At 49.8% G+C, this 69,534-nt stretch overlaps 3 protein-coding genes and 1 long non-coding RNA gene across 9 annotated transcripts in view; all 4 read right to left on the bottom strand.

Annotated features, from left to right (window-relative positions):
* LOC136298304 (BPI fold-containing family B member 4-like) overlaps nt 1-7,296 on the bottom strand; it is a 10,241-nt gene extending 2,945 nt beyond the window's left edge. The window contains exons 1-11 of the mRNA XM_066198945.1: nt 7,182-7,296; nt 6,389-6,503; nt 5,854-5,958; nt 5,456-5,611; nt 3,813-3,876; nt 3,382-3,445; nt 2,870-2,961; nt 1,664-1,837; nt 971-1,024; nt 235-402; nt 56-123 (exon numbers count right to left, since the gene is read on the bottom strand). Coding sequence (XP_066055042.1) covers nt 56-123; nt 235-402; nt 971-1,024; nt 1,664-1,837; nt 2,870-2,961; nt 3,382-3,445; nt 3,813-3,876; nt 5,456-5,611; nt 5,854-5,958; nt 6,389-6,503; nt 7,182-7,293 — 1,172 coding nt within the window. The 5' untranslated portion in view covers nt 7,294-7,296. The remainder of the gene's footprint in view (nt 1-55; nt 124-234; nt 403-970; nt 1,025-1,663; nt 1,838-2,869; nt 2,962-3,381; nt 3,446-3,812; nt 3,877-5,455; nt 5,612-5,853; nt 5,959-6,388; nt 6,504-7,181) is intronic.
* Nucleotides 7,297-7,922: 626 nt separating this feature from the next.
* On the bottom strand, nt 7,923-14,948 carry LOC136298305 (uncharacterized). 2 transcript variants are annotated; one of them, XR_010723292.1, is made up of 3 exons: nt 14,880-14,948; nt 13,327-13,411; nt 7,923-7,980 (listed from the first exon to the last, which is right to left on the bottom strand). It is a non-coding gene; the product is annotated as an uncharacterized lncRNA (long non-coding RNA). The 2 variants fall into 2 exon arrangements; XR_010723291.1 differs by lacking the exon at nt 7,923-7,980 and adding an exon at nt 9,751-9,884.
* Nucleotides 14,949-40,544: 25,596 nt separating this feature from the next.
* On the bottom strand, nt 40,545-48,949 carry MAPRE1 (microtubule associated protein RP/EB family member 1). 2 transcript variants are annotated; one of them, XM_066198648.1, is made up of 7 exons: nt 48,872-48,949; nt 48,121-48,244; nt 45,375-45,520; nt 43,889-44,093; nt 43,420-43,529; nt 42,584-42,736; nt 40,545-42,206 (listed from the first exon to the last, which is right to left on the bottom strand). In XM_066198648.1, the coding sequence occupies exons 2-7, from the start codon at nt 48,239-48,241 to the stop codon at nt 42,150-42,152; spliced, it is 792 nt and encodes a 263-aa protein (XP_066054745.1). In that variant the 5' UTR covers nt 48,242-48,244; nt 48,872-48,949; the 3' UTR covers nt 40,545-42,149. The 2 variants fall into 2 exon arrangements, with proteins under 2 accessions (XP_066054745.1, XP_066054746.1); XM_066198649.1 differs by lacking the exon at nt 48,872-48,949 and adding an exon at nt 48,729-48,850.
* A 2,588-nt stretch (nt 48,950-51,537) lies between these two features.
* Nucleotides 51,538-67,950, bottom strand: DNMT3B (DNA methyltransferase 3 beta). Of its 4 annotated transcripts, none has more exons than XM_066198693.1 (19): nt 67,846-67,950; nt 64,209-64,335; nt 63,433-63,539; nt 62,223-62,378; nt 61,538-61,726; nt 60,247-60,405; nt 59,437-59,544; nt 58,587-58,728; nt 58,095-58,223; nt 57,624-57,668; nt 57,204-57,283; nt 56,809-56,921; nt 56,255-56,438; nt 55,928-56,012; nt 55,220-55,458; nt 54,971-55,061; nt 54,609-54,757; nt 53,874-53,959; nt 51,538-52,716 (listed from the first exon to the last, which is right to left on the bottom strand). In XM_066198693.1, the coding sequence occupies exons 1-19, from the start codon at nt 67,948-67,950 to the stop codon at nt 52,572-52,574; spliced, it is 2,439 nt and encodes an 812-aa protein (XP_066054790.1). In that variant the 3' UTR covers nt 51,538-52,571. The 4 variants fall into 4 exon arrangements, with proteins under 4 accessions (XP_066054790.1, XP_066054791.1, XP_066054792.1 ...); XM_066198694.1 differs by having other exon boundaries at nt 54,609-54,835; nt 55,220-55,365; XM_066198695.1 differs by having other exon boundaries at nt 62,223-62,306.
* Nucleotides 67,951-69,534: the final 1,584 nt, after the last annotated feature.

Below are 69,534 nucleotides of genomic sequence, written 5' to 3'. Positions count from 1 at the left end.
AGAGCCAGCATAGCAGCACAGAGAATGTCCCCACCTGTATGAGGGGACAGCTCACCTGCCCAAGGCCAGCTGCAGCACCAGCCTGCCCCCAACAATTGATACTCGGACGTTTAGACCAAGGTCCTGCAAGCAGAGCGGAAGAGGATCAGCACATGGAACCATCCCCATCCCAGCCACCACTCACCCAGCTGGCTGCACACTGCACCCCTCAAAGGCAACTCCATCCACACTTACAGCCTTCAGCAGCAGGAAGTTGAGGATGGATCCATCCAAGCGGTTACTGAACAGCTGAATCAAGACTGAAAGCTTGACACTGGCTTTGTTTTCTTCCAAGATGATGAGCGGGTTCCCTCTCAACACCAGTTTGATGCTCAGAGGACTGCTCCCACTGCAGGCGGAGCACTGTGGGAATTGGGGACACATGGAGGTGGCTGCTGGCACCCCACACACCAACCAGGCAGGGGACTGGCAGTCCTTGGGCAGACTCTCACAGCTCTACAGGGCCTCCCCAAGGTCACACACACCCTGCACAAGCCAAATTTACAGAGCAAATAGGTCCAGCAGCATGGATCAGCTCTCCATGCTGAGGGCATAAGGGGTTGAGGAAGGAAAGGTGGACACAGAGGGGGCTGTGGGTGTCGGAGGGTGCCCAAAAATGGGATATACCAGACAAGGAAACAGGAGATATTTATTTATAGGACAGCTTCCTATGTCAGTGGCCACAAGATGAGAGAAGGCTTTCCCCTGTTCAGGGAGCAGGAGAAGGTTGGAACAGACAATGGCAGGTACTGGGCAGGGCTGTGCAAAGCCCCAATCCCTTCTCCCACTCCCATCAGCTGGTCGGACAGCAGGACAGGCTCAGACCATGCTGGTGCAAGAGCAGGGAGGCAGAAGACTGGGGACCTTTGGCACATCCAGGTGTATCCTGGAGAGGTTTACACAAACTCTTGTGCCAGAACAAGTTCCTCACCCCAGGAGGAGCGATGGTCCACACGGCTTCGCGCAGGTTGTTGGCACCGGAGAACTGTGGGAACAGAAGCAGCAGCAGCCCCCATGAGCCCTCCAGCTGATTTCAACAACACCCATCCTGCCAGGGCCACCCCATTACACAGCAACCCGAGCCTCCCACTCCCAATGGAACTCCCATTGTTCCCCAGCTGTCTGGGTGACTCCTGGTCGTTGTGAAGGTGGTAGCACCCAGCTGTGGAAGGTCATGGCCCCCAGAGGTTTTCAACACTTGCCAATGTGTGGACCCCTGACATTTCCCATTGGAAGTAGAGATCAGAGGCGTGGGAGACACAAACTCCCAAGGAATGGCACTGCAGACACGCAGTATCTTTTCTCAGTGCCACTTTGCAGACTCCTTGAAATGGATCACAGCCTGCAGGAGTCCACGGCACAACCAGTACACAACTGGTCTCAACTGGTGTCGCCAGGGGTGCCCTTATAGAGAAGAGCACAGCTGGGCAGTGCAGGTGCTGTTGCAGCTTTCTGAGAAGGGCAGGAGGGAGGCAGTGCTGGGGTCGAGCCTCTGCCAGCGAGCACACACACAGTGCACGCACCCTGGGACAGGCTCAGCCCTCCCTGAGCACGTCTGAGACCAGGCTGATGTCTGTCCCTTGTCACTCACGCCAGCACGAAATACAGGCCCTGCTGGACTCACAGCATCTGGCGTGCAGGGGAAGGTCTGTGATGGCACCTGGAGCATGAGGGACAGGATTGCATTGAGGAAGCTCTCGCGTATCACCAAGAGCAGGAGCCTGTCCAGCAGAGGAGGCAAAGCAGAGGGGGATGAGTCGTGGGGGATGGTGGTGCCTCCCACCTGCTTCACCACGCCCTGCAAAGAGAGGAGACACAGGCATCATTGCTCAAAGCCTCGAGGCATGTTTAGATCCTCACGGGAGTGCGGGGCGGTGCCAGCTGAACAGCCCTCCCTCCTCAGGGCTTCGGGAAAGCACCGGACTCGGAGCAGTGCACTCTGTTTCATGGATGACAGGAGCCGATAAAGCTGAGCCTGTAACTGAGGTGTTACTAGCTAATAACACACTTTGTCCAAATCACGAATCACTTTTTCACTTCATCCTTGAGGTCTCCCTCCAAGCACCGAGGGGTGAGGGTGCTGCACACCCAGCGACCCCAGACCTCCCCCCAGTCACCCTCCAGCTCCACAGCGACCCACATTGACACCAGCTGTTTACTAAGGAAGTTGATTCTGACCATCCGGGGGGCCTGGGGGGCAAAGGCTCCTCCCGGTGAAGTCACTGCACCAAAGCCAGTGCAGCAGCATGGGTTTCACAGGCTACAGTGTTTGCTATCAGTCCCTGCTCCTCTTTAGTGCTCATGTCCCATTTGCTTCTCTCCAGCTGCTTGCTTTTTTTTAAGCTCTCCTCTTTGAAAACAGTTTGAAATAGTTTGATTTTTGCTGCTTTTTCACACACCCCCCCCCCGCCCCCATCCTCCAGTGAGACAGAAGAAAAAATACATCGGTTAGCCTGTTTTAGCATTCACCCATCACAGAGACTGAACAGCAAAGGCAAAAAGCACCAACAAACACCAAGTCTGCAGGGCAGGAGAGAGGAGGAAAACTCCTTATCCCACGAGAGGAGGACTGCTCATCCCAGCAGCTACATCCAACAGACACAGCCTCGGGCAGACTCAGGGTAAGGTGGCATACAGAGCAGAAGGAGAAAAGCACACACAGTCGCTTAGTGGTGATTTGGATAAAGATCTAAGCACTTAGGAGCTGCATTTCCAGGACGAGTTATTAGCCCAGCTCCTCGTGGGATTCTACAGCTCGCATGGGATGAGGTGAGCACACTGAAAGGCAACAGCCACGCTCCCAGGGTCCTGCTGCCCTGCATTAACTTACATCTAAATCCAGCTCAAGGAACTTGCCAGAGGTGTAGGGGATGCTGGCCAGCTGGTAGTGGATTGTTCCTACTCTGCCGACTGTGAGCACCGCTACACACAGGAAAAGGATTGTTTCAGCATGAGGAAATCAGCAGCGACTCAACCTCCCCTGACCCCAAAAACCACCAGCCCCCACACCCACTAACAGGGCTGAGGGGTGCTTGCTGCTACTCCAAAAGGCCAGAACATCCCCAGATTCAACTTGGTGAGATCTGCCTTTAGGATATAGCACAAAAAGAGCATCAAAGACAGTAAGAAAGATCCAAGGGTGATGCACAAAAATAGAATAAGGATGGCCAAAGTGGGAGCAGTTCATTGGAACGCTGGGGTGTGAATTCCAGGCTCAACAACAGCCATGCAGAAGTGCTGGTCTTCTGTTGATGCACTGAGGGACTTGATGTGGGAAATGGGTCTTGTTCCCAGTGTGGGAAACACAGGGAAGCAGTGCCTCACCCTCCACAAGCAACGCACCATTGAGAGTGCTCAGGAGATGGATGTTCACAAGGTTCATCACGATATCCACCACAGGACAGAGCTGCAGCACAAGGCAGAAATGTGACTGCTCAACCCACCTCACCACCATCACCCACAGCCTGCCAGGACTCCCTCCTTTCCCCTTCAGGGAAAAAAGTTGCATGGCAATAGACACAGTGAAACACTTGGGGCAGTGGAGCATCCCTCGAGCTGTGGGACCACACTGAAGGGGAATGTTTGGATCTGGGGAACATCTGAGGCATCACCCTACATGCAGCAGCCCTGTGGACATCCCAGCCCCATGGCACATGCCAGTGATGTGGGAAAGCAGCACAGAGAGACAGTGGATCTTGCTGTGGCCTCATAACCAGGTTTTTTTCCCAATATTTCTGTTTCAGCTGTGAAAGGAGGACAGTCCTCAGCCATACCAAAGCGGGCAGAGTCGCTGTCAGCTGGCGAAGCACCAGCTCATTCACTGACAGGGTGAGTAAGCTGGAAAAGAAAGAAAAAAAAAAAAACTCCAAATCAGTACAAACAAAATTCCAGGACAGGAGACAACAAGATCTTCAGCCTTCATTTTACGCTGTCCTACACCCTCAGTCATCCCTTTAGGGCCAGTGCTGTGGCTGGTGCTTGCCAGAGCAGGGGCTGGAGATACAACAGAGCCACTTGCCCCACTGAGGGAGAATTTGACTCATTGCTGAGAATCACAGAATCATTAAAGTTGGAAAAGACATCTAAAATTACCAAGTCCAACCATCAGCTCTGCACAACCACCATATTCCCCATTAAACCACGTCCTCAAGTGCCATAACCACATTTTTTTAGCACTTCCAGGGGTGGTGTCTCTACCACTTCCCTGGGCAGCCTGTTTCAATGCTTGACAGCCCTTTCTGTGAAGAAACTTTTCCTTCAGCTCTCAGAGAGCTTTCACTGCAAGAAAGGAGTGAGCCTCTCACAGTCTAACCTTGTGTTTGGTATCTCCCTCTGGTATTTAAATCAGTGCTGTAGCTGAGGGAAGAGGGAGCTGTTAGGAAATATCTTCATGTTAGTTACTGGGAACAAACAATTTGCATCTGGAATAACAAGAGGAGAAATCTGCTGTGTGACATTTCCATGCTGCTGCTGAACAACTCACTCAGGACGTGCGATGCCTGCAGCAGCACAGAGGCAGTTTTGTCTGGTAATCAATATATTTCTGGACTGTTGAGTTGGCAAGACACAGACAGCAGGAATTCATAGAGCACCTGTTATTTATGCCCAAATTCTGCCTACAAATGCATCTGAGGAGCTGCCGTGAAGTCATTTGTGTATATCTACACTCCCCTTACCTCCCCAGGAGTTCACTTCCTGCAAACCATCACTTTAATCCTGCTAAAAATTAAAACATGACCCCCAGAGCAGGTGAGTCCTGTTCCTCTGTTCACTCACACAGCATTTTTCAAATCAGCTGCTGCACTGATTGAAATATAATGCATAATGCAAAAATTAATTAAGAGAATTTCGATGAACCTGAAAAGTGAGTAATTCAAAAGCAATAGAAGAAAATATTTCCCATTATCAATTTACTGCTGTGTTCATTCATATATGAAGTCAGCAAATCCTTGCTGTCAAGAATTTAATAAGACTGAGCAAGAGATGGGATATTTGCATGAAATTACACACAACCACAGCAGTCAGAGGGAAACTCCACATGCCCAGCATTCTCCTAGGACAGCAGCCAAAGGCAGAGTACAAAACCAGGGAAAGTAATGGTCCTGTTTTCCTGGAATTCTCCCAGCCCTATTACTCCTACCCTTTGGATATCAATTCTCTAGCTAAGCCTAGAGAAAGTGCATTGGGAAAGGTACCAAACCTCATGCTTCAGATCTTAAAATTTCCACAGGCAAACAGGGCAAATTAACCCTCGTTCCACTGAAGCAACTGGCATTGGCAATAGGGAAGAAATCCCATCCCTGAGGCCTGGCTCTGTATCAGCTGAGCTCCGTCTGTGTCCTGGCAGACTGTCCATATTGTTGGATAAAGAGGAGAGAATTGCACATAATGGAAGCATGGATCCACAGGCACTTACCCAGAAAGGACCTTGATCTTTACGGCCCCAAGAATGCAGAGGCAGTCTTCAGTGACAACCTGGAACGTGCCAGATTCAAAATTTGTGCATTTAATGTTTGCAGTAATGTTCACCTCCACTAAGATATCAATGAGTTCTGAGAGCAGGCCAACCAAGCTGCAAAAAAGCAAATGGGATTATTCCATCTCTCAGCCTCTACCCAGAGGAACTGACCAAAGCCAGGAGAAACAGACTTCTCCATCTCTTGCAGATCACTACCAATGCCACAGGTCATCTTTTGGTGTCTGGGTTGCTCTGGGACTTTATTATAGGTAAGGAACACCTCAAAATCCTTAAGAGATGTAAAATATGTCAGGTTAGGCCCTTCCCTCAACATCCATCCTGAATCCCCCACTCACCAGTTGCCTCTGAGCTGCAGCTTTGCCCCAATGGTCAGCTGGACCCCAATCCCTGGCAGCAGCACCACTGACAGCCTGGGCACCCGGACCTTGATGAGGTGCAGGCTGTGAACAACATCACAAATTAAAAACACCTTCCAGCACCTGACAGCTGTACCTAGGGAGGAACCTACGGCACCCCAGCCACCTCCAGCAGGAGGCACAAGGATAAAAGCTTGCTAAATGAAGGCAGCCTAGAACCAGACTGGGGTGGAAGCTGACTTTGGAGAGCCATGGGCTTTCTCCCTTTGGTCCCTTTCCCCTCTCTCAGTGCTGTCAGGCATTGACAGCACCACCAGAGCTGTCATCCTGCACCTGCACCCATAACCTGCAGTGTCCTTTGCCACCCACACTGCCACCACACAGACATTATTGGGTCAGAATTTCAGTACCACAATAAAACAAGGATATCAGCCCAGGCCAGCGATGCCAGGGGCAGCTCAGCTCATCTTGCTCAGAACTGAGGCTGAAGGTGCACTCACAGCAAAGCACTTACTCTGTGATGCTGGTGGGAGAGTTCAGCTGACCCCCTTCACCCATGATGTTGGGAACCACGAGACCCTGCAGGTGCTGGTGGATGAGCCCATTATGAATTATGGCATCTGAGAGAACTGGAAAACATCTGTGTGTGAGGACCAGCATGGGCAGCAGTGACCTCTCCCCACTCAGGCAGATCCATCCTGGCACAGCAAAGCCCCTCCACTCCCCAAAACTCCTCATGGAGACATCAGCTGTCTCCATGCAGCCAAATAAAACAGGGATGGTATTTTACAACTTTGGTGCAATAAGCCAAAGCTGCCCTTAGTGAAGCAAAAAGGAGGGGTAGCAGTGGAAAGCATCCCAGACTCCAAACATCACAGTTTGGCTCTGCACAGGCAGGAACACCAGTGACCCCCTTCAGGGTCTGGGCTTCCACTCACAACTCATTTCCCCTTTGTCAAGGGGTTTTTATTTGTTGATTTTTGCCTGTTTATTTTTGCATTTGGCTTTTGGAGTTTTTTGGTAGAAGCAACTTGAAACAAGCCTGAACATTACAAATATTATTCTGTCTGCTACTTCACAGCAGCCGCTTGTCAAATATAAGCTGCTCCAATATGGAAATGAGAAACTGAGACAAAAGAACGAAGTAACCCAGATCTAGCCCTGAAATTCTGTGTGGCTGCTTGGAGCTGAAATATGCCCCAGTTCTGGAGCAGAGATTTCCCTGACCCATGAATCTTGTGATGGCTTTCAGGGACTCTGAGCAAAGCTCATCACAGCAAACCCAACCCATGTCTGTCTGTAGTTACCGTTCTGCATCGCCCGTGGGCTGACAGCGCAGGACAGACCCGACAAGACCTGCTGCGAGGGCGAGAGGAGGCTGCAGAAAAAGATGATCCCAAAGAGCTTCAAAACCATCATCTCCAGAAGATTCCCCGGCTGCCAAGGGAGACGTCAGAGGGGACAGTGAGGAAAGAGTCTCAGAAGTGACCCCAGTGTCTTTGTGAGGAAGGAAGTCAAGAAAGGAATCCCTCCTTTACTCTTTATCCAGATCAAAGGAGACTCTGCTCAAGCCCAGAGCAACAGAACTTTCTTCATGTCCATACACATGGACAGGCTCCACGTGTGGGTCAATGAAAGCCCTTTCCTCATCCCTTGTGTCTGGCCCAAAATGTTCACACAAAAGAAGCCAAACTTGATATTTAAGTTATTCTGTATCCCTGCAAAGCGCAGTTACAGGTGTCTTGGTGAGGGGCTTTGCCAAGGGAAAGCATTTCATGATTATCTGTGTTCCTTCTACCTTTCAAAAGCAATAAACTAAAGCATAAGTGATAAAAATAAGCTAGCTAGAAGTTATAACTTAATAATGACCAACATAAATTTAATTGTGACACAGCAGACATAGGGAAGTGGTGAGGAGCTTGGTGCCCAGCACAATCTCCAACTAAAGCAGTCAAGCACTTCCAGAGTGAGGACCCTGCCACCACCCAACCAGCACAGAGAGGATGTTACCTGACTCAGCTGCAGCCAGCTGGGATGGGCTCTTGGCTCCACTCAGGCTCTTCTGGACTCCTCAGGACTCTGCAATGTCCCTTATTTTCCCCACAGCTGAGATGAAAGAAGTGGCCCTTATATAAAAGCTGCAGCCAAGCAGACACACCTTTTCCACTCAGCCTCCCTGGCCCATGAGCAGCCATCCCTTCGCTCCTGCTCCTTGCAAGCAACACCCAGCTGCCACCTCTCTTGATTTATTCGAGGCAACGTCACCACTGACTTGACCGGCTGCCATCCCCCTCTGTGGCCTGGATCACTCAGATGCTGCTTTTCCCCCCACCCCCAAACTGTCCTACAAAGGATGCCCTGCAATGGTGGATCCAGTGGGGATCCCTATACTTTGAGGAAAACAACTTTTTAGGTAATGCTGAGAGTCCTTGAAGCATCTGAACCTGGCAGAAGGCTGATGGGGCTGCCTGTGCAGGGAGGCAGCACACAGAGCACAAGAGGATGGGTTCAAGGAGACTTCGAGTAGGAAAATACTTTTGCCAGTCCCTGAGGAGGTGTGAGACTTAAAAGACTCATTCCTATTTCAAGTGGAGTCCTGGGAAAAGATTTTCTTGACAAAAAGCAATTGTGGAGAGATGCTGAGATCTGATAAAGGTTGGCATTTAGATTGATTTCAGATGGATCTGTAAACTGTCACGAATCCACTGTAAAAAATGAAGTTGTATTGAAATGCACAAAGCCAACGCTAAACATAGTTTTGAATAAGCAACACTTATGGTAGCTGAATACTGGTAGCAGCAACATGGATTTTAAAGGAAGGTTTCATCCTGCAGGAATGAGACTCTCACCCCTCAGCAGATGCCTTGGCTGGGCTTAGCAGAAGTTTCCATTGTGCAGGGCCCCAGGCAGATCTTATCTGGGCACTTTGTTTGGGTCTGGTCACCCGTGTTCAACTGGGATGGACGCCGGGGGAAACTGGGCAGCAAAGGGCTGCTGAGAGAGCTGGGGAGCCAGAGAGGGGCCCGTGTGCTCAGCCTCATGGAACATGGAGCAGCAGAGATACAATCATTCTCCACAAACACAGGAGAGGAGAAGAGAGGAGAGAGGGAAGAGAGCTCCCTGGGCTCAGGGACAAGGTTGGCACAGGAACAAACACAAGCTGATACATTCAGGTTGAAGTTAGGAGAAAACTGCTACCACTCCAGTGAGTTCAGGGCTAGTTGTCCCCTGGGAATACAGAAGGCAGAAAAATAGACTCAGGATGCTCTTCAATAGTGCAGAAGGTGTGTTCTTGCAGCAGCAGCAAAGTGCTAGCACCAAGTCCCTCAGCATGTGCTGCCCTGGGTTCAGGCTCTGTGGAGCAGACTTTAGCTTGTCACAGAAACTTGTTTTATTTAACACTCAACCAGGACTGCATTTGATGTGCTGGTGACAGTCTAGTCCCAAAACCAGGTGTGGAACTAGATGATCTTAATGGGCATCCTATCCATGCTGCTCCTTTTTTGTCCCCTTTCAAAGATCCAAATGCACCAGGCTGAGCAGTCACCATGAATACACCCACAGTGAAGTGTCCATGGGAGTGCTCCAACTGTGTACAGGCTGCAGGAATACCTCTGCTGGCAAAAGCCAGCTGCTGAGCACGGACACATGTGGATTTCCAGCTGGTTTCAGAGTGCCCCAGTGTGTGCAATAAGCACCCAGGTAGCTGTGTACGTGCACATGCACAGCACAGTCACACACTCTCATCTGATCCTCTCGCTGTTCCATGGCAAGTTGCAGAGATCCGTGTCCATACACACACACAGCTTGAACCACACCTGAAGCACAGCAGTGACAGCAGCTGTGAGGAACGTGGCCCATTTCACATACCCTGTGTGAAATATTTCTTCTTGCTCTGTGACTTTTTCCTCCTCAGTCACATCCCTTGTCTCCTCTCTCATGTGCCCATATTTCATCCCCTCCTTGCAGCAGTGATTTAGATATCACTTACCAGGAGGCTGGATTCAGTCCTGCAGTGACAAGGGAAGATATATTAAAATAAAGCATTGCAAGAAATTGTAGAAGGGATTGTCTCAACACAACTGCTGGAAAGCAGAAGGGCTCAAGGAAAGAACAACACCCACAGAGAAGAAATACTCCAGAGCAGCCTCTGGAATCCTGCACTGCCCCAGGCTTGGGGTTCTGCAAGAAGGTAGGTTAAACAGCAACAGGATCTTTAGAAGAGTAATATTAACATAATTAAATATAATAATTTACTAAATATGATTACATTAACTGTTTTTTTTCTCTCTCTAATATTCAGAACCATGGAAGCTTAGGGAAAACTTAGGAGAATTGCACCATACAGGTCAAATTAAAATGCTAAGCAATGCTGAAAATGAAATAAAACCAGAATTTTTGCACTACATTTCAATGACAGATGGTGGTTTTGAGACCTTCCAGAGGTTTGCAGACTACAGGAGCACAACTTTTCTTCACTGTTAGGTGACAAATAAAAAAAATAAAAATTAAAACTGAAAGGAGTAACCTCAGAGTGTTTAATTCTTTAATGGGAAAATAGGGCAAATACTCCTTATTAAGAGTATACATAAACTGAATCCTCTCTCTTGAGTTGAAGAGACTAAATCTGGTGGCAGGACTTGCAGCCTGTGATGGAGCTGCTTTGTACAGATGTTCAGCCTTTTCCCTCTCAGGGACACCTCCTAGGAGCCCATGACTGCTTCCAAACTAATACTGTACACATTAATGAACTGCTCAGCCCAGACATCAATGGAAGTAACTCCCTGGTGCCAACAAGAAGGTGGCAGCTCAAGGGGAAAGAGAAAACACCTGGGGAGGAAAATGACACAGCAAACTGCTGTGCTGGAACAGAAACCAGGAAAGGGCGGGGGGAACAAAATAAGTTTTAAGTGCTGACTGCAGCTGGGCTGTGAACTCCAAGCCTGGTCTCTGAAATGCTGAAGTTCAGGTGAAGAATTGTTTTTCCCACCCAGAATTTTACTGGGGAATATGGCAACACAGCAGATCTGCCCTGGGAGGGGGTCAGGCACCTCAGCCAGGGGCAGCTCAGTCCAGAGCCTGGAAAACAGGCACATGGAAAAGTGTCACTCACTGTTCTGTTTCTTCTGCCTCACTGCGAGCTGGCTTGCTCAGGGGAGATTTTTTCCCACTCCTGTTAATGAAATTGCTCAGGGAAGTGGAAGGAAGGAGCTGCCTCTGAGCTCCCCAATGCAGTGTAACACGCTGAGTTCAACACCAGGAACATGGCATTAGTGCAGCACTGTCTCTATAGAGTCACCTGTGTTCTGGTTGGTTTGGGATGGATTAATCTGCCCAGAGTCAGGCTCCAAAACTAATTTCTAGCAATAGGATTTGCCAAAACATAAACTAGATTCTCCTAGAAAGAACCTGGAAGGTTTTAGCAAGAACTGAAGGACTCAAACCCTCCTCAAGTCTTAGGACTTGACTTGAGCCCAGGATTGACAGAAACCCACAATCCCCAGGGCCAGATTTACAGCTGGTTTAGCAGCTCCCATTGTCAGCAGCCCAGGCAGGGAGAGCAGCTTAATTAATGCCCATCAGTCCTGTAGCCCAGCCAGCCTTGCCAAGCTCACGCTGACCCGGGGCCGCTGCTTGGCGCACAAACCCCAGAGCCGTGGCAGGGTGTGCGTGGGCAGACGTCAGAGCCCTCCTTTCCAGCTGTATCCCTGTCTGATCACTCAGCCGGGCAGTTTCCTACACAGGCAACTTGAGAAGCAGGAACATAATCTCAGGCAAGAGAGCCCAGGCAGGGAAAAGAGGGAGAAGGACACCGAGGCACTGGCAGCAGCTCCCAGGAGCTGCCTGTCAGGAGGAGGGAGAGGAGCAGCAGCATTGATTTCTGGAAGCATCCGCAGTGCCGAGCATAAACAGCAAAGCCAAGTAAAATCACTGCCATGAAATAAGCGCAAATCGATGTCTCCAGCAATTTTATAGACAGGAAATTTTCTTCTTCTGAGATGCGAACAGGAGCAAGAGGAGCATAATGTTATCAGCCCCCAAAAAGGGACAAACTTCATTAGTCAGATGCAGCACAGTGGGATGGAAAAGAAATGCACTGAAAAGTGTCACTCGCTGGACACTCTGCAGTGCAAAAATAGAGGCACTTCTGCAGACGTGTGTTCAGACCTTGCCCAGAGCTCCCCTACACAACACTGACAGCAGCACAGGCTGGAGGGCTCACAGGGACACCCAGGGAAGCCTGGGCAGCCTTGCAAATCCCTTACCAGCTGCTTTGGGCAGGCATTGGCTTCACTAAGTTTTGCAGGATTTTATCAGTATCTGTCACTGCAAGGCAGAGCTGCAGTCAAAGTGCTGCCCTGAGCACCTTTCTGGGTGGGTATTTTGCATCTGGACTTTCAGGTTTGGCCCATCCCAGCTTTCCCTGGGGCATCCTTTCTCAGTTGGCCCCACACAAGGCACCCTTGGTGAGCAGAAGAGGTTGTGACCTTCCTGAAGGACTACCAGGAGCCTCCAGTGATGGACCACGGGGCACACAGCTGTCTGCCCTGTGTTTGGGGTACATGGCCAGAGCCATCCCTGGTTTCTGCAGTAGCTGACCCACACCAGCATCTCTCCATCCATCCCTCCCTCCCTCCACCCCTCCCTTCCTGCTGCTGTGCAGCACTCCCCCAGCAGAGCCATGGTAGCCTGGGTTCCTTAGTGATGCAACATACACCTCAAAGTCAATTCCAGTTCTATGTTTTAAGCAAATGAATCCCTCTCCTGCTTTCTTCCCATCACTTCCAATCACTCGCACTGCGAGTGCTGTGAACGCCTCAATTCCTCCTCACTCTTCATTCTTCCAATTTATTTTTTGCCTTCCTCTCAGGCCGGAAAATGGATTTCTGTCCATTTTGTTGTCTCAGAAAGTGTTGGCACTGTGGTGCCAGTGAAGACTTTTTAAATAAAGACAGCTAATTCTATTTGACTGAAGGATAGCGACACAGACTCAAAGTCATGTTTCTGCCTTGCCTGAGGTTTGGGGAAGCCTTACTTTACAAAGAGAAATGGAGTATTGAGTGAAATTGTCCTTGATAGTCTCCATTAATCCCTGGGAAGAATTAGCAGCAGCTTTATATTACATTCATACATCTTCTAGAAGTAAAGATTTCGGGCTTTCTGTCTTATTCACAGCTTTTAATAGAGACTTGTCATGGTCTCTTCGGACACATCATCAGCACAGGTGGCAGAATTAGTGCCCTGCTTTGTCCGGATGCTCCTCAGGGGATAAATTACAGCCCTGCAGCCAGGCAGGGTTTGGAGTCAGCGTTATGGAAATAAATGCTTATATCCAGGAAGACCCCGACTGTTTTAAAGAAATTGCAGCTGAAACCAGAGAGTGAGTTCATGTTAAACAAACCTTGCTGATGAGTTAATTAGCCTGACGAGCATGGATGAGGTCTAACTTACCCAGGTGCCATTTCCCTTTCATCAGTTTAGTGATGGTGTGTCAATCCTGTCTCGGGGCAGAAGCATCAAAACAACAGATGTGGTTCTGAAAGGAGGAGACAAAAAGGCATTAAAGGACAAAGAGGCACTAAAATCCCGAGCAGGCTGGAGGGCAAAGAACAGGGTCACAACTAACAGGTAGGCGGCTGTCCTGCCTCTGACCCCGCGGGGCTCAGCATCCCGGTTCACACTTGCAGCTGGTGCTGGTATTTGTGAGCACCAATCGCGTGTCCTGTGCACCGAGGAGATGCCGCATATCTCACACATCCTCCCTGGGTCCCCATGCTTCCACCGAAGAGCCATTCCAATGCAAAAGATGGGCGAGGACCTCGCCTCTCGGAGAGGGAAAGCAGGGACGGGAGTGAGGAGCAGCAGCGCAGTGCAGGGGCCCAGGGCTAACCTGGGGACAGGCCTGGAGGGTTCTGCTCACGGGCTGGTGAAAAACACCCGCGTAGCTCAGAGAAGCACCAGGGAGGGGTCGCGGAGCACACTCCGGGAACAAGGCAGGCGACTGGGACACCCAGCGCGGGGCTGGAAGCCGCGGGACTCGAACCCGCGGTCCCCGGAACTCCGAGCGGCTCCCTTGGGCTGTACCGCCCCCTGCTGGCGGCGAGCGGCCCCGCGGGGCAGGGACCGGCGGGGACCCGGAGCCCGCCCCGGGCAGGGACCGCCGGCCCCCCCCCGGTGACCACGGGAAGGGGGCTCGGGGCAATGCAGGGCGGCAGGAGGGTGTTGATGGAACCCTGGGGTTTTGGAGCGGGAACGGAAAATGCACTGGTTGGGAAGGTTCCACAGAAAAAGTTTCATGAAGGGGATAAAGCTCCTTAAAGGGACTCCCAGCGCGGGCAGATCGATTCCGGTGCTCCAAACGCAATAAAGATAAAATAGAGAGAGAGCATTTAATTCCCCGTTCACTAAGAAGAGGTATTTGACATCGACCTGACATATGGCAAGGAGTGCAATGCCAGCACTGAGCACAGGCACAGCCCAGGGGCATGGAGTACATGCTAGGGCCACATAACTCACACTACAGCATCACAGAGTGATTGGAACAGACATTTTAGCAGGGTCTGTTCCCTAAAAGAGGGAAGAATTAGACTAGAGATAAGGATGAAGATTTTTACGATGAGGTTGGTAAGACACTGGCACAGGCTGGCCAGAGAAGCTGTGGCTGCCCCATCCCTGGAAGTGCTCAAAGTCAGGTTGGAGCAACCTGGTCTAGCGGCAGATGTCCCTGCCCATGGCAGGGGGGGTGGACTAGATGACTTTAGAAGGTCCCTTGCAACCCAAACTGTTCTATGATTCTAAATTATGAAAACAATGTGGCTCAAGGATGATTTCACTCACAGTAAAAGCAAAACTTTGATAGCACAGATTGACCTGTTAAACAACATCCATTAAGAAGCTCCACAGCAGAGTTCCTCACATGCACAAATGGACACACTCATTGGCACAGCCATTCCAAAGGTCCCAACCACCCCACATTCTGCCGGAAAGAACTATGTGTCTCTCACCTGCACAGCAGCAAGGAAGGTGTCCTGGTTCAAAACCCACTGCAGTACTAATTAAAACCTAAATAAGCTTCCACAATTGCTTTTAGCATCCCATCACTGAGCAAGAAACACGCTCTGTAAACAGTTGGGGGCACAGGTGCTTACAAGTGGAATTTGTGTGTGGAATCACCACGTGCTCCACCAAGGTGTTTCAGCTGGATCACCCTGACACCCAGACACTGAACCACAGCGTGCTGCCCTCCAAACTGTCCTCAAAATGAAGAACAGGATTTTTCACAGCATCACCAGGATCTGGTAATTTCCAACAGCCTCTCCTGACTGCAGATGCTCAGACCGTAAATAATCACTCCAGTGATATTTTCTCGCCCGAGGCAGCCGCTCGCCGTCCTGCCTCTGAGATAAGGCTGGGGAGCTTCACAGGGTTTGGGCGCTTTGAGTGGAATCTTCTCGACATCAAAGTCCCAGTGGGGTTTTTAGTGAGGCTTTAGAACCAAGTTAAGGATTTTTAATGTGACATACAGCACCCAGCATCAAAGGGACGGCGTCTGCAGGGGCCTGCTGCTAACAAAGTCACCGATAGCACGGAAATACGGCTGAACTAAACAGCTCCATCACCACTATTTTGAGCAACTTTTATGTACAGGAGATGAGCACTCAGGAGGTTTACTCGAAGCAGAGAGTCTGAACAAAAAAACCTGACTCCCCTATATGCCCTGTGAAATTAGTCAGATGGAAATGAGGAGCTGGGAATCTTTGAGCTTGTGCCATGCAGCTCAGTATAAATATTCTCATTGAATTATGACACTTTGCAGGCCTCACACACAGAATCAAGGTCATTGGCAGCAGTTGGCAGGAAAGCTCTGCTCCTCCAGCTTTGCTATTTCAGGATGCAATTGTTTTTTATCTTCCAGCAGAAGTTATTGTAAGCAGGGGCTAGCTGGGCTGTCAGAGGAGGGATGTGTTCAACATGGCCATGGGCAGCAGGAGCACTGCTGCCCATGAAAAAAGCTGCATGTGAAACTCTGTTAACACCAACACACTGCAAATCCTTCCCTCCTGTTGTCCATTTCCTCCCAGGAACCATGAGCATCCTGTCACTCACACTGAATTCCCCACGTGCCTCTGACACAAGGCCCTCCAGAGGCACTGGTGAAGAGGCTCATGAGGAAAGCCCAGAGCTGAGGGGTGATGGTTCTGCCTTGACCAGGTGTCAGCAACAGCAAGGGCAGCACTGCACCTCCATCCCAGTGAAGGGCACGGGTTTGGCAGCCAAACACAGCTCACACACAGGAATCCAGCCCTGCTCCTGCACTGTGAGCTGGAACACACTCAGAAACACAAGCTGTTTTTCTGGGAGCTGGAGCAAATACACATTTTCCACCAGTTGCCTCTGTTTTTTTAGAGAATAAGTAAGCCAAGCAAGGGCAAAGCAACACCCTGTGGCAGAGCAGGATCCAAGGCTCCCCTCTGCAGCATTCCACACCAAACAAAGGTGAAACACCTGCTGCCTCACCCCGGTGAGTGGGCATTAAGGACGTAACACAGGAAACACCATGGCAGTGGCTATTTGTCCCGCTGCAATACAGTGGCAATTTCAGAGCCACAAGATTCCCACTTGTTTTCACCAAGCCCTGATGCAAGGAGGAAATAAGACATCCTAAGACTGATTTTTTATTATTTTTTTTTAAAGTAACAGTCTCCAGCGTCTTTTCAGACCAGTATGAACCATCCCTACAGGTGTCGTGGCCCCATTACTGAGCATGACACTGATTGCCTCTGTGCAAAGCAGCAGGTCTGAATTCAGAGGCTTTGGACAGGCTCTCCCCATCCCTCCTCCTTGGCCAGCAGCAGATATCTGCTGCGCACCACGGCTGGGCGGTTGCAGGGCTCCCAGCTGCCACACAACTGAGAAAATCAAACTAATATTATTAAGTTAACGCCAGCCCTGGGTGCCTCCACTAGCGATCAAAGCCACCTTCGGCTTCACCGACACGCAGTGACTTGTAAAAGGCTGAGCTGAAACGGTATTTCACGGCTTGAATTGCTTCAAATCCCCCAGGAACAAGTGTCAGGGCTTTCAATAGCTATAGTGCTAATAATAAAACAAGGACTTCTTCCAGTATCACAGCACCAACAGTAGTTATTTCTCTCTCAAAGCTTTGATTCCCAAAACCTTTCTTACATTCAGCTTGACATCAAAACACCCATCTCATTCACTCAGGCTGTCACAGGAGAGTTGTGTGCTGCTATTAGAAATAGCCCTGAGGTGAATTAAGAACAGTCTGTAATGATGTTCCACAACAGCAACTTTATTTCTACCAAACCAAATAAATGAGCAATATTTTATCTGATGTGCCTTGGCTCAGCAGAGAACGGCAGCTGCTCCCCTTATGATTTATTGAATGGATGTTTTCTAAATAGCCAAAGCTGGTCTCTGAAGCCAGCCACGAAATCTCCCCTTCCTAACAGCCCAGCAGAGATAGGAGAGGGATGTACAAGTTCTGGATAGGGGCAAGTTTGGACCTGAACTCTTTAATTTGCAATTTTCCCCTTATGAATGAAATGCGCAAACTAGAAGTTGTATTTTAAAAAAAAGCTATAAATATTGATGCTCAACAGCTGGCAGCAGATACAGGGCACAGACAAAGCTCTTCCTGTACAGCTGCAGAAGCAACAGAGTCCAGCACAGTCAAGGGAGCTTTGGGTGTTGTGGGTGCAGCCAGGAGACTGGAATGGGGGAAAGGGTGGAGGGGTCATGGAAAGATGGAACTTGGAATGTCTTTGGGAGTGGTACAGGAAGGATATCCCAGCACTGCAGAGACACCCCAGGGTATGGTGGGTCCCTGCACCCATCACCCCAGAGCAGCAGACCCAGAACCACAGTGAGGTGAGCAGGGAGAGAGACAAAATAAAACAATCACAGAGGCAGCAGACTTCCAGCAAACAAGATTGCAGCAGACACAGCTGAAGTGGGATTCGGGGCTTCTGGAAAACTGGCAGGAGGAAATGGATGTTCACATCACTGACTAAAACGTGGAACATTCCGCCAGAGGACATCTCCTAAGCCAAGAAATTGATGAGATGCAAAAGAGGTCTGGACATTCACACGGACACTAAGGACACAGGGAGGCATTGCAGGAGCAGCAACACATTTCATGGATATCACACATCAGTGGGCTCTGGCTCCCAGAGACTCCAACACCATAATAGTGAGGGGAGGCAGGTGGGTGTTTCAACAGGTGCTGCGAAGTGCTGGTGCCTCTGAAGGGCCTGACAACAGGAGCTGCCAGCAAGGAGTGACAATCCCGAGGGACAGAGATGATCCATTCACGGTGTTTTAATTCTTTTAATGCCAGAGCAAAGGGAAAGCTGATGAGGGCAGAGCAAAATCCTGACCAGGGAGCAAGTGCCTGGTGTGGGCACCACTGGGATTTCTGCCCTGAGAGAGGAAAAATGCCCCAGTATTTATAGCCTGAGGAATGCCAAGCACTTCATTCCACATACTGGCTGAATGTTTGCTCCAGAAGCAGGACCAGGAGCAGCAGTCTCCAGGGATAAGGGAGTGAAGGGTCTCCAGACCGTACTGGGAAGACACCAGTCCCAGGAGTTCCCTTCTGTGGAATTGCTGATTAAACACACCCAGGCTGGGGGAAAGCTCCAGAGCACTGCTTTGTTGGTATTAGTCAGCACACCAGTCCTGTCTGATGAAACAGGGAAGCCTTAAGGGAAAACAGCTTAAAACCTTCACAAAAAGCTCACAAAGGCTTGTCCTGATGCCAGTTCAAGTCCCTGTCAGCAGATTCCCAAACCAAAGCTGCCTTTGATGCCAGCTGGGCACACATTCCCCACAATATTTCATTTGAAGGCTATAAAAACAACAACAAAAAGAATTTCTCTGATACTTTGCCCTTGACTAATGTGCACTTACTGAAATAAATAACCACCTGGTCTTGCCATTGAAGAGCAGCACAAACATTGCCACAAGCAGATTATTGACCAGAAATACAGAAGCCAAGTTATAAACAGGTTCATAATTCAATAAACAGAACTGTAAAGCATTTCCAAACAGACCATACAAACCTCACTCTACCTGCCTCCAACAAAGGGAAGTCAAATATCTATTTATGAGATTCTAACTCCCTATTTTCTATGCCATTCAGCACAAAGAAGAAAAAAGAATCAAGATAAAGAGAGGGCATATTTTAGCTGTACAGGATTTATTCATTCAATTTACATTTGAATCAATTATCCAGGCAAAGCTCGAACACTGCCAACGTGATTCAGGTGGCTGAGCACACATCATAAATAGTGCAGCATTCAAGTCATATAATCCATGCCTGCCGTTCCTGGATCGCTCCATAAGCAGGAAGAATATCCCGACTCACTGCGTGCCAGTATTTCCAAGTAGGAATGTGCTTGGCTACAGCTTGGAACAGAGCCCCTGAAACCTCTCAGACAAAGCCCTGGCTAACATCCAGCCCAGTGGATTAGGGATAAACCAGTGGAAGGCTGGGCTGAGCCCCCAGCTCGGGCAGGGCAGGGACCCACCTGGCTGGGCAGGACATTTGTCACTTAAGCAGCTCTGAGGTCACTGATGGCTCCTAGGGTGGGAGAGCCCCTCTTGTCCTGCTGTGCCCACAGCAAATGACACAGAGCTGCCTCTTGCAGGTTGTGGCAGCTCACACTGCACCTCAGGATCCCTTTTTTCTGGCTGTAGTTATGGCACACAATGCATCTCTCTGAGAAAAACTCAACTGATTTCACAACCAAAGAGCAGAGCCTCTCCTCTGTTCAGCTTTTCTCCAGCAGAACATTTCTGCTCTGCAATAGAGTTTAGCCTTGCACAAACACAAGAAGGGAGACAAAGAATTATGAAGCCATGTATCCCATTAGCATCCAAATGCAGCTGTGGAGGCAAGGGGTTTTTCTGAAGATAAGGTGTTTTTGAAACAGTACTAGGAGGAGGAAAAATTTCTTTTATGAAACACATTTTTCACAGACCTGAAATCCACAGCACACTATAAAACTGAATTTGTTGCTGTTGTTTTTATTTTACAGCATTAATCACTGAAGGCTTGCTTAGGTGGGCAGGAAAAATCCATTTCCCATTGTATTAACTTCACACAATTTAAGAAGCCTTTCAAGGCCCAAATAAGTGCAGGTAAACACTCCCAAATCTGGCTGGTTCTACACTGGCTGGGCACATAGATGTTGGAAGCACATCAGCTGGACTTGCCAGACACTTCAGAGGTGGAGAGCACTTCAATCCTGGAGCTCCATCACCCATCTCTTGATTTAAAGTCTGTAGGAAATGAGCTTTCCTAGAATACCATTTCCTCTGGGATAGAGAATGAGAGGAGATTCACCCTCTATCCCAGAGCATTACCTGTGCTGGGGAGGCAGCAAATACCCTTAGATCCTGAGATCTTTCCACCTCTGAGATTCTGTGAATTAACACACACAAAGGCTTCACTCATTTGGCCTCCCCCAGTCTCACTTTAAGATTTCATGAGAACAAGTGCACAGGTTGAAGGGAAGAGCCAGAAAGATTCACTGAAGAGATTGAACAAAATTCTTTTGCATTTGCTAAAGCAGATGTGCAGTTACAACACAGAACTGTTACCCCAGTGACAACAGACTGCCTTTAGTCAATTCTTAGCAAAATTATCTTCTTTCAATGTGGAGAAACAGATGGATTTGGTGCATCATCTGGAGATAAACAGACCCGGGTCAGGTGTAGGCAGAAACACACATCAGAGCTTTGGAATTTTACTGCTCACTCCCCCAGACAACTACATTTTCATATAATATACATAAACATTGTTTTGGCACATAAACAGCACAGCCTAAGAGCCAAACTGATGGTTGTGTATATGCAAGAGCCAAACTGATGGTTGTGTATATGCAAGGTTCCTAATGCCCAGCTTGACTTTTAGGAATCAACACAAATACAATATGCAATTGCTACAGCAAAGAACGGGCGCTTCGACAGTTCCAAAACTGTCAACTTAAAAAAAATAAACAATTAAAACTAACAAAAAAAACCCCAAACCAACCAAACAAAAAAACCTTTTTGGCTTATATAATTTCAGTTTTGTATAAGGAGCAATCAGGGAAGAAAACATCCGTGTGGACTTGCAATTGATTCCCAGAACAAAAGCTCCCAAGGGATCTTGAAGGAGGTTCATCTGAAAAACAAAAGATGACCTTCTAGGCCAGTCACAAGAACACATCGCTGCAATCCTCCCCCCGACATCCAGCAGGAAGGAGAGTTGTTCGAGAAAGGCTTTGCACATCATTGCCACATTAGCGGGAGCTGGTGTGAAAGCGTTCTGGCATTGTCACAGCCTTGTCCCCCCCCCTGCCCCAGCCTCTGGGAGCGGCTCTCGCACAGCTGCTCGCAGAAAATGTCAGGAAACTGTTGTGAAACTTCAGCCTCACGACAGACATTGAGCTCACACTTACCTCCCCAGGCATTTCAGAGCAGTAATTATGGGTGGCTGGGGCACACACATGCTTTCCCCTTTCTGAAACGCAATTACAGCTGCAGAGAAACAGAAGGAGATTTATGGAGGGAACAGCAGAAGAATCAATATATCAGCCCAGGTGGAAGACCATGATTTTGAGCTGCTGCTGAACTACACTAAACCACCTAAATTAACTTAATTAGCTGTCAAAACAAGTTTACTTGATATATATAAGAGATATTTGTTTTAAAAACCTCTCAGTCGAGTTTAAAAAAGCAGGTTTGGCTCGCAATCAACATAGCTCCTCCAATCAACTTTTAAAGACTGCATGTACCACGAGACACAGACATTTTATAGCTCATCTCGAAGTTATATTTAGACAACAGGGATTCAGCAATTTACACACAAAATCAAATCAGAAATATCAGCCAACTGATTGAAGAGAAAATAAGGAGGCAGTCTAGGATGAAAGCTAACCTTTACATGCCGAAGCTTCAGAAATGCCACAATTAGCTGTTCACGTATCTGGATGGTGACAGCCACTTTGGAAGGTATTTTATGTATATATGTGTGTGTGTGTGTGTGTGTATTAAATAAATAAATAAATAAATAAATAAGAACTTATTCAATTCCATCCTTCCTCCTTTTCCATAAGTTTTTCACTTTAGGACAGCGTTTCAAAACACAGTAACTTGTCTAAACAATCAGTGAACACTCCACCATGGTACACTCTGTCCTGAAGCTGGTGATGGTGTGAGTGCAGCTGGAACAGGCACATTGCAAATGGGGTGCCCACAGCGTTGCAGCCCATAACAAACACCCCAACAGATCAGGAAAGCACCAGGGCACCTCCCCACGAGCATCACCAGCGACACAAGGACACCCGAAAAGAAGCATCATTTACAATTTCCATGGCACAGCTGCTCCTATGTCCAATGGAGAAGCAGCTGGAGACTTGAGAATGTTACTGCATTTCAGGCTCAGAGATATAAGCTTAAGTCAGGAGGAAACCCAGGCCTAATTGTTTTCCTTTTAGAGGTGGCAGGGTCTCACCTGTGCTGTCACACACGGTTTCAGAGAGGCTGTTGCTCATTAGCAGTGCAGGCAGAGTGCAGATCTCCTGCTGCAGAGCTGGGGCACGGAGGGTGGCACGCTGCTCAAACACAGGCTGCTCAGGAGGGCTCAAGGTGTGGCACACTCCTACAGCTCCCGCAGGGACCCTCCTGATGCAGCCCCAGGCAGGGAACATTCTCACAGCCAGGGACACAAACCAGGGTCCTGCCCTCTTTTAGCAGAGGCTTTGTAAAAGGTGTCTCACACGCTCCAAGGCTGCATCACGGAGCTGAGTGAGAAAAATCCCTCTTCTCCTCCTCATGGCCCCAGGGAATGTCATCAGAAACGAGCTATGCCTTGGTTTGTCACTTAAATGGGTGTTGATGCTGCCAACACTTGCATCAACACTGCCTGCAGACAAAGCAAAACTTCTGTGGAAGAAAACGAAACTTCTGTGGAAGAAAACGAAACTTCTGTGGAAGAAAACGAAACTTCTGTGGAAGAAAACGAACCATTAGCAGAAAAGAGCAATTAGAGAAATCCTCAGGAGACAATTGGAACCCAGCTCAGTGTTTTTAAGTGCTGCCTCAGGAGAGGGCAGCCTCAGCAAGCAGATGGACCCTGCTCCTCTCCCCCAAGCCGGGAGCACAAAGCACTCCAGGCTCTGTTTCAAGGCCCTCGTGGCTGGCCAAGGTCGCAGCCAAAATCTGGTCCAAATCCTTGCCCAGAGCCTGCTGCCGAGCCCAGGGCCTGGATTCAGGGAGATCCCAGCTACCAGCCTCACCACCAGCTCTGCCAGGTGTGTTCCCCAAGGTCCCATGCCACAGCTGGATCCCAGCTTTCCTCTAGAATAATCCACCCAACATCTGTGATTTCAGGGACTGAAATAGTTTACAAGGCCACTCTGAGTTGATATTTGAAGTACATGTGTTTAGGTAACATGAGTCTCTGTTTTTACTTCACACACTCCAGTCTGTACAGGGAACAGACTTATGGAGGAGGAGGAAAGCCAGAGGAGGAAAGCCAGAGGTCCTCCCCTGAGACACTTACGCTGAAATCCAGGTCTGGCAGGAGCTGCTCACAGAGCAGCCACCCAACTGACACTCAGGGTGTGCCTTGTAAAACCCAACCCACCGTGCTCCTCTGTGCAGGTGTTACATCATGTGCTGTTATGATTCTCAACTCCCCAAATGGTGAGGGAAAGATCATTATGTACAAAACATTTATAATAATGTATCATAATATCATTATAGGATATTACAGACCTTACTCTGTTGCTTTATTCTTACCTCTGAGGATGAGAAGAATGTGTTTAGTGCTGGGAAGATGAGTGATAAGATCTGGATAAAACAGCTTCACAGTGCAAAAGCTGAAGAACATAAAAAGATCAGAAAAATGCCCTAAAATGTTTGGGGAAGTAGAATGCAAGGCCCATGAACTAATGCAGCTTCCCAGAGGTACCTCTTGGGCCCCTCTTCCTCCAGGCAAAGGTCAAGGTCACCTGCAGACCTCCCCAGCTGCACCACCAAGCCAAAGTCCTGCTCTCTCCCACTAAAATGAGCCAATAAACATGAATTAATAAAAAACCAAGGCATAGTACACAGCATTGTTCCACCACTGGTGTTTACCTTTGTGTTCAACACAAATAAAGCTCAGGCTTAGATTAGAAAGAGCAACATGAATTTCTTGTTAAAAGCATTTACAGGCATCCCTTTATTTCCTTATAACCATACAGGCAACTCAGGCTCCCAGGGTGACCACCTGCCCCCAAAAGCTGTCCCTCTTGCCTTGCTGAGGGAGCTGCTCCCCCTTCCCCTGCATTGCCCCTTTTTAAGCTTCAATCCAAGCCTTGCTCACAGAAATGATGAAGTGGAAGCTGACACATGTTTAAGCTTTCCTAATTGTCCCCCACGGTCTACTAAGTATAATTACCAAATAATGCCTGGGAGCACAACTGCATCCTTGGCAATTAGGGTGATGGCACAGAAGGGCCACCAGCCCTCCCAGCATCTCCTGCTGCAGGTCCCTGGGCAGCCACCTCATCCCAAAGCCCCAGCATCCCACAGGCATCAGCAGAACAGCACCCAACATTCCACCTTCCTCTAACCAGGGCAGCTGCTCGGGATTTTAGGCCATAAAAATAACAAACTGCCAGCATTCTAAGGATCAAGTGCTCAGAGGAAGGATGATGAGCCTGTACAAATGGTTTATTTGCACTTCACACCAGCTGCTCCTCTGTACAAATATGCCTAGCCAGGTCTCTCCCCACTGCCCTGAGTTTCACCTGTGGGTCTCATCCCTCAGATCCTGTGCCCCGTCTTGCTCCAGAGCCAGTGCCATGAGATGGAGCTATGGCAGACAGCCACCCTCAACACCCACAGTACCACTGAATGAAAACGAAGAAGAGTATGAAGCCAGAGAGGACTGCAGAGGAGATGTTTTAGCCACTCATAAAAATAACAGAGCTCCTACATCCTTTTCTTTCTCTCAGTTCTCTGGTCTTTCCAGCAATCCTGTACCTGCCCTCAATAGAATTCCTTCTCAGACAAGAGGCAGTGTCATGTCTGCACAGTTCGTCAGCTCTGAGCAACCTGCTCAGCCAGTCCTCAATGAGTTTTGTTTTTAAATCATCTATTTTGAGAAATGTCTCTTCTTTCACTGGGAGGATGGAACACCCACACCAGGCACTCGAAAACCCTGCCAGGAGTGGGCAAGGCTGCAGTGGCTCCTGCCCAATGGTGCAATCTGGGAATGGTCTGCTGGTGATGGGGGCTCCAGAGACCTTCCCCACCTGCCCCCTGGTCTCAGCAGCCAGGTCAGGGTACATTCACCAACAGCTGCAATTATTGTAAACATGGAAATTGCCTGTAAGTATTCCTGGTCAAAAATGATAGTGTGAGCTGATGAGAATTACAGCATTTCTACACTGATTTTAATTATATTTTGGCCAGTCTGAAGTTAGTTTTTATTTGCAATAACTCCAAAATATGTCTGCCTCTAAATTAAGGCTGAACCCAGATTTGTTTGCTCATGAACACAGGTCTTGCAACATCTTAGGAGATCAAAAGCTAGAGGCCAAAATAACTAATTCTTTGGGGACAAAGCAATTAAAAATAAACAGAGCTAAATATTTATGTATTTCTTTTTTTAAAAAAAAAACTACTGTAAGGTCCATCAGGGACCCTTAAGGGCCATGGGCTGCTCTGCCCCTGCCTCGCTTCAGCTCTTTCAGTGTCTGCACAAGCCCTGGACCTGCTGGCACCACAGCTGGGCTCCAGTCCTGCTCCTGAATTCCCACAACTGACCCAACACCACCACTTGGTAGGAGCCAGGCATCCTCCCACACTTCCAAATAAGAATATATACAGAGTACAAATAAATCACAAGTTAATTATGAACCTGGTTATAGCAGCTAAGAAAACACTTGAAGGTAAATATCTGCTCAGGTGAGATAATTCTGCCACAAAACCAATGTCCTACTCCACAAAAGACCAGCTCCTATTAACAGGTGAGTATTCCATGAGGTTGTACCTGCCTCTCTTCCCAGGGGCTTCCACCCCCTGACATCACAGCTGCTGCTGAAGTAATGATAAGCCTGAGACTTTTTATACACAAAATGTGGGATATGTTCTTCAAGTGACCCTCCAGGATCTCAGGAGCCCTGAAAGGATGAAATCCAACCACTGGCAATCTGCTGAACGGATAAAATAAAATTAATTCTTTAAGATTTTCTCTAAGGATGAGCTCAACGATTTATGGGGATTCTTGACAGTTTACCCTTTGTAACTTTAAGAAACAGCAAGAAAGTGATCTGCAGGGAGAAAAAATTTTTAAAAATAAAAAGAAAGACTTTGATCACTTCAGCAGTGGACAGCAATATCAAATGATTGTAGTTCAAAGCAAATATTAGACCAAAAGTATTAGATCGCCTCCTTCCTCCTCCACTGATGGAGCAGGACCACAGCCTTCCTCAGTGCTGATGATGAGGATGGTCATGTCAGGATTTTGCTCACATGTCTTTTGTAAAATCACCTGGAAGGGAGAACACAGTGACTCATGTACTGTCTGCTCTCCTTTCTCGGTGTCCAGCAGGTGGGCTGAAGCACAGAACCAACACTTCCCACCTTTTGTACAGCTGCTACTTCACTCCTCAGACTTTTCTGCCAGTTTTGCTCATTTTGGTTTTGTTACAACTTAAAATTTTAGCAGCAGCTCTCTGGGTCTTGAGAGAATCAGCTCTTATCTTGACATTTTCACCTTCTGCTGGTGGGGTTGTCTGCAAATGTCAGAAGCATCATCACATTCCTAAAGCTCCTACACTTCAAATCACACCCCATGGACCATCACAGTCCTGCTTTTATCTGAAGTACATTCAAAATGTTTGAAGTCTGACAGCACTTCTGATGGGGCATTACTTCTTTTCAAGATTAATCGAAAGAGAATGTCATGCAAAGACAGATTCTGCAGCAACTTTACTGGGATATAAAATAAGCAGAATTAGAAAGCTATACTGCTGTCCAAGACAAGGCAGAGAGAGAGGCAAGGACACCAGGAGGTGATGCTTCCTCACTTCTGAAAGGGTTTGTTGCCTTGGAGCAGGATTCATGGAGAAGCAGTGCTGGGACAGTGTGCAGGGTTTGGATTGAGCCTGTCTTGACTCCAGCTGTTACCCAAAGCCCAGAATCACACTGGGCAATGCCTTTTGGCCTGAGCAGTGTCCTCCTTCAGGCTTTTCATGGCAAGGAAAGCCAAGTCTCTGCAGAAGGAAAACAGGAAATGGGAGTCTGGCTGTGAGAGCCCACCCTGAGCACTTGCAGCTCAGACAAAAACTTTCTGTTCCTTTTGAATACTTCTCATGGATTCCTCTGGATTCTCAGTAACTGTCTGAGAATGGAAATAAGTCATGTCTCATCATGAAAGCCTCTATTGTTTTTTCCCACTATTTTTCAGCATGCATTTAATACCACCCGTTGGCCCCAAGAGCACTATGAGAAACAGAATCCACTACTAGAAGCACTCAGAAAAGTCAAATCCCTTGTTTAGGGATATGTGTGGCAGGATGGCTGCAGCGTTTCCATTGGAGTCAGCTTCTAGTGGCTCTACAGGGAACAGAACAGAGCCATCAGCTCAGCACAGGATAAGCTCCACAACCCAGCAATATTCATTAAAATACCAAGAATACAACTCCCCTCACTACTTCCCTCAAAATCAACTGTTTGGGGGAATGTATGGCAAACAGCAGGATGCACTTGCAAACAACAGCCCCGCTCAGGTGCTGGCAATGCCTCTGGAAGCTGGAAGAGATTCTGAACATGTACATCAGAGCATTGAGTCATGATCAGAGCTTTAATCTAAATTTGTTCCATTGATGTGGCAGGAGATTTGTTCCACACCAAGCTGTTTATGTTTTGATGTGCGAGTAGATTTAGCTCATGTTTCAGTCTTCTAGAAGTCGAAATATTTCTTAGAAACGTGGCCCATTTTATTCTGCTTGTTCTTTGCTGCTGGAACACTATTAACATGCATGCTGCTTTTATTTGGATACCTTCCTATCACTCTTCAACTCATTTCTAGTGGGCACTTCTCCAAAACCATAATCCCCCATACAGGCAATTCACTTAAGAGCTGGGCTCGATGATCCTTGTGGGTCCAAATATTCTGTGATTCTGTAATACCTCTACAAGCATTCTCAGTGGTCCCAGCCCAGTGAAGGCCAGAGACAGCCTGGACTGCAAAAGGGTGATAAAGCATAATGTAGCAAAGATCATCTCCATGTATAAATCAGCACCAATGAAAAACAAATATAACATTTTTCAAATCCCTCAAGTGTAAGTGTAATTTGATGAGCTGGACAATGTGTAACTGGAGTGTCTGAATCAACCAAATCTTCCACCAGAGCTGGTGATGTCACAGCCCAGTGAGGGAGGGAGCAGGTACCTGTGCCATCAGGGCTGGAGTGATGTCACCGCACACCTGATGCCATCAGGAGATCAGCTCATGCTTCCAGTGCTGGAAAACCTGCACCTTGCACAGCTCATCCAGAGTTGACAAAGGATGCCTTGGCACCCCTGACAGATCATGTGGCTGGGCCTCAGGTGAGCCATCCCCAGGAGGAGGGAGCACATCCAGATCCCATCAGCTACACACCAACACTTTATAAGGTACAACTTCAGAACTATTCATTAGACAAATCCACGAACGTGCAAAAAGAGCAAACCCATTACTGGCTCTTGCTGGAGACAGGCTGTGATCACCATCAGGGAGGTGCAGGGGCACAATAACTGGATTAGGGGACCCATAAATGCGGCTTGTTGGGACTGGAAGCTCTGCAACAATTTTAAAGGAGAAAGGAAACAATGCCCCAAGGCCATCTGTAGTGTTTGTGAGGAGGAAAAGACCCTCAAAGCCCAGCACATACTGAAATCCTGGTCATGTAGTGTCTAAATCATGATCTCCTTGCAGGCACACTGAGAAGGATTTCTCCTCTCACCCATGTCCCTCTCCCACCGGGAAGGTGGGGCACATGAAGAGGCTCACTCTACTGGAAGCAGCAACAACAACAGGAGAGTGATCCAACATATCCCTGCCAGGAATTATTTGCAGACAAAAGTGATCCATCAAGTACAGCCCAGGAAAAACCTCATTAACATGCACCAAACATCATGAGGCCAAAAAGACAAGGAATCAGGTGGCAGAAAAACTAATTGCATGAGGGCTGCTTAATTATTTTTAAGGTTACAAGAGAAGCCTGACAGAATATGGGCTCAATATAGCAGACATTGCAGAAATTTCTATCAATCTTAATCACAGTTCTGCCCTCCTACTAGAGCAGTACAGCCATGAATGCTGACCAGAATCAACTGACTGATTAAGACACAAATCTCAGTATTACTAATAAAACAGCAAGTGCCAGAAGTAATAGGCACTATGAGCATGTTCAGTTTCACCTGCAGAATGGAGAAAAAAGAACTTTTATGGTGTCTTGCCAATAAATTCGTCTCTGGGGAACCATCAAAATAGAGGATGCCTTTCTGTAAAGCAATCACTGATGGCCTATGAGCAGAGAAAATATCCAGCTCTGCATGACAATGACAGCAGGGCATGAGCTGTGGAGCAGATCCTCAGCCAAGCCTGTATGGGACAGGTCCCTGTGTCTGACAGGCTGCATGGAGGAGAGGAATTCCGGGGCAAATGAAGAGGGCACAATAGGGAAAGTTATAGAAAATCAGAGAATATTAAATAGAAGAGGTTAGATTTTAAAAAAGGTGAGGCAAAGAAAGGAACAGAGGTGAGGAATTTAGAAAAATATCCAAACTTTGAACCTCTGCAGTGGTCACAGACAAATTCCTGACCTAAACAGATTTAGACTGCGAAGCTCAATCAATGAGATCCACATCCAGGTTAAACAAGATTTCAGAAGAGCAAGGGCCATTCCTGGCCTTCCTTCCATGCAAAGCCAGTGCAACACGCAAGTGCTGCTCAAATCCTTCACTCTGCTCCCAGAAGGAAAACCAGAGAAATCTGGCACAGAGCTGGTGCTCTTTTCTAAGGAATATGGGAGGAAGAAGAAATATCCTTTTGCAGTGGGAGGCAGTAGAATTTTGGGAGCTGTTAAAAACTGCAAGAAGGAAAGACAAAAATGCATGATCCCATAATCCATACAGAAAAGGCAGCAGACAAATGAGATTTGGAAAGGGTCACTCAGGTAAAGGATGCACCATGTGCTCTTCCTGCAAGCAGGAAAAACTGGGAAGCAAAAGTCAAATGCAGCTGCTCTTCATCCAATCCCTTGGACAGGACAGCAGCCAGGCCTAGGCTCTGGCAAGTCAGTGATTTACAACCTAAAATCAGAGAGTCCTAATAGAAAAATAACAGCCTGTCAGTGTAAGTGATGGTGCTTGCAGAGACCTGCCAGCCTCCCAGAGCAGCTGCTCACCACGACTCACCAAGGAATGGGAATGACCAGGAACAAACAGGCTGTTCTGCCAGGAGGGATGGGAGATTTCTCTGCCTTACAGGTTGGATAACCCCCTGAGCAGGATGCTCAGACACCCAGCAGTGCTCCCAAGATCAGCAGCACCTGGTCCTCTAATGGAAGGAACACAGTTTCTGCTAAAAACAAGAATATCAGTGAAAAATGAAGTGAATGCTGTAAGTACGTGGAGAAGGAAGCACGGGGACAACTGATTAAAAACCAAGATTAAATTTTGGCTTTGAAAAGGGGCCCAGGCAAGAAGCTCACATCTTAGCCATGAACCAAAATACCTGGAATTTAGTGCCTCCCTGTACTAGAGAAATCTGCTTTGCAAACACGAAAGGCATTTCTAAAAGGAACCTGTTTGGACCTTTCCTCCATTCCCTTGCCATGGAGCACAACGTGGGGGTGGTTGAGGTGCAGCTCTGGCCCTACACACCCTCCCAGGTTTGCTCAGTTCCTGAGAAACCCAAAAGGGGTTTGAAAGGATCCAGGAGTACACACTAACAGCAGCAACGGGGGCCCAAAGAAACAATTTAAACAGCCAAATTCTAAATATTTGTGAGTAGTCAAGAATTTGCAAGCTGCTGATGGGCTGAAATTCTCCCATATGCAAAGCTTATGTGCAAATAACAATACAAACCCAAAAAAATTCCGCAGAGATGACCCAGGTTAATCCCACCATATAATCCCATTTCCCAGCTCCTTCACTGAAACGTTTACACAAACCCCAGGCTGGTCACAGCACAAACCAAAGCCCAACATTACCACCTGGTGGAAATCCTCTTCTGCTACAGCCACAAGCAGAAAAATCATTAGATTCATTTAGCAGAGTAAAAGAAGCCGAGTTTAGACAGTGGCAGTGTTACACCAACGTCGAGCTCAGTCCTGCACAGCAAGGGCCCACCAGGGGCTGTGGGTTTAAAAAACACAAGTTTGGCAGCACGGGAAAATTACTTTTTCAGAGAGAAAGGCAACAAGCAAAGCAGCCTCTACTTGCCCATGTCATTTCCCTTGAGTCCATCTATACAGATGCCAGAGAAGATGCACAAGAAGGATTTTTTTTTTAGGAAGACAACATAAAATTTACAGATAGATGAATCGTGACAGCCACAGAAGACTCAACATTACTCTACCCACCAGCATCAAACCCAGCCATTTAGCAGCCCAGGTGCCAGAAATCAGTATTTTGGACTCCTGGAAGCAGTGATTTAACATTCCCATCTTTTGTTATTGCAAAATTGTTTGGACAGTAGAATCTCCTATTGCAGAGACCCCCAGTTCCCAGGCACACATTATTCAGCCTGTGTTGCTGAACAGCAGAGCACAGCCCAAAGAGGGAAAACAGGGAGGAAACAGCAAGGAAAACAGCACAAACAATACAGCTGTAGATACACAAAAGGTTGGATATCTCCCAGCTTTATGGCAGCCCAGACACAGAGCCCTGTTTGGGCAGTTTCCAGCATCTTTAACAGCAACCATGGGGCTGGCTCCTTGCTGGAGCTCACCAGCCTTTGAGAGCTGGTGGATGGCTGAAAACAGCACAGAAGGGGGATGGGAGAATGCAGAGACAGCGAAAAAGTAAGAAACAGGAATGAGATGCAAATAAAGAGAGACACAACCAAGGTGTGTGAATTAAAAAAAAAAATGTGGGAAGAAAAGGGAAGTTCAAATGGTGGGAAAGTTCGACTTGGAAGGAAGATAATATTAAAATCCCAGCAGCACAGCCTGATTCCATTGTGCAGTGGAGAGGTCCCAGACCTGAGGCACAGACCTGTCCTGCAGGAGCCTGCCTGTGTGATTTTAATGGGAGCAAAGGAAGCACCACACATCTTATCAGTGGCTGAGCAGAAGACAAGGCCAAGCTGAGGAATGAACTTTATCTGGTGGTGCCAGTTCCCAAGGAATGCCTGCAGAAGAGGAAGGATCTCCCAGGATAATGTTGTGGTTGGAGCCTCAATGCCTGTTAATGTGAATCCTTGCTTTTGGGGGAGGATATGGCAGGGGAGGCCATCTGGTTTAGTCCACTGCTTCTGCTTCCTCAGGAGGGTCCAGTGGGACACAAACAGTACAGGGTGAGTCTGAGGGAAAGCAGAAAACAGGAGGGAATGGAGGGGGACTGACCACTGAAGGTGGAGAAAGGAAAAACAGAATAAAAAGCCAAAGGGGAACAGAGGAACTACAGCATTTCTGTGCATACAGAGGTTTGGGACAAGACAGAAGCTGAAGGTGCATCCCTGGCCCTGAAAAAAGGCCGTGAGAGCAGCAACATTCCCCCAGGAATTCCCCAGGATTCCCCACTACACCCGAGAGAGCAGAGGCTGTGTGAGGATCCACGAGCCTCCAGGGGCAGTGCCAAGACTGGGTAGAGCCCAGAGCTGCAGAAGGACCACGACCAAGACTCTGCTCTGCTGGCCTGGGGTGCAGCCACCCTCTCCCAGGGACACAGAAGGTGCAGGAGCATCAGCAGAAAAGCACAATTCCCTTTTTGATATGTGAAGGTACAGGGCAAGGAGAGCAGTAGGAGTTCCACTGATCCACTGCTATCCGTATTTATTTTATGCCAGTACCTTATGAGTAATAAAAATATCCAAGGACAATTTTATAGACAAGATTCATAGCCCATTTGAGACACAGCCACCATAACAGTTTGCTACACTGTCTTACATGAGGCCTTCAAAGTCCAGAGCTCTTGGAGAGAATCTGTGAAAGACTATCTCCTGGCCAGAGATAAATGCATAGCTGTAAGGCTGGAAGAAAGCTACAAATGGTTAATAAACATAATTTCTGCATAAAATAAATATATTTTAGATATATTTCATTGCCTCAACATATTATTTCCCAGAAAATAATAAAAAATTAAATGAACTTATAACCTGCAAAGCACAGGTAAGAAATGAGTGGTGATCTGAAATACTCCATGAGTAAGAAATTTGCAGAGTTCCCAGGAGTTGCCAGAACTGCTTTACACCAGGGAATGCTCAGGGCATCCCCAGGGACCCCTTTCCCGAAGGGAGGCACAGACTCCCAAAGTCCTGGTGTAAAGGAGGCATTTGCCCCTTTGGAGCAGCATCCCACCCATAAACCAAGGCCATGGTACAGCTGTCCCTCCAGTGAGGGAGGAGATCCTGACACATTTGTTGTCACAGATATCAAAGAATTTGGTGCCAGGTCTGCCGAGAGAGATCCTGTGACACAGGAGGAATACCATGGTGACTTCACACACTTAACCTCAGGCACACAGAGCCATTTTCACAGCATGCAGGGTATTGGATGTGCTGGTAACATCCCTAAATCACAAACCAACTGACAAAGGCAACATTCCTTTGACTTCCTAAAAAGGGACTCTGCATGGCCCCAGAACAGGCAGAAATTTTTGTAAATATTACAGAATCACCGTCTGGTTTGGGTTGGAAACCTTAAACCTCAGCTAGTTTCAACCCCCCTGCCATAGCCAGGGACACCTTCCACTATTTCAGGTTGCTCCAAAACCCATCCAATCTGGCCTTGGACCCTTCCAGGAATGGAGCAGCCACAGCTTCTCTGGACAATAGTTCCACCCAGCAAACTGACATTGCTCAAACCCACATTTTTTGATGTAGCCCCTGATTAATGTCCCCAGGCTGCAGAGAACAGGTTGTTTTCAGAATTCAGACAAAGGCTGCCACCATCTGCCTCTCTAGACTTCACTGTCACCTGAAGTGACAAACAGGTTTCCTCATGCCTCAGCTCTTGGATGAGCTCTGTCCCAAGAGAGCTGCAAGTCAAATGTTTTTCAGCCACAATAACCTTTAGAGACAAACTAAAAGTTCAAGAAAAACTCCACAAGCAATGTTAGCTTGAAGCTCACTGACACCAAAAAGGAAATAGGAATCAAGGGTCCAATTGTACCTCTCCAAAATCCAACCTTGTGACCTTGTGCTCAGCCTAGAACACTTCACTCTGCCAGCAGGAACCTAAGTGAGGATGAGATGAACCTGTTTAAACAGACCCTCCTACAAAATTAATGACAAAAAAAGTTTGTTCTCCATCTCAGTTCCTAAAAAGCAGCAATACAAATGAAAAGTATTCCTCTCAAACATATTCAACCATCAATGCATGCACACTCCCATCTTTTGACACTGCCCTGTCCCTGCTATCTCAGCACTCAGGTGTGCAAACACTGAAATCTCCTCTAAGGGTTCCACTCTGGATGAAGAAGAGAGAGGTACAAGGTCAAGGAAAAAGCAGGGAGCAGGATAAAGTAGGAGACGGGATATCTCTTATCATCTTTCACCTCACTGAAAACCTTTACAATCCCTAAAGAATCAGAAATGTTTTGTTTTTTGAAGCATAGAATCAAGAGTTGAAATGGAAGGACCTTGCAGCAGAGGGGAGCTGCAATCCAACACTTACTTCTGCTGGAGTTGGAATATTTATCCTGCTGCTAAATGTCTAGCAAACTTTTGCACTTTCCTTAGAAATTCATGATCTAGTCCTGCCCTGCCTTTAGTATTAGAAAGGGGAAAAAACTGTTCAATGTGGAATTTATTTCCATGAGTTCGTTTCATCATGGACATAGACTGTTCTTGCAAGAGGCTCTTACAACTTTGGTCTCCTTCTCCAGCCCCAGTGCAGTCTCTCTCCAGGCTGGATTAACCTCAGTTCTTTCAATCTTCCTGAATAGGCCATTTTATTTCTAAATTCAGACCCCACGAAGGAGAATAGCTGTCATAACTTATATCCTGATTTGCCTTTGTAACAGGCACAACCTTCTATATTCATGATCTCCTATACAATAGCCTAACCAGACTGGTTAAACCCAAAAGAGAATCCATTTGAAGGAGTCATTTATCATCAAATCTATTACTTTATAAGAGACATTCTTAAATGAGGAACTGGTTTATTAAACCAATTCCGTCAGGGAGGATGCTCATGTTTTCTAGTTGATGGAGAAATGAATGCTTAAGGAGCAGTCACATTTCTTGGCAGCACAAGAGAACCAGTTAAAGTGAAAAACAAATCCCAGCAGCTCTGGATGCAGGGTTGGGCCTCAGAAATACCCTAGAGTCAGAATGGCTTTCCAGCATGGGACCCCTGTTTCTGAATTTGGGTTGCAATAGTCCAGACCCTTCGTGCAGGACAGACAGTGACATCACATGCACGGCACCATAGGGAGCAGAATTAATTACTGAGGGTCTGTGCTGCTGACAGGAGGAACTATGGAAGATGGCCATGAAAATAAACACTGCCGACTATCAGTAACAAATGGTGCTCCTTTTCTTACCTTTTTCCTTTTTTTAATACATCAGGAAATTACTTTTGCAACTGCTATTCCTTCGGCTTCATCTTTCATCCCAGAGGACAGGGTCATTAGCCAGACTGTGAAACATCACAGTCAATGTCAGCCTTCAGAAAGTGTCATCGATGTCTCTATTGTTAATATTATCTATAATTTCTTTCATTGCCTGGAGAACCCATTCAAACCTGTGAAAACAAGCATTCCAAATTCAGAACTAGACCTACCCAGGTAATTCATAACTGAGAAAAAAAGATCATAAACATGGCAGGCTGTAATAGATGTATCAAAAGTGAACCCCCAAAGAACCCTACGGCACAATTCCAGAGTCTCCAAACCATTTATTAGAGGCCTGAATGGTGCAGTTCGTGGCCATTACACACCTAGACAGGTATGACGAACAGTTGTTTTTAAATTGGCTATTTGGACATGCTGCTTTCCAGTTTGCACACATATCTGCAGTGATTTTGCACATAGAACGAACCACTGTGTAACTCTGAAGTCTTAAACTTGCATTGTGATTACCACTCTAAGAAAAATTTCCTAAATTGGTCAAAAGGGAATCAGGTTGTAGCTGTTATCTTCCTTTACTACTGGAAGCCTCGAGCCTGAAAGATACTGTCTTTAAATACTGAATGTTTGAAGGAGGAAGCAAAGGAACATTTTTCATAAGAAGCATATCATGAATTAGGAGGAGAAAAAATTCATTTCCTCGAGTATTTCCAGAGATGTTTCCCAGCCAATTGGTTGTTTACTGTAAGTGATCAGAAACAGTATCTTCCTCTTGTTGAGGATGAGAGGTATCTGTGAAAGGCAGTCACTGACCTCAGAGTTTCTTTGACTAAAAAAACAGTCTGATTCCTGAATGAATCACGTGGAGTTTGGAGGGAATCTCATCACTATATCCTGCAGAAAGGGAGGAACAGTAAATGTGCTAGAAATGTGCTAGAAATGGCTTCTAATTGTTCCAGGGGAGGTTTAGGTTGGATATTAGGGGCGATTTCTTCCCTGACAGGGTGGCCAAGCCCTGACACAGGTGGCCCAGGGCGGTGGTGGGGTCCCCACCCTTGGAGGAACCCCAAAGCTGTGTGGGTGTAGCACTTGGGGACATGGTTTTAGTGATGGCCTTGGCAGTGCCAGGGGGACAATGGGACTCAATAATCCTGGAAGGCTTTTTCAACCCAAACAATTCAGGGATTTTTACAAGGTCACTCTCTCTGAGGAAGGGCCACAGACAAAGCTTTACCACCCCAGGTAACCCCTCACAGCTCCTGCCGGTGTGAAGATGCTTTACACAGATCAGCCTTACCTGAAACAGAGGGAAACCACATACCACCAGCCCTTCGTGTCCCACGTTGCAGCACTGTGTCAGAGGGAGATGGTTGCCACCTGCTGTGGTACCACTCACCCTTGCAGCAGCACATTCCATCTGTTCCCACCTCCCTGTGCATCCACAGCTCACAGGGAGAGGCCCCAGGGTGCTGCCCCACCTCCCACCACTGTTGTGGGGCTTCACCTCATCCTGACAGCCCTGTCACAATCCTCTTCTGCCATTTCCCTCCCCACTCTCCCAGAAAGCCCTTCCTTGAGAGAAGAGCCAAGATTAAACACAGGTTTATATTCAGGTCTTGGAAATGGACCCACCTCCACCATCCCTCATTTTAATCTTATCTGCTCATCACTCCATAAATATCAACCTGCAGAGCTTTGGACATGTTAAGATTTATATTCATGCTGTCCCCTGAGATTTAATGCCTGCTGAATGTCCATTCATCCTTATGCATACCCTGGGGACAAAATCAGAGTCAGAGAAGATTGACAGGCAACCATTTCATGAAATATTTTCAAGAGGAAAATGCCCTCAAAACATCTGTTGGACTTGAAAACAAAAATTACACCAGTTCCTGTGTCCTACAGCACTGACAGGTCAGACAAAAGAATTTTTAATATATAAATGCATATATATATTTATATATAGATAATAGAAATGTATATAACATAGCTATATATAATAATATTATTGTATGCTGTCATTCTGTTTCAATATTTATATATTGTTTAAATATTTACACCTATAATAATTTATATCAAAGTTAAGCATATGTTATTTAAAGGCCACAGTTCACAAAGCCAGCCAGCTGTATTGAAAAAGAGAAGAATGATTTTTACAGAGAGTGGCCTTTGCCTTCTCAAAGCTGGGGTTGCCTTCTGAAAACTTGCTATTAAAAAAAAAAAAAGGAAAAGATTAAGTGGAAGATAAAGATTGTCTTATTGACAGTTTCTGTTTGCACAGCCTCAAAAAGACCATTTTCTTCCAGAGAGCCTGATTCTTCAGCTTAACAGGTGTTACTCAGAAGAGAAACCCCATTTGTTTTGCCTTTCTTTGGCTGGACTTTGCCTGTATCAAACCTAGCTCCCTTCCTGCAGCACAGCAGGACCACCCTGTCCTGCCCAGTGCTTGTGCACCCATCCCTCCTCTCTAGCCACAGAGCAGTGCACTCTTCCTTCCTTTCCCTAGGGCTGTTTTCCCACACCAGACGCCTCTGCACTTTTCCCTGTACAACTCCATGGCACAGTTTTGTCCTTATGCATTTATCCTCCTCTGTTGTCCCTGCAGCCTTCTCAAATTTCTGCTCCCATACACACCCACCACGTTCTCCGCTCACACGTTTAACATCCCTCCTTCCACTCCAGGCCCGTTAACTCTCCAAAGGGAATTTCTGTGGGCAACCAGCAGGCCCAGACATATCTCGCCCCAAGTGATCTCACTCACAAGGTCCCTCAGGTCTCCTTCCTGCAGACCATGCTTTGGACTTGCTCGCTGCATTCAGAGCAGTGCTGCACTCCTCCTCCCACTGCCATTTCACGTTGCATTTAACCAGAAGTGGTTTTTACGAATCAGCAACGGCTCCATCTCACCTCACTTTCTCCACGTTTAGAAGATCAGTAATTCCTCAGCTGTCCTGACAGAAATTACCTCTCCTCTGCCAGTAATCTGCAATAACAGCCCTCATCATCCTCTTTTTCTTGTATAGCACAGGATTAGAGGCACAGGGTGTGTGTACCATCAGACTGGCCTGAAATCTATGGCACAGCCCTTTGAGTTTACACTCCATCTTGCAAAAAATACCTTTCCCTTATGAGCAGCAGATTCCAGCCTTATCCTTGACAAGATGCCCTCAACTCCCACCCCTGAGCCTGTTCCTGTGAAAGGACATTCCACCAGACAGCCTACAAGATGACTGAGTGCCCAAGCAGCCACATTAAACTGTGATAGGATATGACAACAAGAAAGTTTCTGGCCTTTATTTGAAGGCTTTTAACCAGTTACAGTAAGAATTGTCATTGCAAACCAGGAATTTTTAAAAAAATGAATAATAAAAGTTAAAAAAAACATCCACGAGTCCACCTGCAAGTAAGACATGTTGGTACAGAAAGGAGACATGAGCTTTTGCTTCTTCCATTCTGTTTGCTTTTCAAAGAACTGACAGAACTAAGATACTAGGAAAGTTTGGATGCTATCAGAATCATTCCAGCAGGTGAGCATTTAACAGCATATACTGTACCAGGATAACAGAGAAGCTATATTAAGTCTATGGGTTTGAGTTGAGCCTATTGTAATTTGCTTCCCAAAAAGGACAATAAAAATCAGATTATGCCAAGATGTTATAATGGAGCCGTAAGTTGGCTATATGAGTTTGTCCCCATTGTACTTATGACTCATCTTGGTAGCAAAGGAGAGGAGATGTAAGCAGCTGGAAATCTGAGCAGTGTGTGGCTGACTAGATTGCCACTGCAATTCAGCTTTATAATGCACGTTCAGTTTGTCCACACATCCATCAGCCTCCCAAGGCACACCAGCAGCAATTCTGACTCAGCCTTCTCTTAGCAGGAAAGGCCATTTACTTGCTTTGACCAAAATCAACCTGTCTGTGGACCTGTTGCTTCCCAATTCCACACATGCAATCCTCTTGGAAAGAGACCTGACGAAACCAGGTCCCAGTGCACAACTTCTGACCTCCCAAAAGTCATCTTCACCTTCAGCCACATCCTGCTGCCACCTTTTGCTTTGAGTTGCTGGAATAATGGAATATTTAGAGTCGAAAAAAAATATGCTTCCGACTTCCAAGCAAAGAAGTAATGGGAAAGAAGATTTTATGTGCAAACCCCGGGTCTACGTCCACGCTTCTGCGGTCCAGCCCCAGCTGTGCCACACCAGCAGGCAGTGCCAGCAGTGCCTGTTCTCCACAGTAAGGCACCCACAGAGCCCTCAGGGGCAGGGAAGGTGCCACCCAGCACAGGAGCAGCCCTGCAGGGATCACTTCCCATTCCAAGGTCAGATACATCCCATGAGCACTTCCCTGCAGATGCTGGTCTGTGCACACAGCTGTGACAGGAACATTTAAGTTCATCTAAGAAACACAATTCAAGTCAAACAAATCAACTCAGTTTACAGTCAGTCTGCTCACAGAGCCTGGTGACAGAACAATTAACATCTCGTCTGTCTGAAACTCATAACCAGTGTTTTAGCAGTTTCAAAACACGTTAAACACATGTAAAAAGTCACGTGACAACATTCCTGTAAGACATCCCTATTCCCACACCAAGAGGAGGAGGAGGAGGAGGAGGAGGTCAACACCACACTCACATCCCATCAGTTTGTGGGAGGGAAAATACAGAAAGAAAAAGACAACTCAAAATATAAAACCACCATTTATGCCAGCACACTCCAAACAAAGCTCCGAGACTACTGCTACTGAGGTTAGCAATGCCTGGGGCTGGGGAATGGAAGATGAAATTCCAGGTCCTGCAAGCTTCACCATGAAACTACCATGGGCTTCAGCTCTGCCTAATCGTATCTGAAAGCATGAGAGACTCCAGCAGACATGACACTCTTGAAATACAGAACTTTATTTAGAAACTGCTTAAAATAGAAAAACCCTGTCAAGAAAAATCCAAGTCAAATATGGTTTCTCAGTAAAATGGAGTTTTAGGGCAACAAAAGTCTAAAAGGCCACAAGAGAAATAGCACCACTGCAATTTTAAACAATGGCTAGATACTTGCATTTTTGGCATTCACTGAATTTGGGTTTTTCTCTGAACTTCACAAAGATTCATGCACTACACAATTACCATAAAATGCTCTCCTACACACATTTTAGGACAAGCTACCACCAGAAACAAATGAATACAAGCACAACAGGACTGATCAATCTCAGTAGTGAAGGGGGGTCAGAAGTCTTGCAGGATCTTGCCAAACACAACAGTAATGAGGGGCATGATAGCAAAAAAAAGGACAGTTAAGGAAAGTATTTTAAATATTAATATTTAAGTTAGTTTCAGTACTGTATTTTCTGTAATAACATTAGCTCTGTTAGCCAGCATCTTTTAGTTTTTACCCCAGAAGACTACTGAACTGGCAAGTGTTATTACTAATATGCCCTGGTTCAAAGGGGGGGAAAAAAAAGAAAGCAGACAGAAAAATATCATCCTCATGTGCTCAATTCACTTTCATTCAAAGCCAGTTGCACAGTGCAAGTCCTGTTACAACTATTGGGCGTGTTCAGCATTCCTTGCGATGGGAAAGGGAAAACTGAGAGAACAGAAGGGATTCCAACAGAAATGAAAATAAACAGAACAAATAAAAACAAGAGCCAGGAGGAAAAATCACTTCTGAAGGACATTTTAGGCAGTAAGACTGTGTGCCCTTTGCTTTGTTTTGCTTTTCTTACAGAAAACACAGTACGTTTTGGCAAAGCCACAATGCCACAGAAAAAGGCTTCAGCACTCTTCAAGGTAATTTATGTGTCTCAGCTGTTCATACTCCCTCTAATCTTGTGACAGGCAACTTTAAGGCCCATTTCATCGAGAACTAATCACTTAGTAAGCAGCTTTACATAGGAATGGAGTTTTGTTTTAATTGCCCCTTTTGAGCACTTGCTGACACAGTGAGACTGCCACGCAAGGCCTCTCGGACAGCAGTGAATGGAGTTAAACAAACGTCTACCCCAATATGAAGCACATAAAATCTCCCATCACATTACTTCAATTTGGCATATGGAAGCATATTTTAAATACTCTTAAGGCATTTATTATAATTTCTGTTCTGCAATTTCACATTAACTCAATCTTTCTGTGAGTCAGTCTTTTAATTTCTCTACTGCACACCGCCTTAGATACAAAAAGAGTCTTCCCACAAACCAGTGTTTTACCAGCAAACCATTCTGCAACGAGTTCCAAATATTCAGCCTCTTGCTCCCTAAGTATACCACCTCGATGTGAATACTGCTCTGCTACAGCGTGAGAAAGAGCTCCTAACTCAAACCCACTGTAAAAGTGAAACTTCTGCAAAGTGCACTTTAAGAAGAGGTACTTTTTGCTTATGAAAAGAAACCAGTGAGTCCTCTAAGAATAAAGTGGAGTATTTTACAGTTAAGCACATGATCTGGGGCAAAGAATTCTGATGTTGCTGCTCTGCTGGTACAGTATGTGGTCTGTTAATACTCTTCTTGTTCCTCCTGTGGTGCTCCTTCGTCAGGTATCACAAAGCCTTCCTGAAGGGGAAGAAAACAAGGGCTTTAATGAAAATCTGATGTCAAACCAGTTCCTGGCTACTCTGTAGGTACTTTTTTTCCCCCTCTTACTTCAGGTAAGACACCCTTAAGTCACTGTTTACAGTGTCAAGATGTATTACCAGAAGTATTTTCCTCATCTTTGATCTATTTGTTACATACCACTCATGAAAGGTCCACCTTGTTTGCTATCTGACTATAATTAAGTTATCTGATCCTTTATTACAGGAAAAAGCGAGGCCATAAACCTCACAGGGAAAAAAAAATGGTAGAACTAGAAGGAGCCCTGGAAAACAAACCAGCTTCCAATTACAAGGGCAGGAAGAACTGTGCAACCCAGTCTATAACAGATTACTTACATCTGTGGCATAAAGAATTTCCACAATCCTCTGCAACACTGGATCATTCTCCCCTTCATTCTCCTGGCAGATCAATTCAATATTCCTCAATTTGCCAAAGTAGAAGTCTCTCTCTTTCTCCAGATCTTCAACAGTAAGTTTCAATACGTTGATCTGCCAAGGGGCATCAACAATAATTATATCCACCAGAGACACAATTCAGTGGGATCTATGCAAAAGGGGCATCCTAAAAGTTCTCAGAAGGGTGTTGATACGCAAAGCACTTCAGCAGTAACCAAGATATGAGGGGAGGGGGAACTGTGAGAGGAGGAAAAAGGCCATTTCTCAAATTTTAGTACTACTGCCACAACAAACATCCAGTCCAACACACACAAATCCACTTGGAAAGACTAAAGGTTGATTCCACAAAATTGGTAAAGCACTGACTGCCTGCAGTTCTCTCCGCTCACACATTCTTTCATGACAACTCTCCTGCTGACAGCAGGTTCAGTTGTGCTGCACTCCGGATTTCACTGAAGGAGCAGCTGCTCATAGCTCCGTTGGAATGCTGGGAGAGCTGCACCACAGCTGTGGGAATACTTACAAACCCTGCTATGTGTGACACAGCCCACACTGGGGTGAAATGTCTGGGCACTCGTGTGCTACAGGAGGGGTTTTGCTTCCATCAGGAGAGCAAGACCATTTAAACAAAGGGCTCCAATTAAGTGATTTTAAATGAGCTGATTCAAAGAGTTTTCTTCCATCTGCCAGACCCAGACATTCCGTGGTACAGGAAAAACAAACCTGCACATAACTCTACCAAGCAGAGGTCAGTCACAGGGCTGTCCTGTACACACCTGCTCGATCAATCCCGCCGATTCATCGTCTCCTCCACCCTTCTTGCCCATCCCGGGCCCAGCCTTGGGACCTGCTGGGGTCCTCTGTGCAACAATGGGCCTCTGTGGGGCTGCAAGATCAATCCAGCAATTAATTCACATTCTCCCTCCTATAAAGCTACTATCCCCCCTCCAAACATGCCTAGGCATGAAAGAGTTAAGGTATGTTCCTTCCTTAACTCCATGTAACATGTCCTTTCTTTTTGGCACACTTGGCACCAAACCTTGCCATTTTCTCTTTTATAGAAGATTGCTCTTTCTGTAGCCTCCAGACCCCTGGGTACTACAGCAGCCTCACTCTTTGAGCCTGGCATCTCAGAAATAAGATGCAAAATGCTAGAATCCCATACACTGATTTTAAATAGCAACCCAGTCTTCATTTCCCCAGAGTTTTTCATGATCTAGATCATCTTTTAACTATTTTCTCTACCTGCACTGCCGGTACCCAGAGATTTCCTGGCTTTGTTCACAACTGGAGTAACAAGGTTTGGTGCTATTGTGTCTTGGCCTTGTCGAGCAGCAACAGGATCATACTCCTTCCCATCATAGTTTGCATCAAAAAATTTTTTGAACCACTGAACAAATTCAAAGTTGTCCTGAAACTTTCCTTTCACTAGTTTGTCCACAGGAATTATCTGAAGAGGGGGAAAAAGAAAAACAAAAATAGTCAGACTCATATTAAGGGTAAAGAACCTCTCTGTGTTTTCATATAAAGTTTTAAAGTTAAGGCACTCAAAAGATATGCAAATTAAATTCTTGTCCAGTCTAGAAAAAAATCCCCCTTGACCACAACTATGTCAAATAACAAGATTTTTTGTAAATACTGGAATGAAAAACCAATCATGCATTGCCTTTGAGGGTCCAAATAATTTTAAATAATTCTGCAGCAAAGTTTCTGCTAGACCAAGTTTACAGACAAATTTCTTCCTGACCACATGAAGCTGGCTCTGATGAAGCTAAACTGATGAGCAACTCCAGAACTGCTACAAGAGCTAAATATCACTGTTATATTAGACTCCAGCTTCTCTGGGATGAGGTGTATAACTAAAGATTATTAAAAAGATGCAGCAAGTAGTGAAGTTTTGTTAGTAGATTTTTTTTTTTTTCATAAGGCATTTGGAAGCCAGGCTGGTTGTCCACATGGGTTGTGTGGACAGACTGCACAAGCCACTGTCCCCAGGCAGAGACTGACTCTGTGTTGGAGCTGCCAGCCATGGAATGAGACATCTTAAAGAAGGAAAAAGCTTCAACCCTGGATATTCTGCATCCTACCAAACATGCTGTCTGTAACAATTACCTGAATATATCCCCCTTCCATCAGCAGAACTGTCATTCCATCTGAAGAAGCTTTTTCACAATTTCATTTTCACTAGCTAAAAATCACATATTTTAATATCAGGAGGCATTTAAAAGCCATGCAGATGTAGCACTTGGGGACATGGTTTAGTGGTGGGCTTGGCAATGCTGGGGGAACAGTTGGATTTGATGGTCTCAGAAAGATTTTACAACCTTAACAATTATGTAATTCTATAAACTTGTAAAGAGGAATTTGGAAACCTTAGGACTATCATGGCAGTAGGTTATAAGAACACACCTTGTACAAAGATGGTTTAAAGAGGAAGCTCAAGCAAACCTTATCTCATAGAAATTTCAGTATTATTTTGTGCCACAGAAGTTGCACAAAATTAAAAGGGTAACATTCATCTCATCATTAAGAACTGGAAGCCTGACCTTGGCTGGAGTAAAGCAAAATGTGTCCTAACTAATGTGAGGACCCCAATGCAAACCAAAACAAAGTTTTGAGATTTACAAACCAAAATCAAACTCTGTTCCCAGATTTATTCAGTTTTAAATCTGAAAGTTCATCCCATCTACATTAACATTAAAAGCAGTGAGTCAGTTATAGCCCAGCTTACTTTGTCAACACCCATTCGTTTAAAACCTGCTTGTAGAACCTTGAAGTTTTGAATGTACTCATGTTCCAATTTTGCTTGAAACTTCACTTTCTTGAGTGCTACAGAACCTGGGAAGAGCATGTCCATGAACTGACAGTATGCAGCACCTGCCAAAAGCAAAAGAACACAAATCGTGGGATGAATTAAGTCAGCTCAGCTCAATAACCTTTGTGAGTTACTTTCCAGTCAGGTCAGCAAACTGACCTGACTCACTGCTCAGTCACACAAGCCCTTTAAAGGCAACAAAGGCAAGAAAACAGGAACCTTCAGTCTCCTTTTTAGTGCAGCATGGCCATAAATAAGCTTAAAGGAGCTGGAGAATCAAACTTTTGGGCTCCTGACTTGAACTCTTATGAGTAAGAACAAACCTGTCTCCATAATTCCAAGGGGAAAAAAATTCTAATGAATAACCTGACTTTCCTTTCTTCATGGATACCAGCACAGCTCTGATATGTTACATATGTCTAACTGACATGTAATCTTCTCTTAGCAATACTAATAGAACTAAATCAGAAAAAGCATTATTCTAAAAATTGTATTTAACCATTACTGAAATTGTAATACAGTTACCTCCTACAAACAGAACCTATACACAATTCAAGGTGCTCTCCAAGATAAGAGGCTAATTAGGCTGAATTATATTTAAAGCAGGCCTTAATCAAAGAGCCAAAATAAGATAAGTGTTTCTTCCTATTAATTTAAATCCTTCATGTCCTCCAATTCAGCACTTGCTGTAGTAAGAGGAAAAGAGATGCAGTTCAGTCACAAAGAGTGGACAACCACCTCCATTTCTGTAGAATACACACACAGTAAAAAAAGTGGTTTTAAACCAGATCCTCACATTGCAGTGATGATACACAACCATTAAAAGCACAAGCAAAACATTCAGAGCATTATTCCCACACCAACATGAATGAATTAAGGAGCAATGGGAGCCTTAACCTAAACTATCCAACACAACAAGCTTTTGGGAGCTATCTGAAGGCCAAGAAGGAATACAGAAGAGCATTGCCCTCAACTACTCTGTTCATCTCGACCACATCCTATAAATGTTCACTCTCTTATCAAGATACTTTGCAGGCACTCCCACTTCCACCTGCTACCAGAAGACTGATGTCATCCACTAGTGCAAATTAAAAAAAAAAAAAAAAAAATCAACAAACTAACTCTTGCTGTTTGCTCTCCACTGTGTCTCAGTTCACTTGCTGCAGAACTCCAATCCCAATCCAAACACAGAGGACTTGCCAGATACCAGGGGTTTGCTCACTATTGGCAGTTGCAGTGATAAGTGTGATAAAAACAGAGGGATCACGGCGCAAGTCAAAGGGCAGTTTTTGTGCATTTATGCAACCTCAGACTGCTGCTGTCACTGCTCCCCTTGCCAAAAACAGCAAAACAAGCTTGGGAACTCTAGCTTCCACAGGACTATGACAGCAAAAGCCACTTGATCGCTGCCAAGGCACAAAGCATTATTGCAGATGCAAAAAAGGGACATTACTCAGGACATACCACATCATCAGCTCTCAGTCTTTTCCCAAAAACAGGTGAGCTGGAATTCTACAGAGCCAGTACTAATTATCCTCACTTCAACACAGAGCTCTCACAGCACTCAATACTCACACCAATCCCATGCAAATCAACCCTGCACACGACAGGGTTTAACCTGCCTATCTGAAAGCAGACAGTGCTTATCACTTCCCTTCCTCATGTGGTTGTAGATCTTTAGTTCCCTCACCCTTACAGTCCTTGTCCATCATCTCACTAGAGAAAAGTCACTACAAATACCTATCAGATGCCTGTTTTGAGTTCCTTGCTTCTCTGTAATCTTTGGGATTGTTTCTTCCATGTAGTCAGACACAGCCTGTATTGACAGTCCAAAAACTCACTTTTAATTAATTCCTCCTTTTATTCCACCTCCAATTTCCACATCTCTCCTTCCATGAACAACACATATCTTAAAGTCACTGTATGAGCCACACTTCCACTTTTCATGGAGTGCCTGTTGTAATTATCCAAATTATCTTGTACCCAGGTTGCATTCTTAGCCTTGGGTTTTTTTCAGCACTTATTCCACAGACTATTATCTTTTATTCGTTCTTACAAGTCTCCTCCTCCCACACACTCCTCCCTACGATGACACTTGACTCCATTTCTGTACCACAGACACTTCCCCTTTCCTGCCTACGACTGTACATGAGATTCAGCTGTGCTGAAGTCGGTTCAAGCACAGGTAAGCTGAGCTGACACAGACTTGCTCCAGGACCAAGAGGAGTTGTAAAGTCCTGCAGATGACTCCACAAGTCACTACTTCACCTTCTTCACACTTCAGTACTCTCCCAGAACAAATCACAACTGTTTTTGCTAGTTATACTTGTAAGATGTGTCCATGCAGACTAAACACTTAATTCCTCATGGGAAAGCACCCGCTTCCTCAGAGTCTTTTTTTCACATTAACACCCATTTCTTGTAGCATCGATGCTGTAGTGAGTCATGAGAACGTGCCTTTTCATTACACTGACATTATTAACAACCACTTCAATAACACTCTGACCATAACTGGATCATAACACTGACCACGAATCTATTTACACCAGGAACTAAGCCAGGAGCAGAGCTACAGCAGGGCAGCACAGAGGGTGCAGCTGCACCTCTACAGAACCAGTGTGCACATCCCGTGTGGAACTGCCCTCGGGGTGAACCCCCTTACCTGAGCACAGCTGTTCAATCTTGGTCAGCGTCAGCTGCAGAGACTCATTGATCCACGCCAGCATGTCATGTCGGCTCAAGTTATCGCTGGTCACTGAAGTAGAATACACATTCACTGCCATTTTCTGAAAGAGAGAGCCAGAGGTGTGAGGGCCACAGACGGTGCAGCCGCTTCCTTTCGAGCATTCCCGACCCATCAGCGAGTGAATCGCGACGCAACTGCGGGCTGCCCACAGCTGGGAGGACCCTCCCGCACCACGACTGCAAAGAGCTCGGCTTCGGGATTTTTGACGAAAAATCAGCACCGAGGCGCTCACGTGGGAACCGCTGAAAGGAATCACGGCTGCGGCAAGTTACGCATCCCTCTACCCCGCGCCACCGGGAACGGCCGAAGCGCTTCCTGCCCGGCCACGGTATCTCCCCGGGGATCAATACCGAGCGGCCGGTCCCCGCCCAGCCCCGCCGGCACAAAGCGGAGCCGCCGGTGCGGCTGCCGCCGGGTAGGGCCGCCCGCGCTGCGGGCGGGGCGCGGCCCGCGCTCCCCCCGCTCCCGCTCCTCACCACCCCCCGCCGGTCCCTCCGCCCCGCCACCCCCGGTCCCCGCCGCACCTCCGCCCGCCGAGGGGCGCGGCCCGGCCCTGCAGGCCTCGCGCCAGCCCCCTCACGGCGGCGGCGCCCCGCCGGGCCGCCCCCCGAGCCCGGGGCCCTCTCCGCTCCCGCCCGGCGGCCCCGCCGTGGCCCCGGCCCGGTACCTGCGCCGCGCTCGCCCCGTCGGCCCCGCGTTCAAACCGGCCCCGCCCGCCCTGACCGGGACCGCGTCACGCGCTGGCTGCGCGCCTGCGTCACGAGCACGTCACGGCCCGCGCGGGCGCCGGCACGGGGCGGGCAGCGGTTGTCAGGGGGCGGGGCGAGCTGCTGCGTTGCTATGGAGATGCCGCGCCCACTCCGCCCGCGGGCTCGCTTGCCATTGGCCGAGCAGCTGGCCCCGCCCACACCGGGGGTCCCGCGTGCCCGAGGGGTCCCCAGGACTCGGGCCCGAGGGCGCGACGGAGCCGCTCCGGCTGCATCGGACGGCCCGACACCGATACCCGGCACAGCCCCTCGGCACCGATATCCGGCACAGCCCCTCGGCGCAGCCCGGCACAGCCCCTCGGCACAGCCCGGCACAGCCCCTCGGCACAGCCCGGCACAGCCCCTCGGCACAGCCCCTCAGCACAGCCCGGCACAGCCCCTCGGCACCGATATCCGGCACAGCCCCTCGGCACAGCCCGGCACAGCCCCTCGGCACAGCCCCTCGGCACCGATACCCGGCACAGCCCCTCGGCACAGCCCCTCGGCACCGATACCCGGCACAGCCCCTCGGCACCGAGCCCCGGCACAGCCGAGCTCCGAACCCCTGGCACAGCCCGGCAGCGACGCCTGGCACAATCTGGCCCCGAACCCAGCAGCACAGCCCGGCACGGCTCCAAATCTCCTGGCACACAAGCGCCTGCCACCTTGGTGTCACTGGTGTCACCTCAGCGGCAGGACAGGGCCAGCTTGGCTCCCTGGCTGTGGCCCCCTCCCACTGTGAACCCTTTATTTACCTAATGAGACTGTCCAGCCGTACAGAAATACTCATTTTTAATCAGACATGATAAATGGTAAACTCAACATATTTTTTTTCCCACATGGAAACCAGTGAAATCATGTGGACAAGACAGAGTTGTGAGTTTCCATACTCCAGATACAAAAAATGTGAAAATGGTTTAAAAATGATACATTTATTGTATAAAAACCCGCAATATGTTCAACATTAAAAATCCTTAACCTAAAAAAATAGCACCAGGGAGAGTTAGAAACCTTTAAAAAGTATTAAAAAGGAATTTCTGAGATCCCCCTCCCTTAACAACGTTTCATAAACTCATAATAAAAGGCAGCTCTTACAGGGAAAAACATTTCAAGGAAGACTTGTCTACTACAATTCTCATCAAGTGAGCTTAATGCCAAGACAATTCTCATTCCTCTTTTATCTTTGTTTACTTTCCCCAAGTCCTTTTTTTTCCCTCATCTATTTGTTTTCCTTTTGATCAGATAGGAAAGGATGTGAGATTTGGAGTATCTAAGATCAGGGATGCCAAGGAGTGGAGGGCACCGTGTTCACCCAGTCTGGAAAAACCAAGCCCATCAGACCAGAGGATGGCTGTCACCCTGAGCCCCTGCACTGGATGGCTGTTTGCCCTCAGGCCCCACACTGGGCTCCAAACAGGGACTGCAAGGACCTGGGATGAGGAATTAGTGTTATGGCTGGGGTCCAGCTCAACATAAGGATCACAGATTGGCAAGGAGTCCAAAAGCAGCTGGTGCAGCGCTGGCAAGGCCAAGGCTTCCCAAACACCTCCAGCATGCACAGAACCATGTTCCCAGTCCAGGGGCTGGTGACAAGAGGGTGCTACATGTCCCCAAGCATTTGTCAAGCATTGGAGGTGCCAGCAGTGACATGGACCAGCCTGCTTGGCTTTCCTCAGAGTTTTCGTAACTAAAGCATGTGGTTTGAACAAGTCACTGAGAATTAACCCCTAAGGAGATCTCTCTAACGAGTAACCTCGAGGTTAAAACGGGGAAAAAAGCCTTTAAACTACCTGGGCTTCCCTTGCTGTCCATTCCCAAGCACAGCCTTGGATTGGAGACCAAGAGAAGATGGTCCTCAGAGCTGGGATGGAAAACTGCACACAAGGGTGGAAAATAGGAGGCTGCTGTCCTCCACCACAAGGACAGGGGTGCCAGAGAGGTAGAAGGAGCTGGGAGAAAAGGTCTTCCCAGTGATGCTGTATAGCACCTTGCAAGAGAGCAAGGCAGCCTGGCATTGAGTGGGTGGAGGGTTAGCCCATGGTTTGAACCTGAATAATTTTGAGAAGGTGTCCGAGGGCTCTTCCAGAGTCAGGTGACAGGTGAACAGCAGAGGTAGGGGAAGACAGAGGGACCAAGGGGGGAGTTGTTTCAGTGCATTGAAATGTGCATTGGAATTCAGAATCCCCAGAGATGCCTGCTGGAACAGTAGCCCAGTAGCTACAGAAAACCTGGTGGAAATGGACACAGGCACCTGCACCTTCACGGTGGCCACAGGCTCAGCATGCCCAGGACTTCATGGACAGCATGATAATCACTCTGGCAAAGCTGGGGAGTAGAGGAAGGCAAATAAAAGTGAGCACAGTGGTGGCAGGAGCGCCCAGTTTTGGGGTACAGCCCCAGGAGCCCCCAGGGTGCTGCCAGGCTGGGGCTGGGCAAACAATCCCAACTCTGTGCACAGAGATGCACAGGGGAGGAGAGGTACAGCCCCTGCCTGCAGACCCCCAAGACCCCCCAGCAGTGGCAGTGTTTTCCTGCCTCACTGTCCCATTCCCTGTGCACTGCATGAGGTGGGCACAGGCAAGAGCAGTGATGCACTCCTGGTCGCTGCACTCCAGGAGGGTTGGGTGGGATTTTTCCCGGAAGGAATGCCCTGCCACCACTGCCTGGGTTCATGACATCCTACATGACATTAGGGGTGCTGAGATTTGAGGGTGCCATTGACCATTACACTGTCCTTCCTGCTGACATACCACATTCATTTGGGAAATGGATGCTCCAAGAACATATTCCTTTACAGGCCCTGGAGCCCAAATCCTCTCTGCTCCAGTTACTGTGTAAGCTTTCAAACCATTCAGCAGGATTTTAAAATGCAAGGAAAGGTTTTAGATGCTTTAAAAATAAGTAGTGAATATTTGTAAACTACAACAAAACATATAAAACAATATTTCTTTAGTTCTAGCTAGAAAAGTAATTCTATCACCTCACAGTTCAGTTTCAGCTACATTCAGGTCTAGGAATCTCCACATTCTTATGTAATGCCTTAAAGCAGCAATAGACATTAAAACAACAAAATTAAAATTTATAAAAAAAATAAAAACAAAAAAGATTTGGTTTCTGTATGATCCTGTGTTCAGTGTGTAATCTAAGCAGGGTCCCTTACACCTGCTGCTATGGTTTGGGGGGTTTTTGGCAGTTACTTCAAGAGGTTTTGTTTGTTTAGGAAAAGCACCAATTCGCTGTAGTTCAGGTTTGCCTGCAGCTCCCCGGCAGCTGCCCTGCACACTGGCTGCTCAGCAAGTGGTGACTTCCCGGCTCCAGGCTAAACCGGAATAGTTAATGCTCTGGAGGATGAGACTCATCAGTGATGCATAGAGCTTTGTGTGCTGGGTAATTAAAGCTTCGTCCATCATTTCCTACGTATCACTGCTAGTCCCTTTAAAGAAGTTATTACCCTGCCAGGTTCTTTGGTTACAGACATTCCTCGGCTCTCCCGGTGGGGCCAGGCTGCCGTCCCGCGGCACGTGGCCGGGGAGGGACGGGGCCCTGGCAGTCCGGTGGCCGAGCCCGTCCCTCTCCCACCACAGCAGCGGTGCTGTGCATCTTTACCAGAGAGACGAGGGACTATTCACAGGCAAAGTAATCCTTGAGTGGGGAGAAGAGGTGCCGGATGACAGGGACGTTCCACGATCCGCCCCCCAGCAGCTTCTTGCGAGTCCCGCGGCTGATGTTGGAGACATCCGTGTAGGGGAGGGGGAAGCCAAAGATCCTGCGGAGCAGAGGCAGCAGAGGGTAGGTGAGGCAGAGCAGGAGCAGGAATCCCTTTCCCTGGGCAGCACTGCTCCCAGGCCACCCAAAGACAATGAGCATTGGGAGTCTCCTATGGGGAGGGGATTCAGCATTCCAGCACAATTGGAGCCCCATGTGACCTGAGCAGTGTCAGCATTCTGGATGGAGCCAGGCCAGTGACTTCCCACCATCCCCAGTGCCCTCCGCCTTGTAGGACTTCCTGGCAAGGCTCCTTTGCCTGGGCATCCCGCCTGCCTCTGCTCAGCAGCACCTCTGCGAGCATTGCCTCAGGGCTACTCCATGGAGATAGGACTGAGTAGCTCTGGGTAGCTCTGAGTCATGGGCTGGGCACTTCCCTTACAATCAGATGAAAGTCCAAGAGCCATTTCACATGACAAAGGCTTGGAATTGTTATTTTACTTTCAAATGCCTTTAGCTCAGTGTTAACTCCAACAAATACTTGCAATTTAAATATAAGCAAGCAAAACTATTTAACCCCAGTCTTGTGTTTACTGGCCAGAAGCATCCATGATGCAACACCTTCAGGTTACTCGGTGTGCAGGACTGCTTGCAATTGGCTTTGTCTACTTCTGTTTGTTTTGCCATGAATTCAGGGTGCTACGGGATGTGTAAAGTGCAAAACAGGGTGCACTCATGCTTTGCCACAGGAGCTGCTGGCTCTAGTGTGAGCTCTCCCGCACCACCCACCACAGCCACAGCAGCCACTCAGTTCCTCTCCATAAACCCACAACCATGTCACTGACCAGGGCACAGGGCTGCCATACAGCACACCACATCAGCCTGGGCCTCACCCCAAAGCCAGTCCACGTGTACACCCCCAGCCAGGCCCACCACACAGCATCCTGAGCAAGCCCCATCACTCCTCCCTCCAAAACCTTCAGGACCAGGGCAGGGGAACACTCCTCCCCTGCAGTCTCATCACTACTTTTTAGTAAGTGCATTAATTATCATGAGCACATCACTGCAGGGAAGCTGCCCCATGCAGGAGCTGTGGCTCCTCGCTCCCAGGAGCTAGGCTTAGAGCCAGGGAGACAAAAAAACCCACACCAACGGGCACTACAAAACAAACCAAAACTACCGCGAGAGATCCAAGAGGACAGCAGACTGATTGATTACCTGTCCATCCCGGGGAGGTTGCCCCAGAAGTAACGAGCTCGGTGGGCAGCTGATATCTTGATTGCATCAATCATAACTGGATTACACTGGGGGTCAAAAAGAGGGGAAATAAAAGTTAGAGGAAATGTTGGCTTGATTCTCTCTTTCATGGGCAGTCCTTCCCACTGCACTGCAGGGACTTAGAAGTCTTCACCAAATCCTCAAAATTATGTAGCTCCCACAAACTCTGTTTCACACCAGAGAATGGCCTGGGTGGCCACAGGAGCTCCCAGGCCAGGGCCATGGCCAGCAGCTGCTGACCACCACAGGGTGCTCAGTGCTGGCTCCCAAGGATCAGGATCAGGACTGTCAGCCTTCAATGGTGATTTTACACCAGTGGTCCCTGCTGACACACAACTCATCCTGGCTACCACAGAGTTAAAACTCCTTCCCAAGTCCTGACCCCACCCTCTCCCTAGAAATAACAAGCATTGCTGGGAACAGATGCTTTCTGCAAGGCTGGCAAAACCCCTCCCCCAGAGGACTAGTGCTTGGGTTTCACCTGATGGAAGCCAGAGGGGAGGATCCAGAGCCAAGACTAAACTTGATTCCTTGGCATGTGCACCGGGGCAGGGGGTTTTCCAGCATCAGGGCCACAGGAAACCATAGCCAGACCCTCACACCCGGCACACCCTGCACAGCCCAGCGAATGTCACCTGCTCCAATGCCTTTCCCACAGCTGTCAGCAATCCCTACCTCCAGAAACCGGGAAATGTCCCTCTTGTCGTTGATCCTCATGGCCACCACATTCTCAAACATCCAGAAGAAGGGCCGCTCCTCGCCTGCCTTGGGACGAGCGTAGTTGAGCAGGTGGTAGAACTCGAAGAACAGCCTCCCGGTTCCTTCTGCAAGGAAAAAGCCGAGCAGCAGGTTGGGACCAGCTGGGACACAGGGTGTGGGGCTGGGGGACCTGGCTGCCCTCCCTGCCAAGAGGGGTATGGAAACAGCCCATCACCAATACGCCCTGGGGCTGAACCACTTCCCCAGGCTGTAGGGTGGCTCCATGCCCCAGGAACACCTTTAAGTTATGCAGCCCAGCAGAGGGAAAGCAGTCTTACCAAACAGTGCCTTCCTTGTTGGGTTGACAAGGGACACATCGTCACAGGGGCTTCCACCGATCACCAGGTCAAAGGGACCCCATTCCTCAATCTACAGAGAACAGACAATCCAGACCATTAGGAGATGCCACAGAAATGGGTCTCTCCTCCCCAACGGGGCAAGGCACAAGCTTGTCCCAGAGCTGGTGGGGTGAGAGCCATGCCCCCATGGTGCCATGCCCCTCAGGCTCCCACAGAAGCAGAGCTCACATTTCTCTTGGTTATGTTCCTGACGTCGTGCACGTAGGTGATGTTGCCCTCGGGCCGCAGGGTGCTGGCAGCAATGGGGTTCTCGCAGATCTCTGAGGCAATGTACTTCTCCACTTGGATGCCCAAGTCCTTCAGCACCGTGTACCCTGCCAACGGACAGAGGTCTGAGGTCGCTCTGCTCTCTTTAGCCTCCAAGTCTCCTTCGTCAGCACCGCTCGATGTGGCCGCTCCTGGATTTCCTAGGTGGGTGTAGTCAAACAGCACTTCAGGGTGAGTAAACTTTGATTTGACCTATTCCTGCAGGCAGGTTTGCTCCCAGAAAGCAGAATGCCAGAGCTGAGTGAACTGAGCCAAACCAGTTGCCCTCAGGCATTTCACAGGTTACTGGTGTCCCCACAGCTCTGGCTTCTCAGGGAACCAGCCACCCCAGATCACACTCTGCACAGCAGGAACACCTCTGTGAGGTGCCCACACATGTCCTCCTTCCATCCCTTCCCTTTCCATGCCCTCTGTCCATCCCTCCCCTCCTTCACAGCCCTGTCCAGCAGGAAAGGGAGACCCTGCCCTCATCCATCCTCTGATGGGGATCTCCCTGCTTTTACCCCCTCCTCCCCACCAGGCTTTTAGAGACAGGTTTGAGCCCTGGAATGATTCATCCCCAATGGCCACTGCCCAGAGCTGCCCAGCCGTGCTTCCCTACTGCCTCACCTGTTGCCACCCCATCGAACAACGAGAGCACTCGAATCGGTCTCCTCTTGGCTGGAGGAACTGTTGGGTAGATTTTGGGTGCAGCCTGCAATGGAGAGAGCCATGAATCCCCAACCCTGGCAGTGCTGCATTGTCCCATAAGGCTCTGAATGCAGCACCTCCACCTTCAGGAGAGCATCTGTGGGACCAAGAGCCTGGCACCCTTGGAAAGGGTGGATGAACAAGACCAAGGCAAGAGGGAAGAGGAAGTCCAGGTCGCTCATCCTGCCCTCAGTGACCCTCTTCCCCACATCCCAGCATACTGAGCTCCCTGCTCACAGCCCTTACGTATTCCTGTCCCTTGTCACTGGTGAAGAAGTCCTGCAGGCGAGTGTTCCAGTCCTGCCGGCGCTGCAGCACGCCGTGGTTCTGCTGGGGCTGGCACATGTAGCAGTTCCAGGGCTCCTGGTCTTTCACTCTGCCCGACGTACCTCGCCCTACCAGCACATCCAGACACTCCACACAGAAGCACCTGCCCAAACCACAACAGCTTGTGCTTATCACCCCAGCAACCCTTTTGGGTCACCCCAGCTTCTCCTGGAGTCTCCCCTGCCATGCACCCACCATTTTACAGGATATCTTTTCCAGGCAGTACCCTGGTTTTTAGGGCTGCTAACACAAGCTGGTGACCAAGACATGGGTAAGTCTCCTGCCAACCTCCACTGGGCTTATTCAGGTGATACTTGGCTCAGTAAGGGCAGGTAAGCTCTGTTGGGATATGCTGCCTGGCAGCCAACTGGGGAGCACAGCCCCTGCCCAGGCTCATGGAGGACTCTGTTTCCTGCAGCTCCCTGGGAATGATGCCAGGCCCTCAGCCCCAGGAGGAGAGATGTGGGGCTCACCTGCAGCAGCTGGTGTTGCTGCAGAGCAGCAGCTCCTTGCCTGCGCAGCAGACACTACAGTAGGACTGGTACCCATCTTCGTCATACATGTAGAAGTACTCCAGGAATCTATCCTAGCAAAATGACATCCAGGAGCAGAGAAGGACAGAGGATCAGGAGCTGTGCCCAGAGGGTGGAGAACACAGATTTGCACCATCCCCAGTACACAATGAGGGCTCAGAGATGCACATCTTTGGTGTTTCAGGTGGTGAGAACATGCTGAGGGACAGCCCCATGGGGGACACAGCATGGCCAGGACCTGGCACAGCCAGCCCCTGTCCCAGGAGCACTGGCTGGACCTCAGCCCCATCCTCTGATCCCAGGGTCCCACTCATCCCCAGCACAGCAGCACTTACCCTGCATGTCTGGCAGAGGCCCCCCTTGAACAGTGGGTGGAAGATGGCCGGGTTCCTCCTCCCGCAGGACAAACAGCTGTCTATGGGACAGAGGGCTACACTCACCCACGGCAGGGACCACCCAGGGCAGGCACCCCTTACACCCCACCACAGGCTGCTGAGGCTGGAGCCTCCCCTTAGAGCAGCATCTGGATAAGGCCTCCCCTCAGAACTGCATCCAAATGGGGCCTGCCCTTGGAGCCACATGCAGATGCAGCTGTGGCTCCCCATGGATGATCCACATACCATCCTGTCCCCCTCAGCACTCACAGCACTTTCCCCCCTCCTACATGGTGCAGTTGAAAAGGGACCCATGACACTTGCTGAGCACCCCCCCAGCACCTCCCACCTCTTCCAAGGAGAGACAGGGCCAGTGTTTACCTTCCAGCTTCCCGCTGTTGTTCGCAACTTCGGATACCATTTGCTCTTCATAAAATTGAAAAAAAAGAAAATGGGAAAAAAAGGTTTATTATTCTTTGTGTAACAAACTCTAAATCCACTCTGTGTACAGGTGCCTTATTTCTTGCATTAGAACTACTCCAGCTTTGCTGAGAGATTTTGGTGCAGAACCCACATCCTTTCACTGACGGAGGTATTAGAGCTCAGTGTAGCAGCACATGGTCATGCTCCAAACTGAGCCAGTGGTGGAGCCCAGCCCATGTCTTTGCAGTTGGGTTTGCTGGTGTCTTGTAAGGCACAAGTCAACACCACTAGACCACAAAAAGCTTCGGTCTTCAGAAACCAGGCTCATGGTCCCTGGGAAGAGCCAAGTTCTTTTCCAGAATGGTTTCCCAGTGCTCTCAGGGTGCATGGCCCAGGCCAAGGCACTCCCCAGCTCTCTCTGTTCATTACCTCGGGTCTGGTCCTCTTCCACACGCTGCTCCTTGCTGTTGTTGCAGGGGTAGGTCTTCAGCCTCTTAGTGGGGGGACACTGTTCAAGGGACACCACCTCCTCTGTCCCATTCTTCAGCATGCCATTCTCTATAAGGAAAAGGAACCTCCTTCAGGACAAGCCTCCAGCCTCAGGACTGTCCCAGGGCACCTCCTGCCAAGCCCTACCAGGTCTCACCCAAACCACAGCAGGACCCCTCCTGGCCACCCAGGTCCCCACACATGGCACAAGGCTCTGCCAGGTCAAATTTCCATGGGGATGGAGGGTGTAAAAGCCTCCAGCTTTTTGCAGTGGCACTGAGGGGTCCCAGTGAGAAGCCCCAGAATCACCTTGGGACTGGACTGGCGTGGCCACAGCACAGGGTGAGCAGGCTCAGCCAGGGCCAGCCCCCAGTGGCCACTGCCCATGCCAGCCTCCCACCAGTCCACAGCCAGCTGATGCCACCACCTCACCTGAGCCTTTGGGTGGCCGCAGTCCCTTGAGCCCCAGGGGTTTGAATCCAGTGATTGCCCAATCAATCATGGGCTTCAGCTGCTCCTCCAGTGACTCCTTGGGGCCAGTTGTAAACGTCTTCCCCGACCGGCTTCGGGCAACCTGATGAGGATGGGCAGCAGGGAACAGGGTGACAGGGTGGTCTCTGTCAGGGGAGCAGCCACAGCCTGCCGGGGCCACAGCCCCAGGCCCCCTCCTCCCCACAAACACACATTTGTGGGATTTGGTGGCCCTGAGACAGTGGCAGCTGATGGATTCCCGCTCTGGGTGTGCCCTTAGCCACACTCCGGTGTCTCCATCCCTGCAATGAGCCCATTTGTCCACACCAGCCCCAGTGGAGCCAGAAGCAGGGACAGCCCAGCCACAGCTCTTGCCCAGATTCTGCTCCCTGGCAAGTGGCAGGAAAAAAAGGCAGAAGAGGTGCCTGTGGGTCTGCAGCCCCATATGCTGACATGTGATGCATCCCTTGGATAGGGACTGGATTCACAGGTGCTCAGCACCAGCCCTGACTATAAAGGGCATCTGGCACTGACCTGGGACACCTCTGGCCAGCCTGGCACTGCCCTGCTGCCATGGTCCAAGCCCTCACAGGGAGCCTGGCCTGGGGTTCTGGAGCAGTGAGACCCTGGAGCAGCAGTAGCTACCCCTAAACCCTCAGGATAAGCAGAGTCTGGCTCCACAGCTGCACTTGGAAATAATCTCAACAGTGAAGGAGGGTTTTACTGCATCCCATCCCACTGACCCCCCAGCCCAGCTGGTTCAGCTGGCACCACCTCCTCACCCACCCACCCACCCACCCCTGGTGGTTACCTCCAGGGCATGGTAAATGGCACGGCGGTAGGACACCAGCTTGTTGAACGTGGAGGAATTGAAATGCTGCCTAAAGGCCATCAATCCCACCAGTTTGTCTGCAGAAACCTGGGAGAGAGCACCAAGATCTCACCTGTGAGATGGGAACGCCTTGCTTGGCCATATCCCCCCAGCACTGTGGCCACACAAGGAAGCCCTGTGGCAGCTTTGCCAAGAGCAGCAGAGTGACAAGGATGGGTGGGCTGCACCCTCTGCTGGCACTGCTGGCGTGACAGCAGCACAGCATTTCCTCCTGCCTGCAGCATGGGAGGGGTTGGATATCAGGAAAAGGTTCATGGTTGGGCACTAGAACAGGCTCCCCAGGGAAGTGGTCATGGCATGAGCCTGACAGAGTCCAAGGAGTGTTTGGATGACACTCTTGGGAATATGGTGGGATTTTAGGGTTGTCCTGTGCAGGGAAGGAATATAACTCGAAGATCCTTGTGGGACCCTTTCAACTCAGGATACTCTGATTCCATGAGGGTGATGGGGCACTGAGGGGGCGTCCCTCTCCAGGCAGGGAGTGACAGGGGAAGCTCTGGAGCACAGACAAAACCCTGTGAAGTGGCCAGGCAGATGTCCCCATGTCAGGATGCTATCACCAACCTACCAGTCATTAGTTACAGACACCAGAGCCATGAGAACCTGCTACACTTAACACTGGGAGGGGAGGCCTGGGAGGCTGAAGGAGCACATACAGTGCACAGCCACCCTCAGGAGTGGGGCAGAAATGTCCAGGGAAGGGTGTTTATGGCTGGGCAGCAGGCTTACCTCAGAGAACTTCCCGTCTCCAAACCACTGCACCCACCGCATGCCCGAGACTGCCTGGCGCTTGGCTGTGACTCTGTGGGACACAACGATCGCAGGCCACCAGGAAAAACCTTTGATCTTGCCCCAGACGAGCTCCCCAATTCCAAACTCCTTCCCATCCTGAAAGCACAACACAACAGATCAGCCAAAAGTACAAACTCCCCATTTTGTCTGGGCAGTTGCACAGGAGAGCCCAGGAGCACAGGGGACAGCCCTGGTGTGTCCTCGTATGTGTCACGCGTGTGGAACCTCTGTGCAGTGATCTACAAAAACTGCAACCCCCTCCCCTCAAGCACAGGGCCAAGCCATTCTGCCCCAGCAGCACTGGATCCCAGCCCTGATCCACGCTGAAGCTTAGTGGGGAGGCCTGTGTGTGCCAGTCCCATGCCGAGCCCGTGCCTGGCACACGGCGTGGTGCGTGCTCCATCCTGCACGGCCCACCTGGCACCGAGCCCCGTGCGTGTCCACTCCTGCCTCCCCCTCCAGGGTCTCTGCAAACATGGGGAAGCCTTGCACCAAGGTTGTTCCCTGGCTGCCCTCAGCAGATGAGGCTCCTCCTTGGCAAAGGGCAGCCCCTTCACAGGGCTCAGAGCTCAGCCTGTGTTGTGTGGCTGCACTCCATAGAGAGGACACCCACCCACCCTCCTCTTGCTCCTACTGGGGAGAGCAGGAAATGTGGCAGAGCGAAAAAAAGAGAAGGAAAAGAAGAACCAAAAATGTTGGTGTAGCCCATCGTAGGCCTTGCTGTGCACAGCAAGGCACCTCACATGGAGCAAAGTCACCTCTCTGCCTGCAGAGACCTCCTTCCCAGCTTTGTTCGGCAATTAGGTACTTAATTATGCAGCAAGACGCAATTGCCCAATTCCTGCAAGTCTGGGGCCCTGCCCTGTGGCCTGCAGGCACTGAATCCTGCTCTGCAGCCCCAGCAGCTTCAGTTCTCTCCAGCATCCCCAACAGAAATGCTTTCTGCACATGCAACTGCCTGTCTCAGCAGGGCACGGCACACGCCATACGCATGCGTGTCTCGGGGGGTCCACGTGTGGCACCAGTGGCAGCTTGGTGGGGCTGGTCCCCAAAGCATCCAAGCCTGATAGATGGAGGCAGCCCGGCACCATCACACCCCAGGCATGCAGGGAAGGGTGGGCAGGAGAAACAGCACTGAGGTTTCCAGTTTGTTTTGGGACAAGTCACAGGGGTTTATCCTTGCCCCACACCATGCTGGGTGCAGGGGCAGAGTTCAGCCCATCCGTACCTGGTATTCCAGCGCCATGCCCATGTCTCTGCTCTCTGACTCCTCTGCCCCCAGCTCAGCAGAGCCGTTCTGCCCCTCCTGGGAGCTGCTACCAGAGAGTGTGCTGCTGCTCTGGGATGAGTCCTGGGAGTCGTCCTCTGTCAGGTCGATGGTCACGGGTGTGGACACGGCTGAGCGACGCCTGGAGCTCTGCATGGTGGAGGCAGAAGAGTGAGTGCAGCAGGGAGAGGGACAGGGGGAGCAGAGACCTGCCCCATGTCACCCCCCATTCCCCACATCACACCCAGCCCTGTGCCATTCCCCAGCCTTGCAGCTGGGATCGGAGAGGGGGAGCCAGGGACTGAGGGCACCACTGCAGCCATGAATAGAGAGGAGAGCCCTTCACAGGCTGTCTGCAGGAGAACTGCTCTGCTTTTACCTGCCAGACCCAGAGCAAATGGTGCACCACTGCCCCCTCCCATTTTCCTTTCCCAAATCCACCCCAGGGTGCTCAACATACTCAGTTCATAGCAGGGGCTAAAAATAGCAAATAAACACACCCCCTTCAAAGGGGAAACTGAGGCACAGGAAGGCTGCACCATCTCTGGAGACACTTCACCGGGGCACAACAGTAGTGCAGGTCTCTGGATCCCCAAGGAAGCCCCAGGGAAGTCCCAGGGAAGCCCTGGCCCTGCCAGACCCTCACCCGCATCGGAGTTGGCAGGTCCCTGAGAGTCCCCACACTGCGTGGTGGTTCTTTGATCCGCATCTCGTGCCGGGTCCGCCCTGCCTGGAACATGAGGCAGAGGGTGGGCTTCTGCCTGAGGCTGCTCTCCCACCCAGCACTGCCCCAGGGCTGCACCTGCTACCAGAACAGAGAGTGTCATGGCATGGGCACCCTCCTCACATGGGGACATGGACAGTCTGTGCCTCATGGGGCTGAGCACCACAGGCAGTGCCTTGGGGAAGGTGAGAGGAAGCAGGTGGATGCTGGAGGCACCTTGTGCTGAGCCCTTTTGGACAACTTTCTGCTCCACAGCATCTCTGCAAGGCTCAGGAGCCCCACTGCTGCAGCCCACTGCACCCAGCATGACAGAGACAGCAGGAGGCACAGCTGGGAGGACTGGGATGCCAGGAGAACAACAGGCCACAGCAAAGCACCGGTCCCAGGCATGGACCCACTTATACACACCCTGGATGCTCTCACACTCCTGTGGGTGCTCTTTCCCACAGCCAGCCCTGCAGCAGCACCCAGGGCAGCCTTTCCCTGGTGGTCACAGTTACAGTCCAGCTCGGACTTGTTTCCTGCACTCAGCATAACAGAGATTCAAAATTAATTGAGATTTTTGCAGTGAAGAGCCCCCAAACTAAACACAGTGGGAAAGCTGAATTTTCATCCTCTGAATTTATGGCTCTTTCTTTTGGAAGCTGCCTCATCTCAGGCAGATCTCAAAACTTGAGTTCTAAATACAACTCAAAACAACAAAGCCAGAAGGCAAAAATGCTTCCAGACCCTGGGGAGTTTGTCAACCCAGTCAACAAAAGATGGTGGGTGAAATTGGGGTCCAGGCGCACAGCAGCTAAAAGAAGCTCATCCCAACAGTGGGAGGCACGAGATGCTTCTGTGTATCAATACAGCCAAGACTTTAAAGAAAATACCAGCATAATAATTATTAGGCTGCTGCAACATGTAATGGGCATCACTGCATCCCACGCCACCCCCTGCTACTGCTGTGGTATCATGAGAAGCAGGAATTTAAAAATTGAAATATTACACTGGTGAGTATTGCATCCATCACTGGACTGTTCCTCTGGTGCTGAGCACAAGAGAAGGCCAGAGGGAAAGAGATGAGGATCCCAGCACCAGATGCCCCCCTCAGACAGCCCCCCCGAAAGCACCCTGGCTGTTCCCTTACCCTCTGCACTGACGCCAGATCAAGCGGCCAGGCCAGGTCCTCCTTGGAGAGGTCTCCATTGCTGTCCTTCTCCTTTTTCAGGGGCAGCAGTCCCAGGCCCCTGGAATCTGGGAGAGACAGAGCAGCCTCAGGCTCCACAAGCCCACCTGGCTTGTAGAAATGTCCCTGCATACTCCAGCCTCCCACTGCGCCCAGAGAACATCACAATTTGGAGACACCAAAACCTCATTTCGGAGAAAGGTGGCTGAGATCAGAGACAAGTGGTGTCCCCAGGGCTCCCCATTGTGGCACCACAGCCCCAGATCACCCACCTGTCCCTAAAACTGGGAGGAATTAGCAGCAAGCATGGGGACATTCTTATCTACTCCCTTGTTCTGAAAGCTCAGAGGCACAAGGAGGCCTAATGCCAGCTCTTCAGTGCTTGTCACCATGTCATTTAAGGCAAGAGGTGGGATTTGGGAACCCTGACTGGAGAATCCCAGGAGCAGCAATGTAGCCCCTCAGGTCATTGGCACCCTGCAGGCTGGAGGGGGGGGATCCCCTGTTTTCTTCACTTCATGGGGGTTAAATTACTGAGGGGCAGAGCCAGCATCCCATTTCCACAACCATACCATGACCTGGATCACAGAAATCCAGTGAGGTCACGGAGGGAATTTGGCCACAGTCACAACACTTCATCCCCCAGCAAGGCCCTGGGACAAAGGCTGTGAGATTCCCAACCCTGTGCATCCTTGCACATCCTGGGTGCCCTCTGGGCTCAGTGTGGTGACCCTCACCTGGAGTGCTGGGGTTCCCATTCGTCTCCAGTACAACACCAGGTGCATTGTCCCCGTTGATGAGGATCAGCTTTGCCCTACAGTCTGCCTCATCCTGTCCGTGATTCTTGTCCTTTTTCATGGTCTCCTGTAGAAGCCAGAATGGAAAGGATTTTCAGCTGTGCAAGGAAGCCCCAGGGAGGGCAAAGCAGACAGAAGGAGGTCCTAGAGCCAGTTTTAACATCATGCCCTTAGCAGAGGGTTATGACAGGAGATGCCTCTAAAGGTCCTGGGAAATAAAGGGCACTTGCACATAACCTGCACACAAATGTGGTGGCCCTAAAGATCAACCAGCTCCACCTAAAAGAGCTCCCAGATGCAACCCACTTATCCTTAGGGAACAACAGGTTTTCCCCCAACATCTGTATGCTGGCTTGGAGCTGCCGAGCCCCAGCTCTCTCTGACAGACCCTGTCTGGAGGTAAGTTGCACTCCACCAGCCACCCTGTAGAAACCAGGGGACAGCCCACCCCTGGAGCACCAGCCTCCCCCAGAAGTGGGTGGGCTGTTCCCACAGCAGCACAGGCAAGCAGTCCGCCATGGGGGGCAAAGTCCTGGAGCCTGCATGAAACTCTCCCAGAGGGAGGAAACTCCTCCTGCCTCGCTCTTGGCCTCAGCTCCCCCGCCCAGGGTGAAGGGGCAGAGCAGGGGGCCGTGCCACAGCAGCCCAGCACCCCCTGCCCTGGTGTCCCCCCTCAAAGCTGGGGCTCACCTTGCTCGCTGCCTTTCCCTTGAGTGCCCTCCCTGGCTCCTGTTTCCTGAGGTGGAAGCTCCCAGCTTTCCCAGAGGCACCCAGATGCCATGAACTATGCTGCCTCACTGACGGGCTATGGGTCTGTGCTGCAACTTGCCTCTTCAGCAGCACAGTCATTTTAGCAGCACGTAATTTAAGAGCTGAGGAGCTCCCAGGGCTTTGCCCACCTACAGCCCTGTTAGGAAGCCAAAGCAACACCCCCTTCAGCCCCAGGGAGACCCCAGCCCACCGCCCCTTCTGCATCACTCTCGTTCTGCATCGCCTCCAACCACTGCCCAAACAATTGAGATTTCTGCTTTGAAATCATCTGTCAGCACCTCTGACAAACAAAGACCAGTTGGAGACTGATGTTTTGGATGCAGAGGGCAGAGTTAAAAACCTGGTAACGCTTAAACACAAAGGAAAACAGGTGTCCAGCGGCCACGTCCTCAGGCAGAGACCCTGGTGCACATACTGCCTCCCCCCTCGACAAAGGGAGGAGGAGAGGAATGGCACCAGACACTGCATAACCCCCCACAGCTGTGTGTGCAGAAATCCCTCTGCTGCAGCACATCTGCTCCCAGACCCAGCAAACAATTCCTGGGAGCTGCCCAGACTCGCCGCCTGCCCCTGGCCCAGCGGATGGTCCCACATGGCCCCAGATGCTCCAAGATGCAGCAATCCACCACGGCACAGCACAGCCAGGTCAGGGTCAGCTCCTCCTGGTCTGCTCCCCCTCCCCAACCCACAATGCTGCAGAGCAGCAGCAGCCTTGACTAGCAGCAATGCTGCACCAAAACCAGCAAAACTTACCAAAACAAGTTAATCTCCCTTGGGAATCCCTACAGGGAGATGTCAGACATACTGTTCTCCCAGCATGAGGGTGACCTGAACCAGAGGGTACAAGGAAGATGGAGCTGGGGAGATGAGGCAGGTAAGCTTCAGGGAGGACAGAAGCAGGCAAGGATATCACCCAGCCTTCCCAAACATCTGCACCCACAAAACTCCACTGGGACCCTCAGATGACCTCTGCATTCATTCCTTTGTCAGGAACCTGAGTCCAGGAAGTTCGAACTTGCACTTCAAAATGGCTTTTCCTTTCTCAGCCCCAGGACTGTCTCACGTCCAGCACACCAGGCAAGGGGGTCCTGTCAGCCTAGCATTGGGAGGTGAAGGGCTACGGTGACACAGTGGCCAGGTCTCCCCAGGGACAAAGCCAGGACAGAACACTTGATGCCCCAAGCTCAGCTTTGCCACATGCTTAGGGAGCTCCCACATGGCCTTTATTCCCGTTATAAAGTGGGGGGAAAAAAAGAATTATTCTTTTAGAAGGAACTGCTTACTGGCAGAGCAGAGACCCACAGGTCACAGCTCTGTGGGTCCGTGGCACGGGCCACAGGTCCTGCTGTGAGTGCCGGCACCTCAGCTCCCTGCTTGGTCTGTGCCCTTCTCCAGCTGCACTGCCCAGGATCACTCAAGGACATCCCATCACCATCCTCTGATGGGAAAGGGAACGGCATACCGTGGCACAAACTGCTCATTAAAAGTCCCTCTCCCAAAGTCCTAAACCTACACAGCAATTGCAATTCCCATCCCTTCTCCTGCTGAAGCCACACAAGCCCATCCTGCTGCCCACTGACCACCAAGGGTCCACAGCAGGAGCCACAGCCTTTTGAGCTCAACCCTCCTGCTGCTCAGGAGGAAGGCTTGGTTCTTTGTCCTCGCCTCCCCTCGCAGAAACACACCAACATGTGCACTCAGGGCATTAATAATAAGAAACAGAGCACTGCCCTCACATGTGCTGGCTGACGGGAGACCAACCCTGCAGTGTTTTTGCATTGCCCAGCACCCTGCAAACACACCGGGTGCTCCACAGCCACGCACTCCAGATGAGAATCCACGAGGAGGCAAATAATGCAGAATTCCAACTCCACTGCTGAAAGTTCCCCAAGAGCCCGGCACCACCAGCAGCCCCAGCACTGCCTGGTGACCAGGACGTGCCCTGCAGCCAAATCCCACCGAGAAGACAATGAACCCGCTGACTCCACAGCCCGCCCTCATTTTGCAATACCAGTTTCTTTAAGATTTGCCAAACTGGTTAAAGACCATGCCACTGTATTAACTGCTTAGAGAGAATTCTGGTCCCTGCCTGGCCACAACGGCCAGCTACTCTGGAATGGGCAGAGCAGGCAGAGTGGGCAGGATGGCTGGGCTCACCTGGCAAAGAGCGCAGGGTGGACAGGGCTCACCTGGCTGGGCCATGCTCTGGACTGGACCCCTGCCCCTGCTCTTGGGGCTGCTCCTCCAGCCTGGCCCAGGCTGGTTTCAGTTTTCCTTACCGGGAAAACAGGCAGCCCTGTTATCAGGTGCATGTCCCCAGGAGGTGGGGAGGTTTCGGACTTTGCCTCCAGACAGGGGCATGCATATCAAAAGGCTGGAGGGAAGCTTTACCCATGGCTGGGATGGAGCCATAGCCCAAGCCCTGTTTGAATAACAAAAAGAAATAAAGAACCCTAATGGCCGGGCTGGCTCTGGGCTGTGGTGCACACTAATGGCCTTTAAGTCTCCCCAAAACGAACATTTCCCTCTAATCCTGGGAAGAAAGGAGTTGCTGGGTTGGCAGTTCCGTAAGAAAGGCGCCGATTTCGCAGATGTGCTCGTTGGGAAGGGCAGGGGGCGAAGGGCAGGCTCCCCCTGCCCGCTTCCTGTGCCTGGCCCCTCCGCTCTCCCGCTCCGGCACTTCCCTCCATTTCCCCCGGTTTCCTCCTGCCCCGCTCCGCTCCCCCCGCAGCCCTCGGCGCCCACCGCGGCTCTCCCCGCTGCCTCTCAGCAAAGCTGGGTTAAAGAAAAGAAACAAAACACAAACCGGCCCCTCCTCTCCCAGCGCAGACCAGGCTGGAGACGTCTCCCGGACAGCCACCATCCCCGCCAACCGCTGCTCCAGCTGCTCCGGGCTCTTTACCATGTTCATCCCGGTGGGATCCCGCGGGGCCGAGCCCCCCGGCGTGGGGCAGGGGCTGCCGGCGGGCAGGAGCCGGGGACTGTGGGCAGGGCTGGAGGTTTTGGGGGCTGTGGGGGCTCTGGTGCACAGGTGAGTCTCGCTCAGCGGTGAAGGGTCTTTTGTCCGGAGTCGTCACCGCTTCATTCTCTCCCTGAACAAGAGGATGTGAAGATGACAATGACACTTCGTTGTCCCCACGGCCGCCCGTCAAGCCCCGCACAGCCCCAGAGGTGGAACTAGGATACCCGGCCTCACTCCTCCTCAGCTGATTAAAAATTAGCAAACTGGAAACTGAGGCAGGAAAGGAGACTGCTAGAAAGGAGTTGCTCAGGGTAGCATGCTCCAGCCGCCCCGTCCTTGCCTTCTCCCGTTCCCAGGGAGGTCGGTGCAGGACCACCTCTTGCCCCAGGACCACCACTCGCCCAGGGGTCCCCCCACCGCTCCCCTCTCCCGGTTTCCTGGGACTTGTGCCCCACGCTGGGGCCACTCCGAAGAGTTCATTCCTCCTTCTCCGATGATCTCCTCTCCCCCCGGGCTCGGCAGGAGGCGGATGCCAGCACAGCCCTCCGGTCGATACCTGCTCCGGCCACCCCGTCCTTCCGGATCGGCCCCGGGGAGGCTTCGCGCCCGTGGCGCCGCCGGGAACCTCTTTTCCTGCCAACAGAGAGAGAAGATGCACTGTCAGATCCCCGACCGAGAACCGAAAACAAAGGTGTTCGGCCCGGGGCAGCAGCGCCACCGTGTCCCGGTACCCGGCAGCTCCCCACGGCGCCCCCGGCCTGGAGGCGGCGCTGCCCGGGACGACCGAGCCGGACAGGGGGACCCCGGCCCCCCCGAGCCACCCCCCGCCCCGCAGCCATCACTCGCCGTATCAGCGAGGGGACCCTCCCGCTGTAGTCTCTGGCTCAGCCCCGGCCCGGCCCCGCGGGTCGCGGGGGGTCCCACACCGGCCCCGCCGTGACAGTCCCGGGACGCGCCCCCGGGGCTCACGGCGCCTCCGCGGGAAACTCTTTAAAAGTTGCGACGGGACCGGAGAGGTGGGCGGGACCAGAGGGACTTAAGGAACCATGCCCGAGGCTGCGGGAGCAACGATCCCCCCAACACGCCCCAGAGCCAAGTGCCGGCAACAAGTGGCGGCGGGGCCCACCACCCCCTGCCCGCCCCCGGGGCGAAGCCGAGAGGCCCCGGTTACCGGGTACCGGGGCCGCCAGACCGGCCGGGGCGCCCCAGCCTCCGCGCTCCGGTGTGCCCGGTGCCGCCTTCCCCTCCCGCCTCATTGTCCCCCGCCACCGCCGCGGACAACAAAGCCGCCCACGAGGATGTGCCACGGCTCCGGCTCGGACCCTCCGGTCCCCCCGGTCCAGCGCTCACCTGCGCCGCGGCGGGACGCGCCGTCCAGCGGGGCCGCGCCACCGCTCGCCGCTGCCCGCGCCCCGGCCGGCCCCCGACAGCCCCGCGCTCCGGTTACATGGCGCTTTAACCCTGCCCGTGCTGGGCAGCCCCTCCTCCTCCTCCTCCTCCTTCGCCGCCCCACGGCGGGGGAGGGGAGAGCGG

Source organism: Chamaea fasciata, unplaced genomic scaffold (assembly GCF_029207755.1).
Source record: "Chamaea fasciata isolate MVZ Bird 193981 ecotype frontalis unplaced genomic scaffold, bChaFas1.0.hap1 SCAF_17, whole genome shotgun sequence".
NCBI lineage: Eukaryota > Metazoa > Chordata > Aves > Passeriformes > Sylviidae > Chamaea > Chamaea fasciata.
The sequence above is the reverse complement of the archived record's forward strand: the minus strand, read 5'-3'. Positions and strand labels throughout refer to the sequence as shown.

What these genes read in the sequence shown, in the direction of transcription:
- DNMT3B (XM_066198693.1), bottom strand. Translation starts at nt 67,950, where the DNA reads ATGAACATGGTAAAGAGCCCGGAGCAGCTGGAGCAGCGGTTGGCGGGG. An exon ending in GTTCGATGGGGTGGCAACAG is followed by an intron (nt 55,459 to 55,927) that starts GTGAGGCAGTAG and finishes ACACCCACCTAG; the next exon opens with GAAATCCAGGAGCGGCCACA. An exon ending in GGAACATAACCAAGAGAAAT is followed by an intron (nt 55,062 to 55,219) that starts GTGAGCTCTGCT and finishes TGTTCTCTGTAG; the next exon opens with ATTGAGGAATGGGGTCCCTT.
- MAPRE1 (XM_066198648.1), bottom strand. Translation starts at nt 48,241, where the DNA reads ATGGCAGTGAATGTGTATTCTACTTCAGTGACCAGCGATAACTTGAGC. An exon ending in TCTGGGTACCGGCAGTGCAG is followed by an intron (nt 43,530 to 43,888) that starts GTAGAGAAAATA and finishes TTGATCTTGCAG; the next exon opens with CCCCACAGAGGCCCATTGTT. An exon ending in CGGCGGGATTGATCGAGCAG is followed by an intron (nt 42,737 to 43,419) that starts GTGTGTACAGGA and finishes GCCCCTTGGCAG; the next exon opens with ATCAACGTATTGAAACTTAC.